This window comes from Hibiscus syriacus, unplaced genomic scaffold, assembly GCF_006381635.1.
Source record: "Hibiscus syriacus cultivar Baekdansim isolate YM2019G1 unplaced genomic scaffold, ASM638163v2 tig00111662_pilon, whole genome shotgun sequence".
Classification (NCBI taxonomy): domain Eukaryota; kingdom Viridiplantae; phylum Streptophyta; class Magnoliopsida; order Malvales; family Malvaceae; genus Hibiscus; species Hibiscus syriacus.
In genome coordinates, this window is record NW_024063150.1 from 146238 (window position 1) to 218326 (window position 72089).

At 34.4% G+C, this 72089-nt stretch overlaps 1 protein-coding gene across 1 annotated transcript; it reads left to right on the plus strand.

The window, feature by feature from the left end:
• Positions 1-7604: 7604 nt before the first annotated feature.
• LOC120167124 lies at positions 7605-14754 on the plus strand. The gene is given in 9 exon segments (XM_039176226.1): positions 7605-7828; positions 8569-9530; positions 9533-9811; positions 10496-11852; positions 12588-12867; positions 13235-13342; positions 13426-13704; positions 13951-14094; positions 14237-14754. Coding segments are annotated over 8 exon segments (3546 nt in total). The 5' UTR covers positions 7605-7828; positions 8569-8620; the 3' UTR covers positions 14426-14754.
• The last annotated feature ends 57335 nt before the right edge of the window (positions 14755-72089 follow it).

A 72089-nucleotide genomic window follows, 5' to 3' on the forward strand; every position in this document is an offset into this window, starting at 1 on the left:
TATTGCATCTTCTATTTTCTCTAGTTTCCTAATTAGTTGATTTTTAGCTATTCATTTTATGAATCAGATCGTACTTTACGGATTTTGAAAAATTAAAATCAAAATCAAAATCGAATGGTATAAAAGTTATGGTTTTCGGTTTGGTTTTATGATTTTGACTACGAACAATTTTTCAAACTCAACCTAAAAAAAGCTTAAATCGAGTGCAAATGTGTTATTTTAAATTTATAATAAAATATTATTAGTTTTAAGATTTTACTTATTTAATTTTGTTTTATATAAATTTAAATTGAACTTGTTTTGGATATTTATTTTCTTTTATTTTCTTAATTCAGTTTGATTCAATTAAAACGATTTTTATATGAAAAATCGAAACCAAATTGAATTGAATATTTTTTTAAATCAAACCCAAACCGAACCACAAATCGAAAACCCAAATCAGACTAATTCAAATCGATTTTTTTGATTTTCTTGATTTCGTTGCTCAACCCTACTCTTATATGATATTATTTTTGTTATTTAGTGAATAGTTTATACTCTTTGATTTTAAGAGAAATAATTGATTATCATTATTAACCTATTTTAATATTTATATATTTTTTAAAATCATAAATTGATTGTATTTAATTTTTATTTATTTAATAAAATTAGTTACTGTTATTTGTTTTAAAAATTAAAAAAATATGTAATAAATTCAAGCTCAGCTCAAAGGTGTTTTTCCCGAAATATCACCTATACCCTATAATATTCCCTGTCAGGCACCCTTCAGACTATTTTTCCCGATCTAACACCCTTTGCAGTAAGGCGCACCCCCACAGCGCGCTTTACGTTGATATGGCGCCATGTGGGATAAGGCGTGCCCCCTGCAGTGCGCTTTACACTGACATGGACACACGTGTCTAAAGCGTGGCCCCTGGGGCGCGCCTTATGACACGTAGGGCTATAGCACGGGTCAGGGGCCACGCTCTTCAATTATCACATGCTCAATTATCAAACATACATAATGCAAGACACGGTGCAGGGACCGCGCCTTACATTATTTACCCGGACCTCTCGGCTTTAAAGCATCCTCTCTCGGCTATAAATAGCTCTCTCCCCGTAAACTCTCTCACAATTCCCTCTCAACCGAGAAATTAATACAATAATCATTTCAACCAGTAAATAACACCCGACAATCCTCGTATATTTATTTCAGAAGTTCGTTCGATCTTTTGTTATAAGGTAACTTTGTTATAATATATTTTTTATTATACTTATTGTTTGTTATGATTATTTGAAAAACTATTATAGTAATTGTTTTCAATTAATTTCGGTGCCAGTTCAAGGGGAAAGCGGGAGCATACGTCGAAATATTTTTGCGGTGCAGGTAATAATATAAAATTATATTATTTAAATTATTTACGTTTATGTGTAAAAAATTTATTGTGTTATATTTTCGTTCATATATTATTTATTTAATCAGGTTTGTTTCAATTGTTTTTTTACAGATATAATATTGTCGCACTTTTAAACTCTAAGAATGGCGTGACTTTCAGCTATTGTTTATTATGATGGAGAAATTCGAGAAGATGAAACCGACGTTGTTTTCGTATCAAATGAACGTGTTAAAATATCATTCAAGAGAAACATAACTCTTAAGGAGCTGATAACGAAGATTTCGAGGAAGGTTCATATTGGAAGTAGTAGAAGAATGTCGTCGTTGCAGTACAGATTTCCAACATCATTGTTGCCATTAACTTATACAACGTTCGAACTATCGAACAATGATGTGTTGAAATGATGACTGATTCTCAAAGTAATTATTCAGGTGATGATATTGAGATGTATGCAAAGTTTGTTCAAGTGCGTGCTATTCGGGGGTCAGTCATTAAGCTCCCACTATTGGTTGGTTGAACAAGTTGATCAAGTTGACAGCCCGATTACAGTAATGTGTAATGATTTTAACGCCATAATGGGAAATCCACATCATGGTGCCGTCACATCAACTTCAATAGGGAGATATTCATCCTCAACTCCTTACGATATGTACCGAGGCGGGTCCACGAACAATCCATATGGCAATATCGCGTCCAGTTCAAGGGGAAGACATTCATCTGCAAATTTCTTTGACCTTAATATGGAGATGCCATCGACGCAACAATCTGTGTAGTTTCCATTTGACACGATGACTTCAAGCTCCAAGGGGAGGCATTCCACTACGAGCTTTTTTGATCTCAATGTTGATACGCCTTCTAGTTCAAGGGGAAGACGTGCAAGCAGTAGGTTCTTCGACCTAAATGTGGAGAGCATGGAGAACCATCATCTCTACCAGAAGAACCCTTTCTTGAGCCTGGTGCTGAGATTGGACTATTCATTCACCCAGAATTACCACAATTCAACTCCGATAATGATGATAATGTAGATGAAGTTCCATTAAATGTGGCACAAACTGACCCTCCAGCACACATGTATGAAGCTGATTATAGTGTAATGCACGGGCCAGAATTTGCAGATATGCCTCATCTCGGTGACTATGGATATTACTCATCAATAAATAATGGTGAGTTATCTTTAGGCATGGAGTTTTCAAGAAAAGAAGAAGCGATGATGTCTATAAAAAATTACAATATCCGTAATTTTGTTCAATCGAGAGTCGACCACTCCACGACAGAAAAATATGTACACTACTGTGCCCGACGTGAAAACGGATGCAATTGGATGGTTCGCGTATCGAAGAGGAAGAGAAAAAATAGATGGGAACTAACAGTATACCAAAGTCCTCACACATATTGTGCTGGAGGGGTCAACCAAGATCATTCCAACTTGGACTCTGAAGTGATATGTCAAGCCATCATGCCCATGGTAAAAGCAAGCTCTCATATAGCTGTTGCTGTGTTGATTTCAGCTATACAATCGCAGTATGGGTACACTGTCTCCTATAAAAAAGCTTGGTTGGCAAAACAAAATGCCATTGTTAAACTTCATGGTGAATAAGAAGCATCTTACAACGAACTTTCAAGCTGGTTTAGACTGGTGCAGAGGTTGAATCATGGGACAATTGTGGACTTCAAAACCTCCTATGCATACCATAATGATAAAGTTCTTCGCGATCAATGTCAATTCTACTGGGTTTTTGGACTTACCCACAGTGCGTTAATGATGTCAAATATTGCAAGCCTGTGGTCCAGATCGACGAGACTTTCTTGTATGGAAATACAAGCAAGTTTTATTATTGGCAGTTGTTCAAGATGTCAATCACAACATTCTTCCAGTTGCTTTTGCTCTTGTTGAAGAAGAATATACAAATTCTTGGGCTTTTTTCCTCCGAAACTTACGTGCACATGTTATCACGAGGGAAACAGTATGAGTCATTTCAGATCGCAGAGCTGGGATCAAGGCATCAATAGAGCCTTTTGGGTCTAATGTGGAAACCACCATTTATCCAACATAGATATTATCTCTGACACATTGTTGCGAACTACCATGGAAGGTACAAGAAGAATGATGAGCGTCAATTAATTTTGCGCATGGGTAAGTGAAGCTGATGTAGTTTATTTTCTTTCGATCATTTTAATTTTGCAAAGAAAGCAAGTTAGTAAGTTATACATTTTTTGATTAGGTTACAAACTACTTCCTCAAACGTTTGAATCAATGCTTCAAGATTTGCGGGCGAAAAATGAGGAAGGATACGATTACATCAGCCTCATCGATAAAGAAATATGGACGAACGCATATGATGGTGGATATCGATATGGACACATGACGACCAACTTGGCTGAGGCAATCAATTCAACCTTAAAGGGTGCAAGTCACTTACCTGTAGCGGCTTTGGTAAAAACTACATATTTTCGTTTGGGGCACTTTTACGAAGCTCGAGGGATAAGCTCAAACATGGATGCAAGGCGGTCATGTCTATCACCTAGATTAGTTGTAGATCTACAAAAAAAATTGCTGCATCAAATGGAATGTCTGTAACAAGCTTCTCTAAAAGACATGAAATGTTTCCTGTCACAGAGTTGTCGCCTCTTCAAGGGATTGAAGCTATGTCGTTAAGAATAAATCTATGGGACAGAACGTGCGACTGCGGGATTTTTCAAGCTCTGTAGTATCCATGCTCTGATGTGATAGTAGCTTGCTCGCATACACGTCAAGACTATAACTGTGTTGTGGATCCCGTATACATACTATCTGAAGTTTGTAAGGTATACGAATTTGAGTTCCCCCTATAGGTAATGATAAAAACCCTGATGAGGTTCAAGATTGCTTTCGATTGTACCAAATCCAGCTTTATTGAGGGAGTGTGGTCGTCCAAAATTCAATCAAATTCATTGTGATATGGATATTCGAGAAAGATCTAGACAAGACAGAAGATGTGGGCATTGTAGAAACCCATGACACACTAGAAAAACATGTCCACTTCTGCTGTCATCAAGTAACAATTGATGAGGAATTGATGTAGTTGTTTATCAAATAAGAATTCATGTACTTTTATTTGCATTTACTTCAAGTTAATGTCATTCGATCTTACAATAAGTGACAAACTGAAGAAAGTTATCGAACACAATTATTAAATTTTATCAAAACAATAACAATTTGGTATTTGAATATAATTTTAAATACAACAAACTTACAATAAGTATTAAATGGTAAATGATAAACAAATTACAATAACTGATATTAAATGGTAATAAACAAAATTAACCAAAATACATTAACAAAAAGTCCAACAAATTTAACAAAATAAATTAAAATAAATCCAACAAAATTAATGAAATAAAGTAAGTATTAAATGATAAATAATAAAAAAATTACAATAAAAAAGTCCAATAAACAACTAAATACAAATATAATAAACAAATAAAATCTATCGATGCCTGCAACGCGAATGTGTTCCGCAGGGCGGTGGTTGTCGGTCTCGAGGAGGATTTCTTCGTATCAGTGGTTGTGACTCCTTGCTGTCATCATCATCACCATCATCGTCGTCGTCGTCATCGTCGTCCTGGAGCAGCTACATTAGGTTGATGAGGAGCTGACGACGATGAAGCACCTCCACAGAATAAGGACCCTGGAGGTGTATGACTGACTATCCCACCGGCCTGTGAAAACTGGGAAAACTCATAAAATCCAAACATCGCTGAGTATGAAAACTGTACAGGAGGTATCTGTGCTGCGGCCATGGGTGATGAGGCTGAACCCACCAAAATATGGGTATATGAACCCCAAGTCGGATCTACAAACATACACCCATAATATCCTTCAGGAGGGGTCATAAAACTCTGTGACGGCGGCGGCGATGAGGTCATAAAACCAGGTGACGGTGGCGGCGGTAGTATCGAGTAAGGGAACGGCGGTGGCGACATCATATATGGCTGCAATATGTAAGTCGCTGTAAACGGTGGCTGATGTGAAGGTCCTGCTGGTGCAGTTGAGGATAAATCAGAAGCACCTGCTCTCTGACGATGGTACTGTGTCGGTGAACGTCTCTATCGACGTCGCTGAAAGGTCTACCCTCGTGCATCTTCGGAAAGCAAAACGGTTTCCTGTTACTGTTAAACAACTCATAATAACCCCCAACAACCATCAAGAGGTCAGTAAAAATGGGCTCTCTACGGGGAAGGCGCCGATGTCAATCCTCTCACAACACGACCCACTCATGATGCCTCACCAGCCAATTTGTATCGGTCTTGCCGCATCTATTTTTGCTATGCAACTCGTCCATACTACGAGGTGCTTCCGAAATTGGTTGAAAACAACTAAATTGCCGGAGCACGCGATCAGTGGAGTGCCACTCGATGATCGCATAACAGATCAAAGGGACCATCGCCATCTAAACATCTAATGGGCCCATCAACTCAGGTGGGATCACCATCCTCACATCATCATTAGAATATGTCACCCATTCAAGCTAAAACAAATATATATAATTTTTATCAAAATAATAATCTAATTATACAACTATAATCTAAAATCGATTTTTAAACATTAAAATGCATACCTGTGTGCCAACCTTCTGATCGATTAGCACCCTAATTTTTTCTAAATCATCAGGTAGCTCTTGATGATTTTTCCTATCAGTAGACCACTTATTCAAGGAAAATAAAATTTATTATACACTGTATAAAATGATTAATATACGAAATCAGTTTTATAATTACCTTAATAGTAGCAGAAATACGAATGGGTTCTTGGCAACGGGACATAAAAGGGGCAATCGATACCATGCTCAAGACTGTAGCAGCATGAGACATCCGCCGATAGCATTTTTCTTGTAGTCAGTGGATCGACACATCTCCCTGTACAGGAAAGCCAAAACTACCTAGCCCCAACTGAGTGATCCGGCCAGACGAAAGTCGCCAAGATGTCGCAACCACATATAGTGAACTTGGTTGCACGATTTGTCCGGCATCAGTAACCCTCCTATAAGCTGCAGTATACATGCCAGTGCATACATGTTAACTTCATCATCAAAGGCGTCCTCGGTCAACTCCCGAAAATTGGCATCTAACCAATTTAACGGTATCCGACCACCGTTAAAACTTTCCGGGACACGTCCTAGATAGTCCCGACACAAAGCAGTCCATGAACCGTACGCTATCCCCGATATCACATCTCCATCCACCGCAAGCCCCATGTGCATAGAAACATCCTCAAGTGTAATCGTACACTCTCCGCACGGAAGATGGAATGTGTTGGTCTCCGGTCTCCACCGCTCCACTAAGGCAGAAATAAGGTCTGGTTCTATCTTACAGTGACCCTCATATTTACCTATGCGACCGAATCCAGCCTCTACTAAATACGACAAGACACAACTTGATATCACTAACTTAAGGTTCATAATAAAATGATCTAATACACGGTATTCTCCTAAAATTAAATAATTACAAAAATTAATTTTTAAACTAATAATCATGCATTAAATAAATAAATTATTACTAATAATTTAAATTATATTAAAACGTTAAAATGTTATCGTATCGGCAAAATGACGCGATATATGATTTCCATCCAAGCGGAGTAGATTTCATTCTATTTTATATCTGCAAAAAAAATTAATTAAATAAAATATTAAATATAATAAAATATACCTTAAACAGTTAAAATATAATATAAGATTATTTGAGAGAAGTTGAGAGGATTTGGTGTGATGAAAGTGATTGAGAATGAGGATATTTATAAGGAGGGGAGGGGGTGAGGTGTGAACGGCCGGAATAGGGGTAATTAAACCTAAGGCGTGTCGCAGGAGTGCGTTTTTCTGATGAGTGTCAGTTTTATAGGTAAAGCGTGACCCTTATCCCGCGTTATACCCACGTGACCCCATATCAGCATAAAACGCGCTGTAACGTCTTATCCCCACGTAACGTCATATCAATGTAAAACGCGATGTAAGGCACGTCTTACTGTAAAAGGTATTAGATAAAAAAAATAGTCTTAATATACCTTACAGATAATATTATAAGGTATTGGTGATATTTCGAAAAAACGACCAGCTCAAAGCTATGGCAGAATGGACATGACAATGGCATAATGCTCCCTCCCGTTATATAATAATAATTATTAAGGTATTATTATCGATTTTTTGCTTTCTTTTTTCATTTAAATTTTGATGATCTTAACACGCCCTGCAGGCTGGTGAGAAATTGCAGGTCAAAAACCAAGAGTTCAATAACCCCACAGAAAGAGGGAAAAAACAAACCAAGCTGAAGAAGAGAGATAACGGAATAAAGCAAGGCAAACTTGAAGATAAAACCCAGTACAATTTTTCAGGCATTTGAAGTTTTAATGTGGAATAGGGCCATGCAATCCAAATCCAACAGAGATCGGCATGATTTCTCTTCTTCTTCATCGATCTGTAAGTTTTCTTTTTTCTCTTTTTCTTTCCCAATCTCCTTTTCCGGTTTTGGTCGACTAATTTAAATTTGAATATCAGTTTTTGTTAAATTGTTGGGAGCAATTTCTAGAGTTTTTGGTTGGAGCTCTGGATCTTGTCGTTCTTTCTATTTTGATTCACGAGATTGGGAATTTCTCTAGGTCTAGGAAAATGTATCAATATTATGGTTTGTTTTTCGAAATTAGGGGCGATTTTTAAAGAGGGTAAAAGGAAAACATTACACTTCAATAGTAAGAGAGGGCGGGACGAGAAATGTGGGATACGGAGTTGTACTTTCTTAGCATTTGAAGTTAAGACAAGCAGGTTTGTCAGTTAAGAAAATAATCACCATTAAGTTATTTAATAGCCGTAGTTTTGTTTTCATGGAATTGCAGTTGTTACTTAACCTTGATTAAGTTATTATTATTAGGAAGTAGGTCAGTTCCATAAAAGGAAACCAAAAATAAATCAAATTTCACCTGACAACCAAATAAGAAAGAAAAACTGCTTGATTATTTCTGGTTGTCTTTTAGTTTTGGGTAACTTTTCTTATATTGAATTAGAAGGAAATGGAGAAAACTGAATGTTTTCGAAACTTGTTGAGTATCTTCTCCAAACCTTGTTCTTGAAATGTGAAAAGAGCATTCAAAGCTGACATTTTTGTTCAATTTTTTTACTTTAAATACATAAACTGTTTGTTTCTTTTGTTTGGATATTTTCAGGTCAGGTAATTTATTGCTTCTAGTGCTGTGTCTAGATCTATAGCACATCATAATGACAGAACCAAGCTCAGTAGATGTGATTTTGGACTTTCTGAGGAGAAATCGCTTTACTAGAGCTGAAGCAGCTTTGCTTAGTGAACTTGGTAACCGCCCTGATTTGAATGGATTCCTTCAGAAGCTTACCCTTGAAGAAACAGACTCTGACAAGGTTCTAGAGGAAGAAAAGGGAAAAAAAACAGTGGGTGAAGGTCATGTTTCAGGTTCTCGAAACAGTGGTGAGGTTTCCAAGGAACTTATAATAAAAGAGATAGAATGCAGGGCTGGAAATGGGTCTGAAAGCAAATTGAGAAATGCTGCTTCTACTGGGGAGCATAATAAACCTAATGAAGCAAAAGTGATAAGTGATAAGAGTTTCACTTTCTCTAAAAATTCAGAGGAGACCGTACTTAATTTACAGTTAAGGAACGTCAATACCATCAATGGTTCTGATCTATACAAAAATGGAGGTTTTGATAGTGGTGCTAGCCTTTTGGAGCTAGAGAAACAAGATCAGTCAAGGTATTGTGCAACTGAAGCTCCTGAAACAGATAAAGGTTTTAAAGCTGGAGAAGAGATTATGTTTTTAGGTGAAATCAAAAGTTCATGGCTTGGAAATACTAGCAAAGCTAATGTAGATTCCACGAATGACAAGTTTCATACCAGTGAAAGTAAGGAGCTTGAGCAACGATTTAAGAAGAACAATGTGTACATGAAGGACAACTTTATTGACAACGGAAGATGGTCTAGAACTGAGGAACCCACGACTTCGTCTTCAGAGATATGGAAAGATTGTTCTGTGAAGACTGTTTTCCCATCCTCTGAAGGGGATGTATCTATCAGATATGATGCTGCTAATACTTCAGATAAGAGAGAAGGCAAAAAGAAATCATATACACTTGATGTTAGGGCAACAATTGAGGAAAGGTGGATGAGGTTGGAAGGGCTCTATTCTTTGGGAAGTCTCAGGGCACAACTGAGCAAAAGGGTATTACGGGGTTGGCCTTCCCTCTTGCATCTGTAACTTCAAAAGAAGAGTTACCTAGGTTGCCACCAGTTAAACTCAAGTCGGAGGAGAAATTGGTTGTCAATTGGGAGGAAAAATATGAGCCTGATGTCTCAGGTCCAAAGCTCACTGGTGCTGACAATGCATTCCTTATAGGGTCTTATCTGGATCTTCCCATTGGGCAACAAATAAGCTCTTCAGGTTGGTTCATATACCATGCGGTGATTTGATGATTGTGCTTACAGAGATATTTGATTTTATTTAAAATAATGATTGCAATTAGCCAATTGTCCGAATTTCTTGTTTTCCTACTTTATATCTCATGGTATTTTATTAAATCTTAATCCCTAAGTCGACCCTAAAGCTACCCTCAGTTTTTCCAAATCTTCCAGAATTGATATTGAAGCCTTACTGGCCAGTTAAAATGATTGGAACTAATCATATCCTTATAAGTTCACATATTATTTGGGCCTCAAAATGGATTTTCAGTGGCATTTCAGGTGCTTTTAGGCACTGTGAAATGTGAATTCATAAAGAAATTAGTAAACTAACATTTTATTTTGGAAGTTAATTTTATAAAACTACACATTATAAGTGCACTCGTCCTCTAGCTTTGAACTGGCAACGGCTCAAGTGGTTATCACTTCTTCAAATTCTAAATAGATTTTTTCACACTGAAGCTTTTGCACTTTAGACTATTATGTTCATATAAGGGATTTAACTTGTGACATTCTCTGGTTCCCTTGAGTAGGATGCTAATATTTCTTTGTCTGTCTCTGAATCGAAAGTTCATAACTATGAAAGATTCTGTTGTTTAGAACATTTGGTTATTTCTCTTTTTATTCTGCTGTGCAGAGCTTGTAAAACATTTTTTTGATGATCCAGGTGGAAAAAGGAATGGTGGTGATAGTTGGCTTTCTGTGAGTCAGGGCATTGCGGAAGATGCATCTGATCTGGTTTCTGGTTTTGCTACTATTGGTGATGGATTGAGTGAATCTGTTGATTATGTGAATGAGTATTGGGACTCTGATGAATATGATGATGACGACGATGTTGGTTACATGAGGCAACCTATTGAGGATGAAGCATGGTTTCTGGCTCATGAAATCGATTATCCTAGTGACAATGAGAAGGGAACCGGGCATTCTGGTGTTCCTGATCCACAAGAAAGAAGTCAAACCAAGGATGAAGATGATGATAAATCATTTGCAGAGGAGTCTTACTTATCTGGTGAACATTATATCCAGGCAAAGAGTGTTGAACCTTTTGCAGCTTCAGATGATCCTATAGGGCTGTCTGGAACTGAAATGTATATTAGGACTCATGAGAATGATTTAATGGTCCAGTATGATGAGCAATTGATGGATGAAGAGGATCTTAGTTTGATGCATGCTGAACCTGTTTGGCAGGGATTTGTCACACAGACACATGACCTTATCATGCTAGAGGATGGGAAAGTTCTTAATGAGTGTGGGAGATCTCATCTGGATGATATATGCATAAATGATGATCAGCATGGTTCAGTTAGGTCTATTGGTGTAGGAATCAACAGTGATGCTGCTGATATTGGCAGTGAAGTACGTGAAAGTTTAATTGGAGGAAGTAGTGAAGGGGATTTTGAATATTTTCATGACCATGACATTGCTACTGGAGGGTTTAGACAAAGTCATCATGAGATAGACATGAAAAGTATCGATAAATCAGTTGGGGATAAAAGAAATACTGGAAAAATTGATACCGATAAGTATGTTAATGGGAATGATAAAGGTCTGACTTGCCAGCTGAATAATCTTACAGATAGGGGTTTTTCTTTTCCTACACCCCTAAGAGATGGGTTGGTGCCTGCAGGTACTAGTAAGTCTCTGTGGTCAAGTAACTGCAATGCTGCTGGTGATGAACAAGATGACTGCTTGAGTGCTTTGATGGGGTCTGATGATATGGTTGCTACATGGAGACGAAAAAGCAGTGATTCTTCCGGCAATAGTTCTAGGGATGAAAACAATGCCAATGCTGTAAGATCTGCAAATTCTAGTCCTTCTACTGTCTCTAATTATTGTTTTGGTGAAGAAGAGCAGATGAAGAAAAAAGAGGAAGGGAAAACAAGTGGTGTGAGACAAGAAGATCCTGGGGTGTCACTCGAGGATGAAGAGGTTGTTGCTGTCCAAGAGCAAGTGAGACAAATTATAGCACAGGAAGAGGAGTTTGAGACCTTCAACCTGAAGATTGTGCATAGGAAAAACAGGCATGTCTTATCTTAGTAACAAATCGTATTTGTAATATGCTGGTGCAAACAAATTTCAAAATTTTGTTGATGCGTAAATGGTCTGATGCATATTCTCTTTTGTCTTCGTTCTTGAACCTCCTCGGTGGTAGTTTCCTTGAACTCTGCTTGAGGTTGGAAAGTCAAAGCAGGTTGCAAGCTTCCACTTTTAGTTTTCTGACGGACTAAGTGTTTTGGTTTAATATGTTTATTCTCCAAAGTGTTTAATGTCAACCGGATGGGAGTAGGGCTCCATTTAACTAATTAGAGTCTCATTGTTGACTGGTTTTCCTTTCTCATCTTTTCTTTCTTAGCTTAAAATTTACCTAATTCACAGTTTGGAAGTTGAAACTGGTTTCTTTCGTTTGTTTTTCTGTTATTAATTGTTAAGACAATATTTAACCTGAAAGGCCATTGACTTATAACTTTGATCACGAAATGGTTGATGGCAATTATAATTGGACCACCCAAAGCTAAGAAAAGAGAAGAAAAGAAAGCTTATTGAATATTCATAGATGCAGCTTTTTGTTATCAATGACACTAACATATCTCGATAGCTAAATTTCTTCTGCTTTTACAACCTGTGACATATCATCTAATGCCTTTTTCTTGCTTGGAATATTTCTCTGGTATAATTTATAAGGAAAGGTTTAATGTTTTTATTAGCTATATATCTCTTACAGACTTCCTTATATTAGCCCTCCTTTTTCTTTTCAGAACTGGATTTGAGGAGGACAAGAATTTCCATGTTGTTTTGAATTCTGTTTTAGCTGGACGCTATCATGTCACTGAGTACCTTGGATCGGCTTCTTTTAGCAAAGCTATACAAGCACATGACCTGCACACAGGAATGGATGTCTGTGTGAAAATTATAAAGAACAACAAGGATTTTTTTGATCAAAGCCTTGATGAGATTAAGCTTCTTAAGTATGTTAACAAACATGATCCAGCTGATAAGCATCACATTCTCCGATTGTATGATTACTTCTACTACCGAGTAAGTGAATGCTGTCCAATAACTGTCTTATTCCTTTTTTTATGTTCCTTAAATCTTAATGTTTCTAGACACTGGATGTTTCGTTTCTTATTATTTTACATTCTTTTACCATTGTTTAGATGTTTGCAGGTTTGTTGTATTTGTGCTCTAGTCCTAATTCTTGCATGTTTCTATTGATACATACATTTAATACTGGATTTTTTCTCTCAACAAGTCTTGCTTCCGGAGGCAAATGGTTATGTTTGTTGAAGTTCAAGTTGGCATGCTCAATATAAATGCTTTTCTCTGTTGGTGAAATTAGAAGTTTTATCTTTATGCTAATGTTATCTTAGTGTTTAGTAACAACTGACTGTTCTTTATTTTCCAGGAGCATTTGCTAATAGTCTGTGAGCTTCTCAAGGCAAACTTATATGAATTTCATAAATTTAATAGGGAATCAGGTGGAGAAGTTTACTTCACAATGCCAAGATTGCAGGTTTTGAAAGCTGTTTTCTTCAGAAGAACATCTAATCTCTGTCTTAACATTATTTAATCCTCTCTTAAAATTCTTCCTTGCAGTCTATTACCATTCAGTGTTTGGAGGCGCTTCAGTTTTTGCATGGCCTTGACCTAATACATTGTGATCTGAAGCCTGAAAATATATTAGTAAAAAGCTATAGTAGATGTGAGGTGAAGGTCATTGATCTTGGGAGCAGTTGTTTTGAGACAGATCATTTATGCTCCTATGTTCAATCCAGGTCCTATCGTGCTCCAGAGGTTATCCTAGGACTTCCATATGATAAGAAGATAGATATTTGGTCGCTTGGCTGCATCTTGGCAGAACTCTGTACTGGCAATGTAAGTACTGGTCTTTTTTCATGTATTAATTTCTTTAGTCATTGCTACTGGAAAAGCATATTCTTTCACTTAAATACTATTTTTGAATAATCTTGGTTTAAAATTATTTCCTCCTTTTTATCTTTCCCCCTTATATAGCTCAAGTGTAGTGATATATTGATCATTACCATAACTGATTTAACAATTTTATTGCAACAACTGTCTGTGATTGTTTGGTACAAATTTGGTTTCAAAATGATGTCGTAGGTCCTGTTCCAAAATGATTCACCTGCGACATTACTTGCAAGAGTAATTGGAATTATAGGACCGATTGAACAAGACATGCTTGCAAAAGGACGGGATACTTACAAATACTTTTCCAAGAATCACATGCTTTACGAACGTAATCAGGTATATGTTTTCTTCTTATCGCGTACTTGTAACGGTTAAAAGTAGTTTATTCTTGACCTTGCTTCTCCATTTACAACATGAATGTTGTTTTTATGCTTAAGCATTTGTTTTTAAAAGTGGTGTATATTAACCAATATCTCAGGAGACCAACAGGCTAGAATATCTGATACCGAAGAAGACAACGTTGAGGCATCGATTGCCTATGGGGGATCAGGGTTTCATTGATTTTGTTTCTCATTTGCTTGAAATAAACCCTAAGAAGCGGCCTTCTGCAACTGAGGCTCTGAAGCACCCATGGCTATCATACCCGTACGAACCCATATCGGCTTGAATCGCATGCAGATTTGGTTGCCTCGTTTCGCCTCTCGTAACAACTTAGGAATGAGCTGTATGTTCTTTTTTTTTAACTGACTCGGCAGTCGGGTTAGTCTGTCTGCCCCAGTTCACATGCCTGCAGGTGTGTTTGATTTTGTTTGGTTAGAATATTTATAGTTTTTATTTGCTTTTTTCTGCCCCCATTTGAAAGTAGTACATAAAATGAACATTAAGAAGGATGTAATTTTCAAACACTGTATCCTACTGAGGGGGGGACCTTCCTTCATTACTGGAATTTAATGAGGTGGAAGGGGAATGAATCTTGTTGTTCATGCCATGAGGATCTCATCATTCTTTTAGCTTAGCTTGTGAAGTAGTTCTTGGTTGTCCACTGCTTCATGTTAACTGCTTTCAATCTAGCTTAGATTGTGAATTAGTTCTTTGAGATATTGTTTTTTGGCCAAAAATTGGTATACTTCTTTACCTCCAAACTCAACCAGTAATTTTAAGGTATTGTCCAGGCCATTTTTGGCCAACAAGATGACTACTACAAAGCTAGCCTCTTTAGCATACATCTGCAGCTGGAAGATCCCATACAAGACTACACTAGATGTTTCGACGGAGCCACCATAGACGTGAAAGAGAACCGACGATTAGAAAATCTCCACCTATATCATCAGGTCCAGCACTCGAAGTATGCTCTGATGGACAACAAGCCAGCCAGGTACGCTACAGCCAAAGAAATAGATTATGTAGCCCAAAATGTTAACAGAGGTGGGGGGTAAAACTCTCTTCAATCCTCTTCCTCGGGAGAGTGAAGAAGTGATGGGCAAATCTGGGGGCAAGCTTGGAGGCTAGGGGTGTTCAATCGACTGATTAACCGAACTAAATTTCGGTTCGGACGGTTAATTCGATTAAATCCGAGCAATGAACACCCCTATTGGAGGCAAGTACATTTTACGGATATATCAAGATGACTGAGAGAAGCCCTCAGCAATAGCTATGATCATTATACTCTTTTGAACGCTCCTATCTCAGAAATTTTGAAGCCACTTTTGCTGAGACCCGAGGGCAAAAGGTGGAAATCCTCACTATTTCAATTTCAAATCATCATAAGGGTCACACCACGAAGAATCATTCATGTTTACCTTAAAAGGATGCCATATTCTTCACCGTCGTTAGCTCTATTTATTCGCATGCCAATTTGTCTTTGTTTTTAAAAAGTGACTTTTAAAGGTATTTGTAATTTTTATTAAAAATGTTTATTTAAAAGTACAATTTAAAATTTAATTGTTCGAGATTGTTGTTTGTTAAAAAGTGATTTTGAAAAAAAATGCTTATTTTAAATACTGTTGTAAATTAAAAATATAGCATTTAAATTATATTTATAATTATTAATACTATAATAAATAAGATATATCAACTAAAATTATAATTTTTTTTTTTGATAAAAGGCATAGAATTTCATTACCATGTCAACACGCACATACAATCGTAACACAAGCCAAGGCAGAAACCAAGATAGACGTAAATAACTAAGACGACAAACGAAGGAGGTTCTCCTCGCCAATCAGCAGAATGCCCATAGGAATGCCTGACAAGCGTTTTAATTCTCAAATAAAATATTCATTATTTTTAAATAAAATAAATGAAATAAAGCGTACTAAAGAGAAGAAAGGTTGATCCACAGGGACTAAGGAGTTTCCAAAGTTAAATTGTTTTGATATTGTTTGAAAAGAAAAATAAAAGAAAGGGGGTCAAATCAAAAGAAAAATAAAACAAGATTTGAAAGATAAAGAAAAAGAAATAAATCAAGTAAAATTTTTAAAACGAAATTAATAAGATGAATATAGCTTCAAACTTCGTTTTGTCTCAATTCCGTTTGATCATCGAAAGAGATTTTACTCTGGATACATGCCGGTTCAGTCTACAAGGCATAACCCTTGTAACTTACTTTTCTCTTCTGTAAAACATTCCCAAGTCTATCTCCGAAATTCAGTCTTTACTTGGATTAACCACGGTTATCGCCGTTAACAACAATGCAACTTTAAGCGCTGGAAAAGTACATGCTCGGGTTATGGTGTATCAATGAGAATCGAACCCAATCTCGATTCTCCTTACCGACCGCCGTTAAGTTTGTTCATATAAACCCTAACACCCTTCAAATCAACTTCAATGTTAAGATTATAAAAGAAAAGGCCATTTGGTAAATCAAGTTTTTAGAAAATCGAAAATGTCATCCGAAGATGTTAAGTGCCTTTCAATTCTCACAATAAGAATTGAGTCATTGTAACACCCATAGCCCATATGTCTCGTAATACGAGCTACAGAAGTCGCATCAACTCAACAAATATAATGTACATGCCACTAATAAGTCAAAGTTATGATGTCTTACTGATAATGTCGGTAAGTTTGATTTTGCATAAGATGCTGGTAAGCTTCTCACTTCACAACCTCTACTTTATTTAAACCTACGCATGAAAATCATCATACGCTAAGTAAAACATAGTGAGATAGAAATATAACTAAAGTAATATAACCATAAATTTCATAAATATAAGAAACAAACTATAGTTTAAGAAAAACATTAAACTTCAAACCGGGATAGTCAAGCTGTTTTTCTGTCTGAAAAACCCGAAAATCATTCATCTCATGATTTTATCAAAAATCATATAAGTCATCATTAAATATCATAAATAACTTTTGTTTTTATCATTTGAACATATTTCATAACTTCCTTTTCAATTCTATGTTCTTTCTTTTATATACTGTCATAACTTTCACATTTACTATTATAGCCCAATGTATATGTAAGAAAATATAAGGTACGTGAGTTTAAGGCGCGCACTAGGCACAACACGGTGCCAAATCATAACTGAAACTGAGATATGATGCACTTCAGTGCAATCATAACCTGAATGAGCACCAACGGTGCTGAACATTGATACACGAATGTATCAAAGCTGAACTGATACGAAACTGAGATATGATGCACTTCAGTGCAATCATAACCTGAATGAGCACCAACGATGCTGAACATTGATACACGAATGTGTCAAAGATGAACTGATAAGTACTCACTTAATGACATACCAAATGTATCTACGACTCTCAATGCATCATACAATGAACTTATATTTATCATCATAAAATAATTTATTAATATGTATTTGATAAATGTTAAATATATGATATTTGTAATTATCTGATAACTGTAAATCATCTGATAACTGTAAATATCTGATAGTTGAAAATCATCTGATAATTGTAGACATTTAGAATTTATCATCGTAAATATCATACTTGGGTAGTTCATACCCAAAATTATTCATAAAACTTGATGGAAAATTTTATAGAAATATTCCATACTCAAAATTTATAAATCATACTAGAAAATAAAATGAGGTTGACTTATCACAAATCGTCATCAACTATAATAATCAATAAACAAGCTATACTCAATTTAACACTTTATTATTATTATTATTATTATTATTATTATTATATTATTATCATTATTTTAAATCAAAATATAAGCCTCACTAAGCTTTAGATTTAAATACTTTGCCTTATACTATTTTCAATATACAATTTATCAAAATTCTATATTCTGGCAGTTTGTACTACATTCAAACAAATATTATTATGTATTAATTAATATACTAAAAATTATTCTGTTTGTACTAATGAAAACTAGACTCGAATAAGAATCTAACCATATAAGGAACTCCGTCTAGTTTCACTTGTACAATTTATAACGAATTTTCAAAGTTGACTGATTGAAGCTGTTTTGGTAGAATCTGATGTCCTATTTTCTGACCTATCACTGATTAAAAATTCATATTTTTTATGTACACATCAAAATTAGTCACCATCTATTTTAAACAAAGCTAGACTGATATACGAATCTAACAATATAGAGATAATCCTCTATTAAATTCTTTATAATTTACGGTGAATTTCTAAACTCACTGTTCGAATCTAATTTCTAAACAACTTTCCTTAATTAGTATCCTTAACTTAATTTCATAATTTTGTAAGCTTAATAAATGAACCTTTAGGCTAGAGTCACAATTCACATAACATTAGGAGTCACTTCTTACCGTAGTAACTCCGTCACTGGCTCATCACAAGTCAATGTTTGTACGACAACACAAACAAGAATTAAACGCACTCACTTTTGCCTCGCTATCGAACCTTCTCCACGATAATCTTCTCGATCCCATACTTTTTCCTTCCCTTCAAGCTACTTGAATCACTAAATTTACATTGATATGATGACATTATATAATAACATAAAATATTCAAACTATATGTTAGCATAACTTTGTCAATTCAACTTCCAATCTCTGTAAATTTGTAATTTGATTCAAACTTAATAATTAAACAAAAATTTCAGCAAGCTTCCAGAATTGTCCTAATTTACCCAAATGATACTTCTACATTTATTAACATGCAAAAAAGTCCCCATTTCTTAGGACCTTTCGAATTCCAACCCAAACTAAATAACTCTCCAACTTAATTTCCAGGATCTAAATACTAAATATTATCATTGAATACTCCAAATCTCACATTTATACAATAATGTCCCAAAATCCTTAAAACTTGTAAACTAACATTTTTTTCACTTTCAAGGTTCCAAATTGATCCAAATTGATCTCCAAGTCACTTATAACACTTCTAATATAAATTCTAAACCATAGGGAATTTTTCAGTATTTCCCCTAATTTTCCCCAATTGGCCGAATATCACTAAGTACTTAGGGTGGACTTTTTTATTCATTTCAAGCATGAATTCAACTTCCTTATATTAAATGAATGCTATTGTAACCATAACAACATCAAATTACATCAAGATTCCAACATTCCTAAAACCCCTAATTAGGCCTAATTCAATACAAGGCTTTACACATAGTTTACATCATCACACAAGCCTTAGAATTAATCTCCAACGTCAAAAACATCAAAAATCTTTCATCAATCTTTCAAAATCTCTAAACCTTACTTAAACCTAAATTTCCAAATCTCATGAAATAAGCATGTTCATCATGTAATATTAGTACCAAATGATAGAGAATTTCATATAGATTAATTCTCTATCTAATAGCTTAATCCAAAAATCAAGTATGTAGCTTCAAAAATCAAAAAACAAAATCTCACCTTAGAGAGAAATGGTGGTTCGGCCTAGGTGAATAATATGGCTGAAAATATGATAAATTTCTTGATTATTCTAGAATTTATCAATTAATACACTTGTCAAAATAATATAAAATTTAATTAATGAAAAATCTCAAAAAATACCATTAATGTAACTTGATAATTACCAAGTTCCATTGCATTATCTTCCATTAAAATATTCCTTGGTCAAAGATGAATCAATTTGGATTTGAATTTCTAATTTGGCCATGCAATTTTCAAAAATTGCATTTTAGTAACTAAAATTCCACTATTCGGTCAAATATGAAACATTACTGTTCTGAGCCAAATTTATCTGATATAAAATATTAAAATAATATTTCCAACCATTTCTAATATCCTTCAAATTTTTTAAAATTACGGTTCGATCCGATTATCCGATTTCAATACCGAATTTTATCGCTTTATAACTTTTAACATAAATCCCGTACCGAAAATATGATTCCCACAAAAATTCTCATTTTAATCCAAACTATTCATTTTCGAGCTAAAATCTATAAATCTTCAAAATTACATTATTGGTCCATAAACTTATCAAACTTTATACTTTAGCCACTAAACTTTCAAAAATTTCATTCTAATCACTAGTCAAAATGTGGGGTATTACAGTCATCGCTAAGCCTCAAAGTTTATTGGGACTTTCTGGATATTATCAAAGGTTCATAAAGAACTTCTTGAGGATTGCCTATTCGCTTACATAGTTATTAAGAAAAGATGTGCCGTTCATTTAGACTAATAAGAGCCAAGAAAGCTTTGATACACTCAGGCTGCATATGTAAATCAGTTTGGTAAGAGATGGAGATACACTTATGATTCTCAAGAATATATATATATATGAGTTAGACCTATGACATCTTTTGTTTCGACTGTTAGAGTTGAGAGTTCGAATGATACTCGAGGGGTACCACAATGTTCGTATCGTCAGAAGAGGCATCGAAGAGAGTGTTGGAAGAATACTTGAGTGTTTCCTCATTGTGGGTCTTTAGAGCATCGCTTCTTTGAGTAACCTCTTCCGTCTATTGGTTCTTATGGTTCTACTTAGTCTCAAGCTTTAGTTCAAGCACTGACCCGAGTTAGGGATCAGACTAGACCGATAAATTCTGGTTCGACTAGTAGAGGTAGACCGGTTTAGAGTAGAGGTATGCAGTGAGACAACCTAAGTTGGTATATGATACTCCGAGGTATAAGAATAAGAATGGACTAGTCGATAACGAAGGTAGTTTCTTAAGTTATTCTATTTCCATTTTGGTAAATTTCGAGGGTGAAATTTTTGTTAAGGAAGGAGAATTATAACACCTCAATTAAATCCCAAATTCGAAACCCTAGAATTCAAGAATTTTAACCTAAATCCCTAATTATAAATAGTAATCAAATTACAAAGATGGTGGAAGTTGCGATCGTTCTTGTAAATTTTAGAAAATTCAGGGACCAACTCTTTGATTTGACCAATTTCTAATTGAAACAAATCCTAATTCCTTCCCTATTTAAACCTACTCAGCACTGTCTTCATTTTCTTTTAATTTATTTTCATCAAACCCTATCAGCCACCGTTTATTTCCCTCATTGCTTATTTCCATTGTACCATTCCTAGTTGTCGTCTTTCTCTCTCTCACTCTTGTCACCGCTAGTTGAAACGTTTAAATGTAACAAGATCATCAACTGCTCCCTTAAGCCCCATCATCGTCATTAGTGTGGGTTTCATGAAAGTCGTGAGCCTCTACTTGTTCTCATTGCCGTGAGGGCCTCATGTTACTACCTCATCCGTAGTTACCAACAAACTTCGAAACAAACTGTATAGCTCGTGTCGACCGAGTTGATTCGATTAGACCCATTGTTTGAATTGATCGTAGGAAAACATCACTATCACTATTAACGGTTACCGAGGTGTGTCTATACCTTGTGCTATTTATAAGTCTTAATTTAGTTAATATTTTACTTTTAAATTACTCTTTAATCATTGATTCTTGTGGCTTATTTGTTCATTTTAATTCATTTTCTGTATAGGACGTAAGATTATGGAAATTGTACAAAAAGGACACAATTCTGCAGATTTTTTATTTTCGGAATCAAAGCTAGCTGGAATTCGGATTTGGATTAAACTCAAATTTAGGATAATATTTTAAACATTATATTTTATCTTTGTATTTTAGTTTAAATAGGTTTTTAGTATTTTAATTAAGTTTTAGGATATTATTTTTATATTTTATCTTTATCTTTGTATTTTAGTTTAAATAGGTTTTAGTATTTTAATTAGGATTTAGAATATTATATTATTATTTTTAGGTATTTTAGTTTAAATAGTTTTAAGTGTTTTAATTAGGATTTAAGATGTTTTAATTAGGATTTAAGATGTTTTAGCTTGTTTTTAGGATTTTGAAGGCTATAAATACCCTCTAAGGGTGAGCCTAGAAACATATCTCTCTCATTTGAGAATAAAATCTTCTTTTTCTCTCTAGCTTTCTCTCTTTTTTTCGCATACTTTTCTATTATGCTAAGTATGAGTTTGGTTATGCTTAGCTAATTTTCTTTCAAGCCGAAGACTAAAGCGAAGGCTCAATTCCAAACGTGAGAATTATAAGGTACTTAAATCGCTTCGGATTTTCTCTCTGTTTTCTGAAGCTTACTTTTCAAATCAAAACTATTTCGACATTGGTCCGGATATTGTTATGGTTAATATTGAAGAAGGATTTGCTTATTCAAGCATATTCAACTTCCTAAGAACACACTTAGCAAAATTGTTTGCTAACAGGAAACTGAGATCGGAATCAGTTGTTATTGAAACGACACAATCCGAGTTGGCAGCGAAGAATTGTTCTTGTAAGCTTACGTGAATCTTGAAGTAAAAATTTGTTTCGATGATCCGAGGAATTTGAGGCGAAACTGAAGTCTGAGGCTGCTTTCACAATAAGTTTCTCTTTATCTTAATCTCTTTAATCTGTTTATTTAATTATTATTATTTATTTAATTATTATTATTTATTTTAACCACAACTTTTAAAAAAATTCCCCTTTTATATTTATTATTATTAATATTTATTATTATATTATATTATTTCTTTTCTTTTATTATATTTTAATATATCTTTTCAACTTCATCTGGAATTCTATCTTTTTCTAAAATCAAGAAAGAGTTTTATTAAATCAGAAACACCACAGTCCCTGTGGATCGACCCTGCTTCTTTATACTACAATTTTATTTTTATTTATTAAGAAGCCAGGAATTATTTTGATAGCAAAACGACGGTTATCAAATTGGCGCCGTTACCGGGGACTAACGACAAGTACTGATTTATTTTTCTAGTTTTTGATTTATGACCAGAAGTAACCTAGGTGAATTAGTAGATCTAGATCCAGAGATCGAAGCACGAGCACGAAGAATCCTCGCACAAACGCTTCGAGAAAAGAGAAAAAGACAAGAAGAACAAGAGCAAAGTTTAAAAGCAGAATCAATTCCAGAGACAGACTCTGAAGCATACGCATACAACATCCCGATGGCAGAAGAAGAACAAACGATCCGAGAGCTAGCCACATCTCCTGTCACTCAGACGCCATTATGCATTAATTTTCCTAGTGGCGGGAATCCGTTTCAATTAAAAACATGACTCATTCATCTTCTTCTCACTTTCCACGGCTTTCCCACTGAAGATCCGTACAAACACTTTTTGGAATTCCACATGGTTTGCACTAGCATGAAACCACAGGGAGTTACTGAGGATCAAATTAAATTGAGAGGTTTCCCTTTCTCTTTATCTGACTTGGCTAAAGATTGATTATTTTATTTACCTCTAAATTCAGTTAATTCATGGGCTGACATGAATCGAATTTTTCTTGACAGGTTTTTTCCAGCGGTTAAAGCAAGCGAGTTGTGAAGGAGCATTCTTTCCATTCAGCAAAAGAGCGAAGAAAGTCTTTATGACTATTGGGAGCGATTTAAAAAGCTTTGCGCACGTTGTCCGCAACACAGATTAAGTGAGAAAACATTACTTTAATACTTTTATGAAGGTCTTTTACCAATGGAGATGAAAATGGTGGATGCCGCCAGTGGAGGAGCATTAGTTAACATGACCCCAACATCAACAAGGGAATTGATTTCAACCATGGCAGCTAACTCTCAACAGTTTTTGAGTGAACCCAGCCGACGGGTTCACGAGATAAGTACATTTTCCCTTGAAAATAAGTTAGATAAATTAATTGAAGTAGTTAATTCACTTGTTGTAGGAAAATCTGGAGCAACAAGAGCATGTGGGATATGCACAAAGCTAGACCATCCGACAGATTGCTGCCCGCTGATACAAGAAAGAGGCAATGCATAAATCAATACAGTAGGGAGCTTTCCAGGTCCTCCACAAAGACAATAAAACCCATACAACAATACTTACAATCCAGGATGGCGAGACCACCCAAACTTCAGCTATGCGGCAAATCAGAGACCAAATTATCAACAAAGGCCTCCTCCTCAACAACAAACGCAAAACTCATCATTGGAGGAACTCATAGGAAAGTTAGCAATTTCACAAGAAAACTCATTGCATCCCAAGAAAAATTCCAAAACTGAACCGAAACACATCTTCAAGAGTTAGATAATCAAGTAAGCCGACTAGCTCAAACTATGGGAAAATTGGAATCACAAGGAAAACTACCTTCTCAAACAGAGTTAAATTCGAGAGAGAATGTTAGTGCCATCATACTCAGAAGTGGAAAAGTTATCTCACCCGAAGTTCCAGCAGAAAAAGACGCACATCAGGAAGAACAAGAGGAAACGCCACCTCTAGAAATACAAGGTACGTCTGACTCACATCCTTCTATTTCTTCTCATGAAATCATGCCACCACCCTTCCCATCAAGGTTGATGAAACATGATAAAAGAGCTGAAGAAAGGGAGATCTTAGAGGTTTTCCAAAAGTTCAAGTCAACATACCTCTTCTTGAAGTAATTCGACAAGTACCAAGGTATGCTCGATTTTTAAAAGAACTTTGCATTACAAAGAGGAAATTAATGGGACACGAAAAGGTAAATTTTTAGAGAACATGTTTTTGCATTTTTTCAACGAAAACTCCCACCAAAGATGAAGGATCAAGGTATGTTCGCTATACCTTACAAAATAGGTAATTTCAAAATTAAACGTGCAATGTATGACTTAGGAGCTTCAATTAATGTTATGCCATTTTCTATATATAAAATGATTACTAACGAGCCTTTGAAGGAAACAGGAATAACCATACAGTTGGCTGATCAATCTGTGATCTATCCAGTGGGAGTAATTGAAAATGTCTTGGTAAAGGTCGATGTATTATTCTTTCCTGTAGATTTCTATGTCATTGACATGGAACATGATAGGTCGGATTCTTATTCCGAGGTACTCTTAGACCGACCCTTCCTAAGCACATCACATATAAAGATCGATGTTAGAAGTGGTATACTAACAATGGAATTTGATGGTGAGATCGTTGAATTTGATGTTTACAAAGCAATGAAATGCCCTGATCATGTTGAAAGAATTAATTTTGTTGATATTATAGATCCTTTAATTGATGAATATATTGAATCTAATTTTTCTTATGATCTTTTTAAGGATCCTGAACTTTGCCACGAAGATGAAGAAATGGAGTTTGAAAATATTAATTTAATCAATTCTGATTTATCTTTATATTCCTCTAAAACTAAAATTTTACCTTCTGTTTTGCAGGCACCTGAGGTAGAATTGAAGCAATTATCGGAGCATTTGAAATATGTCTTTTTGGGCGAAAATGAAACTTTACTAGTGATCATCTCAAGTAAATTATCCATAGGAGAAAATGAAGCTTTGGTAGCGATATTGCGCTCTCACAAAGAAGCCATAGGATGGACCATTGCCGACATTAAAGGATTAAGTCCCTCAACTTGCATGCATAAGATCAAAAGTCGAAGAAGGAGCAAAGTCATCACGTGAAGGACAACGTCAATTAAATTAACTGATGATGGAAGTAGTAAAGAAAGAAATTCAGAAACTGCTTGACGCTGATGTAATCTATCCAATTTCGGATAGTAATTGGGTAAGTCCGATTCATGTGGTTCCCAAGAAAACGAGAGTCATAGTGGTCGAAAATCAAGAAGGGGAGTTAGTGCCAACAAGAGTTCAAAATGGATGGCGAGTTGTATTGATTACAGGAAGTTGAACCCTCTTACTCAAAAAGATCTTTCTCTTTTATAGATCAAATGATTGAAAGATTAGTTGGAAAACCATTATTGTTGTCTTGATGGTTTTTTAGGTTTTTTCCAAATCCCGGTGGCGCCAGAGGATTAAGAAAAAATGACTTTTACTTGTCCCTTTGGTACATTTTCATATAGACGAATGCCCTTTGGTCTTTGTAACGCACCGACCACCTTCCAAATATGCATGCTAAGTATATTTTCTGACTATGTGGAGAAGGACATCGAAGTCTTTATGGATGACTTCACGGTTTATGGTAACTCTTTTACAGATGTTATACGCTCACTTCCTTACCCCAACTGTGAGGGAAATTCGTTCTTTTCTTGGCCATGTAGGATTTTACCGCATGTTTATTAAGGACTTTTCGAAGATAACACAACCTTTATACATCTACTTCAAAAGGATCAAGACTTTGACTTTAATTCAAAATGCAAAGAGTCTTTCGATTCATTAAAGGAAAAGTTTATTTCAGCTCTAATTGTTCAGCCGCCAGATTGGAATCATCCCTTTAAACTTATGTGTGACGCATCAGACACTAGCATTGGAGTTGTTCTCGGCCAAAAAATAGGGAAAGAGCCACATGTCATAGCCTACGCGTCCCGAACTTTGGACTCGGCTTAGAAAAATTATTCGACAACGGAAAAAGAACTTTTTGCTATAATTTTTGCTTTAGAAATATTTAGATCCTATTTGCTTGGTACTAAAATTACTATTTTTTCTAATCATGCAGCTATAAGGTATTTGATGAGCAAAAAGGAAGCAAAACTAAGGCTTATCCGGTGGATCCTGCTTTTACAGGAATTTAACTTGGAAATTAAAGACAAAAAGGGATGCGAAAATCTGGTAGCAGATCACTTGAGTCGAATTCCCCTTTCCACATCCGAACCACCACTTAGAGAAGAATTTCCTGAAGAAAAACTGATGGTGGCGCAAAGCATAACTCCATGGTTTCAGACATGGTTAATTATTTGGCCACAAGTAAGTTACCATTAGATTTGACGAGAGCTGATATCAATCGAATTAAGCGAGAATCCCGATACTATATTTGGGATGATCCTTATCTATGGAAGCACTGCTCGGATCAGGTAATTCGACGATGTATTGCCGAAAGTGAGGTAAACTCAATTTTACAATTTTGTCATTCTTACTTTTACGGTGGTCATTTTGGGCCAAAACGTACAGTTCATAAAATTCTTGAATGCGGTTTCTATTGGCCTAACATATTTTGGGATTCTTATCTATTTTGTAAAACTTGTGAAAGATGTCAACGTACAGGTAATTTAAGCCGTAGGAATGAAATGTCGCTTAATTCTATACAAGTTTGTGAAATTTTTGATGTTTGGGGAATCGACTATATGGGTCCTTTTACTTCGTCATTTGGAAATACTTATATTATTTTAGCTGTGGATTATGTTTCTAAATGGGTGAAAGCTAAAGCCACTCGAAATAATGATGCTAAAACTACAGTAAATTTTTTGAAAAATATTTTTTCCAGGTTTGGCACGCCACGGGCTATAATAAGCGATAGAGGAACACATTTCATCAACCGAGTAATCGAGTCGCTAATGAAGAAAGTTGGAGTAACTCATAGAATTGTTATTGCTTACCATCCACAAACAAATGGACAGGCAGAAGTATCAAATCGAGAAATTAAAACAATTCTTTAGAAAATTGTTAAACCGGACCGAAAGGATTGAAATTTAAAATTAACCGATGCACTTTGGGCATATCGAACTGCTTATAAAGGTCCCATTGGGATGTCACCATACCGACTTGTTTTCGATAAACCATGTCATTTACGGGTCGAGTTAGAACATCGGGCTTATTAGGCCGTTAAACAATGTAACATGGACATGGATGCAATTGGTGAAGCTCGGAAATTACACATTCAAGAACTTGAGGAAATCCGAAGAAATGCATATGATAATGCTCAGATATTTAAAGAAAAAACAAAAGAATTTCACGATAGTAGAATTTCTTTTAAAACTTTTTTGTCGGTCAAAAGGTTTTATTATTTAACTCCAAATTTAAACTTTTTGCAGGAAAACTCAAATCAAAATGGCTCGGACCGTTTACAGTTACTCTAGTATTTCATCACGGTGTTATTGAAATTGAAGATAACTCAAGAGTACGATTTAAAGTTAATGGTCAAAGATTGAAGCCATATTATGAAAATACTTCGGTTGGTCTAATCGAAGAAATCAATTTAGAGGAACCCACACTTTAAAAAATCAGGTCGTCAAGCTAACGACGTTAAACAAAAGCGCTTGATGGGAGGCAATATTTCGTTTTTATTTTTTTTTATTTTTTTTTTTTTTTTTTAGCGAACTTTATTTCATTCTATTTATTTTATTTTTTCTGAACAGATCTGAATTCCGATCGAATATTTAACGAAAAAATAGTGTAGAAAAACTGACTTGGTTCGAACTGTGCAAAAAAATTTGAACAGAACAGAGTAGAAAAAACTGATTTGGTTCGAACAGTGCAGAAAAATACACAGCAAATTCAAACAATGCAGTGCAGAAAAAAAATAGTACAGAAAAAAACAGATTTGGTTCCAACTGTGAAGAAAAGTTCGAATAGAACAGTGCATCATCGGACAGTCTACTCTACAACAGCTCGTCTCGACGTGGCCGTGATCGCCACTAGATTGGGGAGTATTCTTTTTTTTTCCTCTTTTTGTTTTTAAATTTGATATACGTTTTGGGACAAAACGGAATAAGTGAGGGGGGAAGGATAAGCATGTGTCAAATTTTTCTTGACTTGTTTAATCGTTTGAAATTGAGTTATTATGATGTTGATATATTGTAATCGTTGGTTGCTAGTCTTGAATTTCGCTTTATACTCTTGCTTCCTTTTGATTATGACCATGTTTTTTTATCGAATTTAATTTGCATGATTAGTGATTGATATAACTAGTGAATTTTTTGTTGAGTATTGATATTTCATGCTTTTGTCAATAGAGATGAACTTGACTCAATGCATATAAACTTTTCTTGTGAGATTTGAGCCTAACGAGCATACATTTTCTTTCTTGCTCATTGTTTGACTTGTGTGTACCGAACTAATTAGGATATTCTAGAACTTGTAATCACAATGCATATCGAGACTACATGTTGAACGTAATGTTTTAAAGTGATAGGGGAACCTAGGATAAACCCACTTTTCCCAAAAAACCTACCCATTTATATATCCACTAGTGAACCACATTTGAGCCTATTTCTCTTTCTTTGTTTTTACACCTCATAATTAAACCCGAAGCATTTTTCCCTCTCTTTTCACACCCTTACCGAGACTTGAGATCTTGTATCATTGTTGTTCCAGAAAAAAATTCAATGTTTCAAAAAAAAAATTGTTCACTGTATCGAACAATAAAAAAAGACCCTTTGTTCGAAAAAAAGGGAAGAAAAAAAATCGATCGCTTCAATTGTCTTTCATCTATTCTTTTTCCTTTTTTTGTTCTTTATTGTGCTTCATGTTAATTCGTGGATTGTTCTTAATTATTTTGATCTCTTGTTTCGATATTTTAAATCTTTCTTTTCGGCCTTTCCCTACCCTAACCTAAGCCCCGTTACACCTTGTTTAAAGACCCCTTGATTATTGCATTATGTTCATTTTTCGTGGTGGAGACTTGATTGGATTCCAAGCCTATGGTAATATTTTGGTTAGTTTCGGTTTGAGTGGTTCCATTTACCCCAAATACTTTGAGCGGATATGTGTGAATCTTTGTGAGGTATTGAGTCATGTTTCATTGAAGTTGGCAATTAATTGAGATATCTTGCCTACTTTAAATTTTCTTGGTTATGTCTTTGCTTGATTGTAACTTGAATTCGGCAAATGTCATGGACTTAATTCGATTGGAAGTTTGAGGAATAAATTGAAATTGAAGATGACAACTTATGATTTTGATATGTTAATTGAAGAATGCTTGAGGACAAGCACTGAATAAGTGAGGGGGAATTTGATAAGTACTTAATTTAGTTAATATTTTACTTTTGAATTACTCTTTAATCATTGATTTTTGTGGCTTATTTGTTCATTTTAATTCATTTTCTGTACAGGACGTAAGATTATGGAAATTGCACAAAAAGGACACAATTCTACAGATTTTTTATTTTCGGAATTAAAGCTAGCTGGAATTCGGATTTGGATTAAACTCAAATTTAGGATAATATTTTAAACATTATATTTTATCTTTGTATTTTAGTTTAATAGGTTTTTAGTATTTTAATTAAGTTTAGGATATTATTTTTATATTTATCTTTATCTTTGTATTTTAGTTTAAATAGGTTTTAGTATTTTAATTATGATTTAGAATATTATATTATTATTTTTAGGTATTTTAGTTTAAATAGTTTTAAGTGTTTTAATTAGGATTTAAGATGTTTTAATTAGGATTTAAGATGTTTTAGCTTGTTTTTAGGATTTTGAAGGCTATAAATACCCTCTAAGGGTGAGCCTAGAAAATATCTCTCTCATTGAGAATAAAAATCTTATTTTTCTCTCTAGCTTTCTCTCTATTTTTCGCATACTTTTCTATTATGCTAAGTATGACTTTGGTTATGCTTAGCTAATTTTCTTTCAAGCCGAAGACTAAAGCGAAGGCTCAATTCCAAGCATGAGAATTGCAAGGTACTTAAACCGCTTCGGATTTTCTCTCTGTTTTCTGAAGCTTACTTTTCAAATCAAAACTATTTCGACATTGGTCCGGATATTGTTATGGTTAATGTTTGAAGAAGGATTTACTTATTCAAGCATATTCAACTTCCTGAGAACACACTTAGCACAATTGTTTGTTAACAGGAAACTGATATAGAAATCAGTTGTTGTTGAAACGACACAATCCGAGTTGGCAGCGAAGAATTGTTTTTGTAAGCTTACGTGAATCTTGAAGTAAAAATTTGTTTCGATGATCCGAGGAATTTGAGGCGAAGCTGAAGTCTGAGGCTGCTTTCACAATAAGTTTCTCTTTATCTTAATATTATTATATTATATTATTTTTCTTTATTTTATTTTATTTTAATATATCTTTTCAACTTCATCTGGAATTCTATATTTTTCTAAAATCAAGAAAGAGTTTTATTAAATCAGAAACACCACAGTCCCTGTGGATTGACCCTGCTTCTCTATACTATATTTTCATTTTTATTTATTAAGAAGTCAGGAATTATTTTGATAGCAAAACGACGGTTATCAGCTATATCTATTCCGTGTTGATTAATTGATTGTTTGGGATTGGTTGTGATCTTGACTCTTATGTGTAATGTTGCTTTCAATATAATTCAATTAAGCATGTTATTTGGAAATTGGTTTCGAGCGTGATGGTTCTGTGATATTGTTGTATCAGTTGAAATTCAAAAAATTATGTTATGTGACATGTGATATTTATCGTATTCAAATTATGCTATGAGTTTGGGTTCTGGGATCATGTAATTGTATTCTCATTCGGATCATATCGAAATTTGGATATATGATATTCGAGTATGTGTTATTCGGATCGAATCAGATATCAGTTATAAGTTCCATTTGAATGCCATGTTGGGATAAATTTGGATAGGGGAAGTTCAGTGCGTTCACTTGATGGGGTGAATGTCACTTTTTCGGATTCAATGACCTCTGCCTTTATGATGGACCCCACTCACATGGTGTGGGGTTAGAATAAGCGTGGTTCTATGGAACCCAACCTTTTGGGTGTGACAGGAGTACGAGTGGGTGCATAAGCATTTACATATCATTTAAATTGTGAATGCCGTTGATAATTTCATGTATGAATATTACTATTTGATTCGGACTGTGTGTGACTTATGTTTAATTGCACTTTAGAGACATACTAAGCTCAATAACTTACACCCCTTAGTTTATTTGTTTTTGATACTCAGGTTAGGAGAACCGATACTTGGAGTTACAACATTATTTTGTTATCATTATGTTCATAGCATGACATTTTATTCGGATTTTCTTATTTTATCTTCTTTTATTTGGATAATACATAATATGTTTAAATATTTTGGGACTTGAACATAAATTCTGTTTCAGACGTTGGGATTTGAACTCATAATTAGATGGGCATTCTCTTACGTTTTAATTATTGTTAAATTATTTCGATTAATTAAAGTATTTAAAATCGATAAATGCGAGAGTTATTTAAAAGTATTTAAAATCCCGTTTTTGATAAGTTTTGGGGATTTGATTAATGACTCTATAAATTCGACCTAATTTTTCTAGGTAGGTTTATGGGGTTACATTTAGTGGTATTAGAGCCCAACTCAACCCTTGGACTGTGGAGCTCGACATAAGATTTTTATCCAAAAAAATGATTTTTTATTGCATATAAAATTTTCGGGTAAGAATGGGATTTACAAAATAAAAAATATTATCCTTATTATTCATTTTCTTATTTTTCATAAGTAAATAAATGTTTTAAGTCAAAACTCCAAGTACCGACTTTAACCTTAGGATTTTTCCATTTATAGATAGTTCATTATGTTATCCTGTGTGAATTCTTGATTAGCTATCGATCAAGTTTAAGATTAGTTTAGACATCGATTGAAGGTATAGAACTAGATTGAGACATTTTTTTCGGGACCTAAACTATAAAATCTTGATAGATCGAAGGCAATCAAGACCACCTACTCAAGTTACGTATGTGAATCAGTTCAGTAAGAGATGGAGAGACAATTATGATTTGATTGAGACATTTTTTCGGGACCTAAACTATAAAATCTTGATAGATCTCGAAGGCAATCAAGACCACCTACTCAAGTTACGTATGTGAATCAGTTCAGTAAGAGATGGAGAGACAATTATGATTTCCATGAATATATATACGATTTAGAATGGTGCCATATGTTGTTCTGATTGTTAGTGTTAGAGCTTCAACTGATACTCGAGGGGTACCACAATGTTCATATCGTCATAAGAGGCATCTGAGAGAGTGTTGGAGGAAGACTTGAGCGTGTCCTCGTTGTGGGTCTTTAGAGCATCACTTCACGGAGTGTCCTCTTCTGTCTATTGGTTCTTATGGTCTTAGTCAATCTCAGGCTTCAGTTCAAGCACTAACTTGAGTTAGGGATCAAGCTAGACCAGTAAATTCTAGTCTGACTAGTAGAGGTAGACCGATTTAGAGTACATGTTCAGATAGATCTGCAGTAAGATAACCTGTGACGATATATGCTACTCCGAGGTATGAGAATCGAAATGAACCAGACAATAACGAAGGTATTTCTTAATTCATTATATTTCCATTTTGGTAAATTTTGAGGATGAAATTTTCGTTAAGGAAGGGAGAATTCTAACACCTCAATTAAATCCCAAATATGAAACCCTAGAATTCAGGAATTGACCTAAATCCCTAATTTGTGAGTAATGATCAAATTACAAAGATGGTGGAAGTTGTATCTGTTCTTGTAAATTTTAGAAAATTCAGGGATCGACTCTTTGATTTGACCAATTTCTAATTGAAACAAATCCTAATTCCTTTCTTGTTTAAACCCGCGCGACAGTCTTCACTTTCTTTTATTTTATTTTCATCAAACGCTATAAGCCGCTGTTTGCTTCCTTCATTGTTTACTGTCGTTGAACCATTCCTCGTCATCGTCCCTCTCTCTCTCTCTCTCACTCCTGCCGCCACTATCGTCGCCGTTGTCGTTTGTGTGGGTTTCATGAAAGCCATGGGCCTCGACTCGTTCTCACCGTCGTGAGGGCCTCGCTTCGGTCGTGTAAGGCATTGGAAGGTCGAAGCTTCACTAGGGAGGCTCAAAGCTGCCTGGGAAGCGGCCGTTTGTTGGTGGCGTTCGTGAAACCCCTTCTGCCGGTTTAATTTGGGGGTGTTATCGCCACTACCGTATGGTGGCCGGTCGTTTGGGTCAACGGTAAGACCAACTGTGTAACCCCGATCCATCAGGACTACTGCTGGTGCAACCTCGTCGCTAGGAACCTCGTGTAAGTATTCTGACAGATCGTTATATTCGATCTGAATCTACTGCTAGCGTCACTAATCGAATCTGAAAATTATTTTATTTCTCGTAGTAAATTATTATTTAATATGGGTGTGGTTTATTAGGATTTAATTTCAGTCAATGGAATTTTACAGGAGAAGTCGAGCTTGGAATCGGGTTACCTCCACCTTCGTCTTTACTGAAGAACTTCTAACCGAACTGTATAGCTTGTGTCGATCGAGTTGATTCGGTTGGACATAATGTTTGAAATGATCGTGGGAAAACATCACTATCACCGATAGCGATTGTCAAGGTGTGTCTCTACCTGGTGCTATATCTATTCCGTGTCGATTGATTGATTGTTTGGAATTGGTTGTGAGCTTGAATGTTATGTGTAATGTTGCTTTCAATATAATTCAGTTAAGTATGTTATTTGGAAATTGGTTTCGAGCGTGATGGTTCAGTGATATTGTTGTATCAGTTGAAATTCAAAAAAATTATGTTATGGGACATGTGATTTATCGGATTCGAATTATGCTATGGGTTCGAGTTCTGGGATTATGTAATTGTATTCTCATTCAGATCGGAATTCAGATATATGATATTCGAGTATGTGTTATTCGGATATGTGTTATTCTGATCGAATCATATATCAATGTGTTATTCTGATCGAATCATATATCGGATATGTGTGCCATTTGTATGTCATGTCGGGACGAATTTTGATAGGGGAAGTTTAGTGCGTTCACTTGACGGGGTGAATGTCACTTTTTCGGATCCAGTGACCTCTGCCTTTGTGACGGACCCCACTCACATGGTGTGTGGGTTGGAATAAATGTGGTTATGGAGAACCCACTATTCTGGGTGTGACAAGAGTACAGGTGGGTGCATGAGCATTTGCTATCATTTAAATTGTGAATACCGTTGATAATTTGACGCACAAATATTAATGTGTGATTCGGATTGTGTTGTGCTTATGTTTAATTGCACGTTATAGACACACTAAATTTAATAATTTACACCCTTTAGTTTATTTCTTTCAGATACTCGGGTTAGGAGAACCGATACTTGGAGTTACGACATTATTTCATTATCATTATTTTTATAATATGATATTTTATTCAGATTTTCTTATTTTATTTTTCATTTTTTTTTGGATAATACATAATATGTTTAAATACTTTGGGACTTGAACATAAATTTTGTGTCGGACGTTGGGATTTGAACTCTGAATTTGATGGACTTTCTCTTACGTTTTAATTTTTGTTAAATTATTTATGTTATTTAAAGTATTTTAAATTGATAAATGTGAGGGTTATTTAAAAGTATTTAAAATCATGTTTGGACAAGTTTTGGGGATTTGGTTAATGACTCTCTAGATTCAACTTAATTCCTTCTAGGTCAGGTTTATGGGGTTACAGGTTTAGGATGTGTATTAATGCAAAAAGTTTCGTAGCTTATACTTCGAGACAACTTAAGACACATGAGAGGAATTATCCTACTCATGATTTAGAATTTGCAAGTAGTGATATATTCTTTGATGATGTAAGCATGAATATCTATATGGTGAACAATGCTACATTTACACTAATCAGAAAAGTTTAAAGTATCTGCTGACTCAAAAGGAGTTAAACTTGATACAAAGAAGGTGGATCGAGTTTCTTAAAGACTATGACGTAGTTATCGATTAGCATTTAGGAAAGACTAATTTGGTAGTCGACGCGTTAAACTGAAAGATAATTTCCCGAAAGATATTTTTTGCTTTAAGAGTTTTGGATGTGCGATTGTCGATAAAAGAAGATGGCGTTTTGATCGCAGAATTAAAGCTAAAGCCTACTTTATTGGACCAAATAAATGATCTACAAAGAAAGGATGAAAAATGTCCGTCAAGGATCAGGACATTATCAACCCTGACCTGATTAAGGAAGTATAAGATAAGGTAAAGATTATTCAAAATAATCTTAAGATAGCTATCGAGCAACAACAATCTTACTTTGATTTGAAAAGAAAATATATTAAATATTAAGTTGGCGTAGTATATCACATGTCGATGCTTCGAAAGTATCGACAAATCTTTCACATGTTATTACACTAGAATAAATTGAGATTTAACATACAAGAAAGAACTAGTGAAAATCCTAGCGCATGAAGTCAAACAATTGAAGAACAAGACGATCTCACTTGTTAAAGTTCTTTGAAGAAACCATAAGGTTGAGGAAACCACGTGGGAAAGAGAAGAGGATATGAAAAAGCAGTATCCTCATCTATTTACACTAGATATGTACTGAAAAATTTGAGGACAAATTTTCTTAAGGGAAAAATTATAATACCCCAAAATTTTACTAGTGACCAAAATATAAAATTTGAAAGTTTTGTGGCAAAGTAAAACTTTGGAAATGTTTGGGAACCAAAACGGTAATTTTTCCTAAAAGACATTTTATCTCATAAATAAATAGTTTACCCCCAAGAATGTCATTTTTGTATCAATCGGATTTTTTGTACGTAATTTGTATTAAAAACTATAAAGCGATAAAGTCTTAGAAAAATTCAGATAATTGGATCGAATCAAATTTTTGAGATATTTTTAAGGATGATAGAGAAAGGTTAATAATGTCATTTTCATGTCTTAAATTAGTAGGATTTAACATAGATCATTGGATTTAAGATGATTTTCCATTTTAAATAGGGACTGTTAGATTAAAATGACAAAATTGTAATTTCGGGAAAACTTCAAGGGAAAAGTTGGAAGTTAGGAATACATTGTTTCATATTTGACCATATGATGAATAAAATGGAAAAGTGACATGATAAATTACATGATATTTCAAGGGCCAAATGATCATTTAACATTAAATGAATTTTAAATTTATTTTATCATTAAAAGATGACATAATGGCTTAGATTTTTGTCTAGAAAAATCAAGAATTCCTTGATCTTTTTTCTTCTTTGTTGTGAGCTCTCCATTAGGTAAGAAAATATTTATTTTTTCATCTTCAATCCAATTTATTAATATTTTGGATGAAAGCATAAAATGGATACCATTTGTTCATGTTGTTTATGCTTGAAACCCTAAATTCATGAATTAGATAGATGAAAGGGATATTTTATTTTGATGTTCTATGATTTGTTTATGACGTAGTTGATGTTGTTGACTTATTTCCATGTTAGAAAGTTGATTGGAAACCATTAGAAATGGTTAAACAAGTTTCAACCAAAGTAGGGGTTTGTTAGAATTTGGTTGTTTGAATTGAAATTGAGATGGAATTGGTTTTAGTTGATTGGAAATGTAATACCCCAAAAATTTAGACAATGATCAAAATGAAAATTTTGAAAGTTTGATGGTCAAAGTAGAAAATTTGGAAAAGAGTTTAGGGAATTAAGTGATAATTTCCTAAAAAGAATTTTATTCCATAAATAGATGGTTTACTCTTGAGAGTGGAGTTTTATAGAAATCATATTTTTGGATTTGGAATTTTAGTAAAGAAAAAAACTAGAAAGAGTCAAAGTCGGTAAGAAAATCGGTATTTCAGATCGAATTGGAATTTTACAAAAATTGGAAGGTTGTTATAAAATGGTTGAAAATATTATTTTAATATTTTGGATCAGAGAAATTTGGCTTGGAATTGTGCAATTGTTCATATTTAACAGAAACAGTGAAATTTAGTGACCAAAACGCAATTTTTGAAAATTCAAGGGGAATTTCAGAAATAAAAGTCAAAATAATTCATATTTGACTTTGTAATATGATAAGGATCAGATGGCATGGTTTTATGGTGATTAAGAAGATTCATTAAGGGCATAAATGGAATTTCCTATGGTGTTGAATAAAAAATTCTATGATATATTATTAAGCATGTGTTAGATCTATTATAGGATTAGAATATCAAATATGGTGGAGCATCTTCAGCTTCTTCTTCATCCAAGACTGACACCTCCAAGCTTGCAAGGTAGGTATTTTTGTTTTGAATTTTGAAGCAATCTTGTTGAGAATTACACTTAGGTGTGGTTAGGAAAAATATTCTACGTTCAATTCTCTACGTTTTGACATGAATATTACTAGGGTTCATGTTCAAGTTCATCTTGAGTTGATGAAGGGGATGTTGATTATTGTGTTTTATGGGTTTTGAAGAGTTAAGTGATTTTAAAGAATTGGTTGTAAGAAATGATGAAGAACCTAAGAATGAAGTTAAAGAAAATAGTTTGAATTTTTAAATATGGCAGTAGGTTCAAAACTTCACAAGAAATTATATAAAAATAATTTCGAGGTTATTTTTATATATTTGTGTTCATATATCGATCTAGTTTCGTTTAAAAAAAACGTGAATCAATTTCAAGGTGTATACAAAAAGATATGGATTTTTAACCAAGGAAAGGTCAGAAAAATCGGACAGCAGATTCTGTAAAACAGATTCTGTTGTTCAACTTTGAAATTCACCATAAATTGTACATAATGAATTAGAAGGAGTTCTTTATATGGATAGATTCGTATTCGAGTATAGTTTTCAAAAGAAGAATCGGAATTTAATTCCAGTGTGTGTATAAATACATAATATTGATTCTTTAAAGGTAGTGCGAGTTGTCTGAATTCTGAAAAATTGATGGGTTGTTGTGTAAATTGAAAAAGTTAGTTCCAATGTTAAAAGGAATTGCTAAGTACTGAGTATTTGGTAGAATATGAGTTCCAAATATATTATGGAGTTATTTTAGGATATGTTTATGTTAGTACAATACTAACATATGTATCATTATGAATTTGTGATGTATAAAGATTATGATTAATTTGCGATTGAAGCAAGTCAAGTATAAAAAGGGTTTATTGTGGAACATAGTGAGGCACAAATATTTGGAAAAATTATAAAGTGTCAAGGTGAGTGCAATACATGCATGAAATTATACATGGATGTTGTATACATCATTAGGAAGACTTGTGATAAGTCGACCTTATTTATATCAGCATGAATTATATGTCATTTTTATAACTTTGACATGACATTGAAATGTCACAGTATGAAATCAAAATGCATTGATTATGAAAAAAGTGATATTTTACCAAGAATGTTTTCGGGTATGAACTGCCCAATGTTAATTATTGATAATATACTTTGTCATGGATGAATTGAATAAAATAGACTATATGCCCAAGTAAGTCATTGAGGGACAGGGTATAGTTGGCATGGCATAGAGTATAGCAGCTGCAGGTTTATAATACACTTCGGTGTATATGGTGGGCACGACCTTATGTATAATACACTTCGGTGTATATGGTGGGCACGACCTTATGTGTAATACACTTCGGTGCATATGGTGGGCACAACCTTATGTGTAATACACTTCGGTGTATATGGTGGGCACAACCTTATGTGTAGCACTACGGTGCAAATATTACTCGAATACCCAGGGTCCTCAGGGTTGTATATTGGGCTATTGTCTATTGTTTATGGTATTTGGTTATGGAATAATGGCAAGTGTATTGGTAAAATAAGCTTACGAGCTTATGGTACAAATGGTAAGTATTTTGGTAAAATAAGCTTACAAGCTTATGGTTAATAAATGGTAAATATTGATTGCAAATAAAACGATTTTGGCATTTTGAATTTGTCATTGAAATTCATGCATGATTCGTATTGCACTGTATATTGTTTGAAATTGCCTCACTAAGTTTATACTTAGCGAGTGATGATTTTCACGCGTAGATAAGAAGCAAGTAGTGGAATAAAGAGTTCAAAGTGACATCAAGCATCGAGGGTATATTTCAATATCAATAACACCTATGATGGAATTTGAATTAGATAATGACATGTAATTAATAATGTTCAATTTATTTTGTTGAATTAATTTGGAAACAAAAATGGAAATTTTATAGTGATAAAAGGTTAATTTTTATGAGTTTTATATGTAATTTTTGGAATTTACTATAGCAATTACTGTATCAGTTACTGTAGTGCATCAGCAGTGCATCGATACACAATTATAATTCGATGTTTTATGCATCAGTGCACTGTTCACATAACTGTAGCGCATCGGTACACTGTTCACGGGTACTGTTCACGTTTCATAAAAAAATCTTTTGAATTAAATTTGTTATAAAGAAACACAATTCATATGATATGATATTTTATAATATCATTTACCATTTTAAGAAAATAAATTTTAAATCGCTTTCAAATTGGAAAATGGTTTTAAATAATTCGGGTGACATCTATAATCTGTATAGGTATAATTATACATGTTATGAGTGTTACATTTATTGGCATCAGAGCTACAGGTTTAGCCGATTCTAGGACTAAACCGATGTTGTTTTAAGTTAAAAAGTGTATACATGCCACTAGGATGTCAAAAGTTATTGATAGTTGTATATATACTGTGATGATGCTTATTGGGAGTAAAGTTATTCTTTACTAATGTATGATGATTCTGACTATGTTCAGATGTTGGAATTAAAGACAAAGGTAAGAAAGTTGAAATTGTTGAAAAGAAGGTCGAGATTGAAATCGACCAAAATGGGACCCGATATGACTTATGTAAAACACCTTAGAAAGGTGGATGTTATAAAGGATTTTCTCCAGTTTGTGGAATAAATGCCCAGTTTTTAATGAAGATTCTGAATTGGAAGAATCGATAAAAAAAATTTAATGGATTACAAGAAAAGTCGAATCGGGTGAGGATTCAGGGGAGATTTCTGAATCTAGTGATGATTATGAGGTTCTCCAGGTAAGCTTAAATAATTGAGAAATATTTAAGCTAAGCATTAAAGTGTTTAAATCATTGTTGATTTAAGTAAGAGAATTTGAGTAAGCGGTAAATATGATTTCCGATAAAAGTTTAAAGAAAGTTGAGTTATTAGTGAATCAAATGGTTATGGGTTGGATTGAGAATAGATATCAAATCCATAAAACTGGATAGAGTTACCTTGTGAAGGTAAATATGCGAAAATGGATTGTTTAATCATTCAAAGCTACAATGAATTATTGTTTAGATTGAGTTGAATTCTCAAGAACTTGAAAAGTGTCAAGTTTGTAATGATAAGAAAAAGGAGTAAATTTGTTTACTAGTGTGATTTTAGCATTAACTACTATGAAGTTATTGCTACAAAAATTTATCAAGTTTTCTTATTGAATGATGTGAACATTGAGACTTTCAGTTGAGATGGAAAATGTTTAACTGTTTGAAAATATTATCTATGGATCTGGATAAGTTATACATATTTCCTTAAGATGAAATAAGGAATTCCAAAGTAGAAATATTCAATTCTACTTGATATCGAGTGATACTATAGCGGAAGACCCATAGGTCACAGTCATGATACAAGTGTTAGATGGACAAATAGTAAATGTCAGATAAAGATTCAAGAGTTTATGTTATTGATGAATCCGATGGGATTATCATTAACGAGTTGTAGATCATTGTGATAATGATTTGGTTGTCTCTGCATTAAGGTTGGGTTAATGGTCGCAAGAAGCGATTAATTTAGAAAAATACAGAGAAATTAAAAATTTTAATGATTGATGAAAAAGTGAAATATCACTAACGTGATATCAACAATGGCTATGATTAAGATGATGTAAAACGGATGCATAGCTTTTCTATCTAAGGTGATAGATACTTAAGTATCTGAAGTAATATCATATGATATTTCCATAACTCGGGAATTTCCATGTGTTTTTAGATTTATTAATTGGGTTACCTCCAGATTGAGAGGTGGAATTCAATATTAATGGTTATCAAGGCATTGATCTTGTATTTATGGGTTCGTATCAACTGGTTGCGATTGAGTTAAGAGAATAAAGAATCAATTGCAATAGCTGCTAAATCGAGGATTCTTTAGATTGAGTATTATACCTTTGGTAAACCGGTATTGTTTATAAAAAATGGATATGTGCGAATATGCATAAATTATCGATAGTGAAATAGAGTAACTATCAAGAACAAATATCCTATTTTGAGGATTGATGACTTGTTTGATCAGTTTAAAAGGAGCATAAATGTTTTCTAAAATTGATATTCGAATAGGATATCATAAAAAATATTTTGAATTAAATTTGTTATAAAGAAACACAATTCATATGATATGATATTTTATAATATCATTTACCATTTTAAGAAAATAAATTTTAAATCGCTTTCGAATTGGAAAATGGTTTTAAATAATTCGGGTGACATCTATAATCTGTATATGTATAATTATACGGGTTATGGGTGTTACAGGAAATGATGTTTAGAAAATGAATTTATGCTTGAATCAAGTTGAAAACCAAGACCAAAGTGACCTTTGGTATTCGGTCTAAGGGATAAAAATAGGGAAAATTATACAAAAATTATACAAGGGGTAGAAATGATGAATGAATGGTTATACATGTTTTAGAATGTTGTTTGGACCAATTTGGAAGTTTCTTAAAGTTAAGGGATCAAATTGAAAAGTATGTAAATAATGGATTTGAAATGGAAATTGATTAGTAGTTTATGTACAATGTTTGAATGGATTGTTAACATGCTTGAAAGTTGTTGGAAGCTCGAATTTGAAGTCAAATGGCAAGGGACCCTTTTGAATATTTTAGAAATATTAAGATGAATTCTAAAAGAATTCATTTTATTGGTTTAAATGTAAAAATTGGAAATGTTATTTGAGTTTTTTATTGATTCGAATATGGTGAAACTTGTAGTCACATTTTGAAGTGTCGAGGTTGACATTGATCGCATGAAATGGAATTAGTATTGAATAAGCACCGAAAGAATTTTTTAAAGAATTTTTATGATAATATGTGCCTATGTTGGTAAGGTACTAATGAGTACTTGGAATTGTATGTGTTATGTTAATGGTGCACATGTAGATCATGATCGAAATTGAGATTGAAACGAGCTAAAATCTAAGGAAAAAAGTATATGAGTGAGGGTTATACCAAAAGTAAAGGTTTGACAGTAAGGTATATCAAGTGAGTGTATTACTATACTTATATTACTGTATGTGATATTAGGACGACTTGCGATGAGCCAACCTCAAATGTTTTTGAATGAAAATGATTTGAATCATAATATGATATATTCTTATACTGATATGCTAAATCGTTTTTAAATGGTTTCGGGTATGAATTGCCCAATGCACTGTTATATTGATATTTTAATACATGGTTGACATATGATTTCTATAAAAGCTCATTGTATATGCACTGAGAGTCATTGGTACAATTGGCATGGCATGAGTTGGAGTGATTATTGATTTGGTACATTCATGTGCATTATACTGGCACTATATGTGATTATAGGGTTCATTATCTTTTTTACATTGCGAGCTACCATATCTGATTACTGATTACTGGTACAGTGATGTTGTGTTCTACATCATCTACACATTACTGATACTGGTAATAAAAGTGCAACCTGTTTATTGGCAATAAAACTGTATATTGCGCACGCTTGTATGACTCACATATCGTGCATTCTCATTTATTATAAATTGGATTGTGATTTGAATGAATGTGAAAAATGCAGGTTTAGTTGATTCATTGAAAGTAAATCTTTCATCAAATATTCTAATTTGGCATAAAGTGCCTTATATTTGAAACTGTTGTCTTTAAACTGTGTACTCTGAAATGTTGATTATGAGCTACTATTTTGAACTGTCGATTTTAAATTGTCGATTTTAAACTACTGATTTTCATGCTACTTAAATGAAAAGTGATTTAATAAGTTTGTTTTTACATGTTTATTTATTATTTTCTGCTTTATGGTTTATATGGTATTTTATATATCTACATGTCTTACTTTAGTTACAAAATGCTTCACTTAGTATATACTTAGTGTGTGATGGTTTCACACGTAGGTAAAGAAAACGAGAGAAGTAAGGAACATAGCTTGACATCATCGACTGAGGACTATCTTCCAGTATCAATATAGCATCTCTTTAGATGTTTTTGATATTTCTAGTGGACATGCATATTATGTGTTAATGATACTTTGATATGATTGTGTGGTCTTAAATAACTTTGTAATAGTTTATAAGTATGGACTTTAACAAGTAATATAAAGTTATAATAGTTATAAAAATGGATTTTAGTTCAAGGTTTCGGTAAAGTTATATTTTTAGTTATATCAAAATGAATTTTAGTTGGAACAATTTATAAACATTTTCATTTATTATATATTATAGTATCAAACTGTCACGTTTCTACATGAATTTGAATGAAATTTGAATTTTTAGATATTAATTTTTGATTTTACGCAATTAAGGAAAATGTTGTAAATTGACTTTGAAATGAAAAAAATTAAAGAAATAAAATTTTACCGATTTTCGAATAAAGATTGTTTTAAAATTTTCATGTGACATCTTTGACTCATATTCGATAATGGATACGAGAAAGGGGTGGTACACATATACAAAATTATTAGGTCCAACTCAAGTCCAAGTCAACACTAGTTCAAACTCGAATCGATTTCGGATCATCATCATCTTAGAGCACAAATAGTTCTGATTTAAGTCGATTTCAATCAATTTTACAGGTCATGTCATCTTTTTACATCTCTATTCATTATACAACAAAATTTAATTGAAATTTTACTTGAATAATATAACAAGGAAGAGTTATTTTTTAGGTTAAACTACATATTGTACTTAAACTATCAGTTTTTTTCGTTTTAGTACATAAACTTTCGATATTTTTCAAAACTTAATGTTAAATTATGAACAGAGGTACAAAAATGAAATAAAAACTAAACTTTAGGAATAGTTTTGAAAATTGATAGTTTAGATATTAAATGCATAATTTACCCATTTTTTACCATTTACTTTTGGTTTATTGAAAATAAATAAATACAAATAAAATAACGGTAAATTATAAAAAAATCTTATAGTATTTAAATTATAAATAATCAGTTAATTTAATGAGATATGAAATTAGATATTTTAAATGAGATCATTTACCTAAATTTTAAGATAACAAATAAGATAAATTAGATTACCAAGATCATCCCATAATAAATATATACATTATCTAAATCAATAGATTAATAAATAAAATGCGACGTTGTTTAACCAAACGCCCCTCTAGTAAAACGGTAGAATAGTCATTGAACGCTTTCCATCTCCATATATTTATGCTTCGTCTGGAATCGTACTTTCAGTGTCCTAAAACCCCTCTTCAAAAAATATTCAGAATCTCAGTGCAGTTGCAATTCGTAAGTTAATTAATAACATTCTTTATCCGTTGTCAAGATTTGTAATTTTATGAATATCTTTTAATTCTCCATTTGATGCACCTGCACAGAATTAAGGTTTATTATTAAAACTGATTTCCTGTTCTCAGCAAGAAGAAATGGCAACCGAACAACCAAGATCGGCAACTGAAGATGCAAAGATTGATTTGCTTGAAGATGATGATGAGTTTGAAGAATTTGAGAATAATGAAAGTAATTTTTTAATTCTTTAAAAATAAAAGAAAAAAAAGAGAAAAATCTGGGTTTGATTTTAGGCTACCTGCTAAAATATTATTGCTTGATTCTTTCACATTCTCCTGTATTTTTGTTAATGTTGGATTATGAACTTATAAGGTAAAACAATGATAAAATTTATAATCTACTTCTGCCCTCCCAAATTAAAATTCCTGCTTTGGTCTGGTTTATTAGATTTTTAAACTTCTGGATGTAATTAGATTGGATTTTTTGAGCACCATATATTTAATGATAAGGGATGGAATTTATACTGCAACAACATTTGTTGGAGTTCAACAAGTTATTGTCTTTTGTTGCAAATAGCACTTAAAGTGTGATTAATGTTAAATCTAATGTAATCGATTCTTGGTTGCAGATTCGGTTGCAAATCCGTTTATATTTTTTTGTTATCACTAGACTTTCTTTCTCTTGATATATTATACATATAAGCTGCTTGAGCTTGTCGAAACAATTTTTCCTTAAAAAGGTGAAAATGTGAGATTTTGAAAATCACATCAATTTTTAACTTATCTCTTTCAATTGATTTTTAATTTAAAAACAAATACGATTTAAAAACCTCTCGTTTCGAAAATTTTGAAATTCTCTTTACGTTAAAAAAAATATTGTTCAAAGAGTCGCCACCAATCTTTGATTAGGGTGTGATTGGGCACCCAAAAATATTTTGTTATTTTAAATAAAAATTAATTTTAATTAAAACAACAAATTAAGGTCTGCGTTACCAAAAAAATGAGTTCGGGAGTCGATTACGTGTGAGGAAGGATTAGCACCCCCACAATGCCCTAAATTGGTACCTAATCGATTAATTAACGTCTTTGCAATGAACTTTACAAATTCGGACTTATTCTGATTTTTGATCCCATAAAATAAAATGTAAATTTAAAACATTCAAAAGCACTCAAATAAATTAAATTAAAATTACTGAGTCGTTTTAGAAAGATAAAGAATGTTCGATAATTTACAAATATCGAGACCAGATCTTAAAAGTTATAACAACCTTTTCTCGATAAATTTAAATAAACGAACATTTCCTTTTCTTTCGTTCCCAAATTTTAGGTGACAAATCAATTTTTGGTTTCAGTTTCGGGATACACTTTTATTTTAAAATCACTAAAAGCGGACCTCAAATCAGTTATGACTGCCCACTTAAAACAATTTTAAATTAAAAGTATATTACCCTTAATCCAATTATGTCATATGGTCGAGTTATACACGTGAGACTATCATGCATATTATGCAAAATAATGTCATGTAAAAACTAATTAAATAATATCCTATATTCAAATGAACACCTAAGTCTAAAATAAAGTATGGTGATATGGTATATACATGCATACAACGACATTGTCATACATTAGAATAAAATAATATATACAAAAAAACATACTATTAGTAACTCGATTTCATATTCAAAATTACCATGAAGGACCAGAATAAAATAAAATTAAACTAAGCATGCAAAGTAGGAATTAACCATTAAATTAAAAAAACATACTAAGTGCCTAAATTGTCAAACAACCAAAATTACAAATTACATTTCAAAAATAAAACATAAAAACATTTCAGGACTAACATGAAAAGTGTTCATAAATATGAAGACCAAATTAAGAAGGCAAAAAAGATTCGTTCAAGGACCAAAATGAAAGTTCCGTAAATTACACAACCAATGTAAAAACAGTGCAAAAATGGCCCTAATATGTAACTGGACTAAAATAAAACACGCTGAAAGTTAGGAGACGAGATTAACATTCCAAAAAAAAAGCTCGAATTGGGGACCACAACAGAACAGGTTGAAGCTACAAGGGCCTAATCAGCTATTATACCTAAAACACGGATTCCCCCTGCCCACTAAACGCTGTCGTTTTGGTGTTGCCCGAAACGACACCTTTTTGACATATGATTATATGGGATATTTAGGGTAAAACCTAAACCTGATTCATTCTCACTCTCAGCCTCACCAACCAGACCCTGCCGTTCCTCTCTACCGCTCTCCTTTCTTCTCGCTTCAAACCCTAGACGAACACCCCCCAGCTACCATGGCCACCGTGGCCTGCCTTATGGCTCCGACGAGGAGCCTAAACCTCATATGACCCTGCTTCTACCAAATGCCAACCTAAATTCGAGATCTAAGACCAAACTAACCTTGCAAATACCCAACCAGCTTTACCCTCTAATATCCTTATAGAACCACAGCCATCGTGACCCTTTAAATCCGAGTCTAACCCCCTCAAAACTCAGACATCACAAACCCCCACCCACGTAATAACCTTGAACCCCGATACCCACTACCGGAGAAGAGACCAACCACCGTATACATACCTAAATTCCTCTCCTTCGAAAGACTCGGCTACACTGTAACCTAATAACCAAATAAACTACGACTAGCATCACATCCGAGCGAGCCCCGAAATAAGAAACAGGTAAAAACAAAATTATCTTATTTCTTTATCACTATTCATTTGGGAAAGAAGATGAACATATGATTTTGCTTAGTATTTTAGAAGAAAAAAAGAAGAAGAAATGAACCTGCTTGTATACTGCTAGAATTCGTTGCTGTTATTGAATCGCTATCTTTCACTCTTTTGTTGATTTGTGATGTTTTTGTATTGAGAAATAGTTAAAAATGGAACTACTATCTAATGTTTTTTTTATTCCAGAAGAGAGAAAGCCCTTTGTTTTACACCCTTTTTTTCAGTCGCAGCCCCCTCATGTTTACAATGTTTTTTCCCTTTTAATTTTCTATGGCAGTTAATTCTGATAAAAACTGACCCTCCACGTTTTTTTGGTTTTCAACTCCCAAAAACTACTTTCATTTGCCCATGATATAGGCCCAGACAAATTAAGCATCTACAGCTGCCCCTCTTTTCTCATTGTTGTGCAACGAGAATAGAGCAAAGATCAATAGATGATCAAGTTTGTTCGACCATTATAACTTCAGAAGATTAATCCGCTTCTCTGCTATTTAGGATAAGCGAGACTTGAAAAGATCTTCAAATGGCGGGTCTGCTCCCTATTCTTTCAGGGAGTATAAGACTCAAACAATCTTCGGCAAACGTGTATGCTCCCTATTCAGTCAGGGAGTATAAGACTTGAACAATCTTCAATAAAACGGGTTCGCTCTCTATTCCTTCAGAGAGTATAGAACTCGGAAAATCTTCAATAAACGGGTCCGCTCCCTATTCGTTCAGGGAGTATAGAACTCGAACAATCTTCATAAAATGTGTCCGCTCTCTATTCCTTTAGAGAGTATAGAACTCGAACAATCTTCAACGAACTTGTCCGCTCCCTATTCCTTCAGAGAGTATATGACTCAATCTTCAACGAACTTGTACGCTCCCTATTCCTTCAGAGAGTATAGGACTCAATCTTCAACAAACTTGTCCGCTCCCTATTCCTTCAGAGAGTATAGGACTCAATCTTCAACAAACGAGTTTGCTTCACTACTCTTTCGTGAAGGCTTATAGATTTAATTGCTTCACTGCTCTTTCGTGAAGGCTTAAGATTGACCTGTTTCGAAGGTCCAACCTGAAAATCAAACATTACCAATCATTAATGTATGTTTGAAAATATTATACTCAAAAATTTAGAATTTGATAAAATTTCTGAAAATCCATCTCCATCGCGAAAACTTGTCTGGAAACCATTGGATACGTGAATCTGCTTTGGCGCTCAGTTTTCGTATAAACATCATTCTTTTCAAAATCTCAAAACCAGTTATGTTCATCTCGATGCTTTAATATCTTCAATCTTCAACTATCCATGTGAAACCTGTAAATATTTATGTCATCATGCAATTATGAATGCCATGATCCTATTCATGCCTAAAATGTATGCCATTATGCAATTTAATGCATTTTCTTCTCCGAAGGAACACTATCTCCTTTTGATCTCAATGGAACTCGGCTTCATCTTGGGCACATAACGTTTGACCAGTTTACCCCAGCTAATAATCTCAATTCCATATTTCTCAGCTTAACAGGGCCTTGACTTCTTTCTTTCCTGAAAACCCACCAGTACCCATAACCAACTTCTTAATTAATGACGATCTCTTTAGGTCTTCTTCTCATGGCTGAGATTTTCCATGAATTTCAAGATTTCATTTTCCCGTAACCACACAAGCTTACATGTTAAAACCATCATCAGCTTCAGAATACCTGCATTTTCCAAAACCTTTTGCACAATAATACAAAATGATCTCATGTACTTCAAGTTAAGCTATATGTTTTAACCTTTCAAAATAAGATGTTTACAAGAGGGAAACGAACAAGGAAAGACATCTCTTTATTTATATAAATGTTGAGAATTTTCAGGTAACTACATGGCAAACTTTTAACTAGAAACAATAAAAGAACAAAAGAGTAGGCGTCTTCAAATATCAATAATGCAAATGCTTTTGAACTGGCACGCCGTTAGAATGTCTCGAGTGTAACTTCTGTCAAAAAGATCTCCAAAATTGTGATGCTTAAGAGTATGAAGCTGCTTCTAAACTCCCAGATTTCTATCATTGGATGCCCTAAACCAGTATTGAATCTCATGTACATTCAATTTCTCTTGGTTATTTCAATCGAGACTCATTAATCTTTAGTCTCATCCCTGATCACCAACTTCATTATTCTATCCATATCGGAGCTCTTTCCACTTCCAAAATTGATTTAGAACCTCCACCATGCACGAATTCTGAATTTCAAATTCAACTCAAGTCCCCCTTTGCGGGTTTTCAACTGAGACCTCCTTTGGTTCCAAGACGCCCTTTTCGGGTTTTCATCTTGAACCCTCCTTTTATTTCTCTTTTTTTCATTTTTCTCTTTTTTCATTTTTCATTTTTTCTCTTTTATTTCTTCTTCAAGCGAAATATCTCTTAACAGCGTCGGAATTCACTGGATATGGTAATTCTGATCTGTCCATTTCAGTTAGGACTAGAGCTCCCCCAGAAAAGGCCTTCTTGACAACATAAGGTCCTTCCCAATTGGGCATCCATTTTCCTCTAAAATCCTTATGAATAGGAAAAATCCTTTTAAGCACCAAATCTCCCTCATGGAATTCTTGAAGGCGAACTTTCTTACCATGTGCCCGTATCATACGTTTTTGGTACATCTGACCATGAAAAATAGCTTTCAATCTCTTTTCTTCAATCAAATTCAACTGGTCATACCTAGCTTGGACCCATTCTGCCTCATTGAGCTTTACCTTTGACAAAATCCGAAGTGAGGGAATTTCCACCTCAATAGGTAAAACAGCTTCCATCCCATATACCAGAGAAAATGGAGTTGCCCTAGTTGACGTTCGTACAGAAGTTCGATAGGCAAACAGAGCAAATGGCAAACTTCTCATGCCAATCTTTATAGGTCTCAGTCATCTTCTCTATGAGCCTTTTGATGTTCTTATTGGCCGCCTATACTGCCCCATTCATCTTCGGGCGATAAGTGGTGGAATTATGATGCTTTATTTTGAACTGTTTACAGACCGAGTCCATCATCTTATTATTTAAATTCAACGCATTATCGGAGATAATCCTCTCGGGCAAACCATATCTACAAATGATCTCCTTCTTCAAAAATTTGCATATTGTAGACTGGGTAACATTTGCGTAAGAAGCTGCTTCTACCCACTTGGTGAAATAATCTATGGCTACCAGAATGAAGATGACCATTTGAAGCTTTGGGCGAAATTTGTCCAATAACATCCATGCCCCACATAAATTTGTCCAATAACATCCATGCCCCACATTGAGAATGGCCACAGAGCTGTCATTACATGTAACGGATGAGGAGGAGTATGTATTCTATCTCCATAAATCTGACACATGTGACATTTTTAGGCATAATTGATATAGTCTGTTTCCATAGTTGACCAATAATACCCAAATCTCATAATCTGCCTAGCCATAGCATGCCCATTAGCATGGGTACCACATATTCCCTCATGTACTTCTTCAAGAATCAATTTGGCTTCTTTCGCGTCCACACATCTTAACAAGACCTGATCCAGACTTTTCTTGTATAGGGTCTCACCATCAAGCATATACCCTGATGCCATTCTTCTAATGGTTCTCTTATCATTCTCAGTAGCATGTTCTGGATAACTCTGATACCTTATATATTGCAAGATATCATAATACCAGGGTTTCCATCTCTTCCTCTTCATATTAAAACAATGGCTGGATACTCATAAGCCTTCATTTCAATGGGCATCATATTTGAATATTCGCTCATCTTAAATGCTGCTGCCAGTGTGGCTAAGGCATCTGCCATTTGATTCTCTTCTCTGGGGAGGTAATTGAAAGTTACTTCATCAAATTCTTCAACAAGTTCCATAACTAACTTACGGTATTCTACAAGCTTAGGATCTTTTGTCTCCCATTCTCCTCTGAGCTGGTATATTATCAAAGCTGAATCTCCCGACTGGTGAAAGGATAATGCTCTCCCTCTGGTGAGACCAAAATTGCCCCGATTCCATGTCCCTGGCATTTGAGGCACCATCGAAGTTCAACTTCCAATATTTTCTCTGGATAACTTCTTCTTCTACCGAAATAGCCATTAAATCTTCATCTGGGAAATCAAAGCTCAACGACTCATATTCTTCCGAAGCTCTGCTTGCAATGAATTCTGCTATAACCCTTCCTTTAATTACCGTCTGGTTTACATATTAGATGTCAAACTCGGACAATAAGATCTGTCCAACAAGCTAATCTTCCAGATAATGCAGGCATACCCATTAAATATTTCAAGGGATCAAGCTTCGATATAAGCTAAGTAGTATGATACAATATATTGTGCCCCAGCACACACCCCATTGAATTTTCATAAACCGATAAATACAAAATTAATGGTTTGCCTGAGATAGGTGGCGCCAAGATTGGAGTGCTCGACAAATATCTTTTCACTGCTTCAAAAGCTTTTTGACAATCCTCACTCCATTCCCCTGAGTTATTCTTACGAAGAAGGCGGAATATGGGATCACACTTTTCCATCAGCTGTGAAATAAACCGAGCTATATAATTCAATCTCCCCAAAAACCCTCTGACTTCTTTTTGTGTTCGTGGGGCTGGCAAGTCTTGAATAGCTTTTACTTTATCTGGGTATATTTCAATTCCTTTTTGGCTTACTACGAATCCCAATAACTTCCCATATGTCACCCCAAAAGTACACTTATTTGGGTTGAGTTTTAGCTGGCATCTTCTTAGTCTTTTAAAAAGCATTCTCAAATTCCCAATATGTTCTTCCTCTGTCTTGGCTTTGACAATCATATAATCGACATAAACTTCTATCTCTTTATGCATCATGTCGTGAAATAACGTCACAATGGCCCTTTGATATGTTGCTCCGGCGTTCTTCAATCCAAACGGCATTACTTTATAACAAAACATTCCCCATATGGTAACGAAAGTCGTTTTTCCCATATCTTTAGGGTTCATCTTAATTTGATTGAACCATCCATAAAAGAGAACAAAGAATTTCCAGCAGTATTATCCACTAGAGTGTCTATATGTGGCAAGGGAAATTATCTTTTGGACTAGCTCGGTTGAGATCTCTGTAGTCGACACACATTCGAACTTTTCCATCCTTCTTCATTACTGGGACAATATTTTCCACCCACTCAGGATATTTAGCCACTTTAAGAAACCCGACATCAAATTGTTTCTTCACTTCCTCTTTTATCTTGAGTAGCATCTCGGGTCTCATTCTTCTCAGTTTTTGTTGTACCGGTTTACATTCAGACTTTATTGGCAGTTTGTGAACAACCAGTTCTGGATCTAAACCCGACATATCTTCATATGACCATGCAAATACATCTTTGTATTCTTGAAGCAATGAGGTAGATCTGCTTATCTCTTCTCCCCCATTTTCAGCAATTCAGAAGTAGTTCACATCCCTCATCATCATCACAATCCTCGATTTCTCCTTGACATATAGGCTTCTCGAAATCAATCTCCGGGTCAGAGTCATTGGCATTCATATTATTGATATCTAAGCTCCTGAAAGAATAATGAAAGAGAAGATATATATAAATATATACATATGGGAGGACCTTTTTCCCATATAAATAAATAGAAAGAAAGAAAGAAATACATATACAACAAAGAATGAATGAATGAATGAAATGAATGGAAGAATCTTTACCATTTGGAACTAACAAAATGCATCTTTTATTGAAAGCAAAAAAAAACAAACAGCTTAACCCTGTACATAAAATCACCTATTGCCCCAGGGTATGAACAACATGGAGAAAGTTCCAGTGCATTACTCTGTAACAGATTTGTAAACTACAGGCAGTTCTTCCGTGGTCCAATTGTTCAACATGAAGCCCGGTGGTGCAGGATAAATACCCATATCTCTCATTTCCTCAAATTCATCATCAGTTATAACGTTAATGCCTAAATCTCCCAAGACATCCTCAACCATCACCTCAGTGTTCCTTGAATTCCCTTGAAACATATGTCCCCCAGATATGAAAATGCTACTCAACGGCGGGAAGATCATGGGTTCCCAACTAAGGTATTCACCAGCCAATCTGGTCTTTCTCATTTCTTGACCCCTCTTAATTCCCCTCAGCTTATCCCTCGGAGTTGGCTGATACCCCAAACCAAATCGATCTCTTTTAGTAACAGGGCATATTGGATTCACCGGTCCTTGCAACTGTCGACCTAACCCCTTTCCAACTTTCGCTCCTCTTCCAAGAGTCAATTTGAGCCCCATCTTGGTACAGTCTGACAATCGAGGCTTTGGTATCTTCATGCCTTCGGCCACAAACGTAGCATTGACAAACTCCAACGATCTGAAAGAACACTCGACGGCTTGCTCATCAACTTCAATATGGGAGCAGTAGTAGAAACAGAAGCAATAATGTCCTCTTCAGCATGAATACACCAACCTTCCATCAATCACAAATTTTCAGTCTCTGGTGCAATGTGGACGGAACGCACCGGCCTGATGAATCCAAGGCCTTCCCAACAACAATTGTACTAGGCATAATGTCCATTACGAGAAATTCTACTTCATAAGTTGCTACCAATATTCAGAGGAACATCAATCTTTCCCAACACTTCTCTTTTAGTCCCATCGAAAGCTCGAACCACACTTTGACAGGTTTCTCATAAGTGTACTATCTAATGGAAGCTTCTTTAAAGTCACTAAGGGCATCACATTCAAAGCTGAACTATTATCAACCAGACCCGGGACAACACATACCCTTTACATTTAACTGTAATGTACAAGCCTTCTGACTACCCATCATCCCAGAAGGGATTTCATCCTCAGAAAAATAAAAAATTATCATCTTGTACATTGGAAACTAAACGATCTAACTTTTCAATGGGCAACTCTTCGGAACAAAAGTCTGGTTCAAAACCTTTAATAGAGCATTCCTGTGGGCCTGAACTCAAAAGTAATGATAAAACAGAAATACGGCAGGCAACTTGTGTAACTGTTCCACAACACTGTACTCACTGTTTTCAGAAATTTCAAAAATTCTACCGCTTCATTCTCGGTTACTGGTTCATTGATAACATGCTTATCTTCTTCTATCTGCACATCAACCTTTCCCCTTATCAACTGCAACCTTCTTCTCAGACTCTTTAGGTGGATTAAGAGAATAACAGCTACCGCTTCTAGTAAAGCGTCCCACTTCATCTACTTCCATTCTTCTTTTGTTACATCTCCCACTCTGGCAATCATATCTCAAGGCACTTGTTTATTATCCCGATATGAGAATGGAGATGGAGGTGTAATAACCACTTTCGGGGCTACCTTCTCAGTAACTCGATATTTAGGAGTAATAATTAGGGGAAAACTGGCATTGTATACCCCTTTAGACGATCCTTCTGAAGCGCAAACTTTCGCTTCTTCTTCTTCAGCAAACTCTCTAAAGAACTCAATTTCTTTACTGTCCATCATGTCTTGTACCAATGATAGGAAGTCAGGACATTGCTGAATATTGTGTCCTTCACTATTATGATACTGACACACCTCTCCACTGTTAAACTGTTCACCCATCAAACTGGGCTTCAACAATCCTACCTTGACCATCTGGCACCACACCTAACTCATGGGTGATACCACCTCACTAACATTATTTACAATTCTCTTTTCTTTCTCTTCAGTAATCGCGTTAACTCATGCCCCTGCATGGCTTGGCAACGGATTCTGAGCTATATTTGGCTGCTCACTGTCACTAAAGTTGAGATGACATTCCTCGTTCTCAAAGCTTGGATAACCTTCTTAAAAGCAGTACAATTCTCAATGGAATGCCTAAGGTTCCCATGGTACTCACACTGAGCACTAGCATCATACCATTTGGGAAAAAGAGGTTACATTGGTGTCACGTGATACGGCGAAACCACATGCCGATCATACAAAATCTGAAACAATTCCTTATAAGTCATCGGAATTGGATCAAATTGAGGCCTCTCTCTCCTCTGGTCCCTTGCCCCTTGTCTATTGTCAATTTGTGTTGATGACCCTGCTCCTTGAGGACGGGAAACAGTAATGTTATTAGAATCGTACTGCCTCACATTACTGACTTCGTTTTCCTTTTTCCTCGTTGGTGGCCTCTTACTAGACTCTCCTCCTTCGAGCTTTCCACTCTTAATCGCCATTTCAATTATTTCTCCTGCTGTAACCACATCAACAAAACTTCGATAAGGATTACCGATAAGATGCGAGAAAAAAGGAGCCTTTAAGGTGTTGACAAAAGCATATTTGTTTCCTCCTCTTCCAATGGCGGGGACTTGCACACATCTCATCTCTCCATCTTTGAGCATATTGTCTAAACTCTCGTTAGACTTCTTTTCCATTCCTTGCAACATCATCCTGTTGGGCCTAACATCTTTTACATGTTTGTATTGCTCAAGAAAGAACTTAGCCAAGTCTTTCCACGATTTAATATTAGCTCTACTCAGCTGGTTATACCACCGGATTGCCGAGCCAGTTAAGCTTTCCTGAAAGCAATGTATCAACAATTGATCGTCCCCTATATATCCGATCATCTTCCTACAAAACATTGTGATATGCGCAGAGGGCACCTGGTACCATCAAACTTCTCAAAGTCAGGTACCTTGAACTTTGGAGGCAAGACCAGATCAGGAACTAGACTTAACTCCTTTGCGTCAAATCCATAGACACTAGTATCTTCCTTCATGGCTCTAACTTCTCTTTCTAGTTGTTTCCATTTCTCTTCCAGTAGATCATTTTGGTTTTTCTTGGCTTCTTCATCAAGGTCCGGAACTTGATGATATTGATGTTCTTTCTGATACGAACTAGATCCAGGCTGTACGTTAACAGAAGCACCGACTGGATTAATGTGTACCTTCCCGACATGAACAGGGGCCACTTGAACGTTCTGAGATTGTTCTGGGGTTAACCCTGGATGATGAAGTGGGTCCTCAGTTATACCTTCTGGCATAGGGCTTTTCCCATATTCTGGATTTCTTCCTTCCAACATACTCGCAAACTTGGTAAACATCTCCTTTTGGGCATTCATCATATCTTCTTGCATTTTCTTGATATTATCTTGTAACTCCAACTGAGCCTTCTCAATTTGGGCAAGTTTGTCCTCCATAACTTTCTTCCTGGTTCTATAGGTATGCTTGGGATTTTTCAGTATTACTCTGTCACAGAGTCATTTTGTTATCGCTGATATTTATTAATGAATATGAAACATATGATTATGAATGAATAAAATGTTATGCAAAAATTTAAATGTATTAAAAATGCATATGCAAAATGCAAGGTGTTGATCTTGGAACGACTCCTTAGAACAACTCTTTATATTAGACGTTCAATTACAAAGTTGAAACATATCACAAATAAATCTGCACCATCTCTCCTATTTGCTGTACACATGCTAGCAACTCCACGATCTTCTGGTTTCTTCAGCCTCGGGATCCAGTTCTTCAGTCACATCAGCAGCTTCCTCGGATAAAATGACCAAATATTGAGCTATTCTCTGCGCGTGTCCTAAGTAACAAGCAATAAGATCTTCTCTCTTCGCCTGAGCTCGCTTATAATCCCCCATAAGGAACTATCGATAGCTCACTTCCTTGCCTCTGAAAATCTTGAACCATGGCTTCAAGCTCACTCACTTGTTTTTTCAGACTTTCACCCCCCCTGGCTCGAGCTACCTTCCCTGTTTCGGTTCGTCGTAATGCAGTCTCTAAATTTGAAATTTTCTCCTTCAACTTCTCGTTATGGGCTTGACTCTCTTGTAACTGCTGCTCTAAAGAATCCTTTTCTTTCGATAAAATCTTCACTTGGTGCCTGCTTTGTTTGAGCTCTTCTTGACTATCTCCGGCTACTCTCTTGAGGCTCGCCACCTCTTGCCTCCATTCGACAGATGATTTACTCGAGCTAGAACCTGTCTGAGCTTTTACCATTCGCTGATAAGTTGACTGAAGATCGTCAAAGTCTAACCGAAGTTTGTTTCTCTCTTTTCTTTCAATTCGATCTGCTCTACTCTTCTGAATGTCAATCTCCAATCCCTTTTGATACACTTCATCTTCTAGTTTCTGTAAAGTCATTCTCCATTGTCTCCGTTCTGCTTCGAAATCATGCTTAGCTAACTCTAATGGAGAGCACCACTCTCAACTGTTCATTCACCTGAATATTTCAGGATTCACTATCGGGATGTTGTCATTTACTCGACCGCTTCTCCACTGCTTGTACTCTTGAGATAACTCGAGATCATATGTGAACAAATTCACGCGACGAGTTTGCTTCCAGGCCTCAGCAACCCCTTTAACTTTACCCTTATACTGATCTCCTTTGAATGCAAAATCCGATCCTACCAAGTCCCACGTGGTTGGAATGAACTGCCTCGATCCATACTGTCTGGAAACTAGTAGCGGTGCATACCCAACAGAACCCCATATACCTGGCAAATGAACCCAATATCGCTCTCCACATCGGTAAAGTATATCCGAAGAGGTATTCCACAAAGCTCACCACAAAATATCTCCATCTCTGATATCCTTGAAGATGACCATCTATTTTTCTTCGGTGAAGCCCTCAGGCCATTCTTTAGAAAGAAATCTTTCAAAGGCGAAAACCCCTCTAGAAATACTCGTCCTGGTGCTCTTTCAACATGTTTGAAATGACTCAGAATCCACACTAGCAGCAAAGGCGCACATCCTATAAAGCGTCATTCTCCCTCGCGCCTACAAGAACTCAAAGACCGGAACGTCTCAGCTAAAATGGCTGTAACAGGATCCACGTGCTTGTCTAATCTTTCAAAGGTCACGACTGATACGTCTACATATCCTAGCACTTTTGGAAAAATAACGAGCCCATAAATCCCTAAAGCAAACAAGTCAAGCTTCTTTCTCTTATCAGGATGATGATCGATTACTTCTTTCAAAGCAGCCCAAGAGATACACTCACTGTCTCCTTTCTTCTTAATGTTTCTGACTACCCAATCTTCACTCATTCCGGTCATCAATAGTAATTCTTCTTAAACGAAGGAGTGACTGGCAGCTTGGTATATATTCTATCTATTGGACCTCGGACAATGGACCAAAGCTTGATACTCCTCTATTGTTGGTGTCAGATCCATTCTACCAAATGTGAAACAACTATAAGCCGGGTTCCAGAACTGTTCCAATGCTCTAAACAGATTTCGGTCAATAGGAACATCCAAAAGATAAGGAATATCGCCATACAACTGATAAAACATCTCCTTGTCGGTTGCTTCCCATCTTCCCCATACCTCCTTTAGCTCACTTAGATCATTCTGATGCACGTTGATGTGAGTATAACCAAATAACTCTGACACATATCCAGGCATCACGTTGTCCCCATTGGTCAGTTGGGATTGTTCCGACCACCTTAGAACATCGGCATTATCCTCAACCTCTTTCTGAACCGTTCGTTCCATATTACTGGCCTTCTATATGGACATCGATCCCAAATCAACACCAAGTAATGGATCGTGCAATGCAAAACAGAAAAGAAACAAGGCAAAGATAACAAAAGATTGGTTAGTAAACATAAAGCCATTAAGTCGGGATAATAATTTATTCAAGAATCCTACCCACATGCTGGCTACCCAATCATGCTTATCAGATCCTACCCAACATGATATCTACCCCCTGCTTTGTTATTCACAAAATAAATCCTAACCGCATGATATCTAATTCGCATGCTTGTTCAAAAAAATAAACCTAACCACGTGATATCTAGTTCGCATGCATTTATTCGAAAAACGAAATAAATGACTCAAAAAGCTTTTCCTTGTGTACCCTCCTCACGAGATTCTTAAGGTCCGGGTTTGGCTCAACCTAAGTTCAGGCTCTACGTTCACTATATGCAGGGTTAGGTTCTAAAGTAATAGGTTCTCGAATTGTCCTTGCCGGTGCCCCTTTGGGCTGCCGAACCCTCAATCCTGGCCTATCACAGTCTTTAGGGGATCGAGTTCAATTTCGAGGGAACACATCCTTATGTCCATGCGGGATTACCATCACGAGGACCATAAGGCGTGAGCTCCAGGAGCGATCCACTATCCCATGCGGAGGTGAAAACCACACGAGGGCATAGTCCTCACTCCTACTTAAATAGGACGGAGCGGGTTTTAGCTCATGTTATGATAATGCAGCTATGCAGTGTGTGAGGAAGCGAAAAAACAAACAATAAAAACACTCAAATCAATTCCTAAAACAAACAATTATTCTGAAATCATTAACAAACAGATTAGTACAACTTTAATTGTCAATCAAATTAAATTAAAGAAATCAAAATACAAACGAAACTTATTTAAAACCAAACAGGGATCAAAAACCAAATTAAAACGAATTTGTAATTTTCAATTGCAAAGACAATTAATTAATCGACTATCGGCTTGACTCTCTAAAAAAAGGGTCCCCAGCGGAGTCGCCAAGCTGTCGAAACAATTTTTCCTTAAAAAGGTGAAAATGTGAGATTTTGAAAACCACATCAATTTTTAACTTATATCTTTCAATTGATTTTTAATTTAAAAACAAATACGATTTAAAAACCTCTCGTTTCGAAAATTTTGAAATTCTCTTTACGTTAAAAAAAATTGTTCAAAGAGTCGCCACCAATCTTTGATTAGGGTGTGATTGGGCACCCAAAAATATTTGTTGTTTTAAATAAAATTAATTTTAATTAAAACAACAAATTAAGGTATGACCAAAAAAATGAGTTCGGGAGTCGATTACGTGTGGGGAAGGATTAGCACCCCCACAACGCCCTAAATTAGTACCTAATCGATTAATTAACGTCTTTGCAATGAACTTTACAAATTCGGACTTATTCTGATTTTTGATCCCATAAAATAAAATGTAAATTTAAAACATTCAAAAGCACTCAAATAAATTAAATTAAAATTACCGAGTCGTTTTAGAAAGATAAAGAATGTTCGATAATTTACAAATATCAAGACCAGATCTTAAAAGTTATAACAACCTTTTCTCGATAAATTTAAATAAACGAACATTTCCTTTTCTTTCGTTCCCAAATTTTAGGTGACGAATCAATTTTTGGTTTCACTTTCGGGATACACTTTTATTTTAAAATCACTAAAAGCGGACCTCAAATCAGTTATGAATGCCCACTTAAAACAATTTTAAATTAAAAGTATATTACCCTTAATCCAATTATGTCATATGGTCGAGTTATACACGTGAGGCTATCATGCATATTATGCAAAATAATGTCATGTAAAAACTAATTAAACAATATCCTATATTCAAATGAACACCTAAGTCTAAAATAAAGTATAGTGATATGGTATATACATGCATACAACGACATGGCATACATTAGAATAAAACAATATACAAAAAAAAACTACTATTAGTAACTCGATTTCATATTCAAAATTACCATGAAGGACCAGAATAAAAAAATTAAACTAGCATGCAAAGTAGGAATTAACCATTAAATTAAAAAACATACTAAGTGCCTAAATTGTCAAACAACCAAATTACAAATTACATTTCAAAATAAACATAAAAACATTTCAGGACTAACATGAAAAGTGTTCATAAATATGAAGACCAAATTAAGAAGGCACAAAATATTCGTTCAAGGACCAAAATAAAAGTTCCGTAAATTACACAACCAATGTAAAAAGTGCAAAAATGGCCCTAATATGTAACTGGACTAAAATGAAACACGCTGAAAGTTAGGAGACGAGATTAACATTCCAAAAAAAAACCTCAAATTGGGGACCACAACAGAACAGGTTGAAGCTACAAGGGCCTAATCAGCTATTATACCTAAAACACGGATTCCCCCCTGCCCACTAAACGCTGCCGTTTGGTGTTGCCGAAACGACACCGTTTTGACATATGATTATATGGGATATTTAGGGTAAAACCTAAACCTGATTCATTCTCACTCTCAGCCTCACCAACCAGACCCTGCCGTTCCTCTCTACCGCTCTCCTTTCTTCTCTCCTCAAACCTTAGACGAACACCCCCCAGCTACCATGGCCACCGTGGCCTGCCTTATGGCTCCGACGAGGAGCCTAAACCTCACATGACCCTGCTTCTACCAAATGCCAACCTAAATTCGAGATCTAAGACCAAACTAACCTTGCAAATACCCAACCGGCTTTACCCTCTAATATCCTTACAGAACCACGACCATCGTGACCCTTTAAATCTGAGTCTAACCCCCTCAAAACTCAGACATCACGACCCCCACCCACGCAATAACCTTGAACCCCGATACCCACTACCGGCGAAGAGACCAACCACCATATACATACCTAAATTCCTCTCCTTCGAAAGACTCGGCTACACTGTAACCTAACAACCAATAAGCTACGACTAGCGTCACATCGAGCGAGCCCCGAAATAAGAAACATGTAAAACAAAATTAACTTATTTCTTATCACTCTATTCATTTGGGAAAGAAGATGAACGTATGATTTGCTTAGTATTTTAGAAGAAGAAAAAAGAAATGAACCTGCTTGCATACTGCTGGAATTTGTTGCTGTATTGAATCGCTATCTTTTACTCTTTTGTTGATTTGATGTTTTTGTATTGAGAAAGAGTTAAATGGAACTACTATCTAATGTTTTTTTTATTCCAGAAGAGAGAAAGCCCTTTGTTTACACCCCTTTTTTTCAGTCGCAGCCCCCTCCTGTTTACAATGCTTTTTCCCTTTTAATTTTATGGCAGTTAATTCTGATACTGACCTCCACGTTTTTTGGTTTTCAACTCCCAAAACTACTTTCATTTGCCCATGATAGGCCCAGACAAATTAAGCATCTACAGAGCTCATTTAGTGGTCACTACTAGTATCATTGCAATGCTTGTTTATGCAATTAAATTCCCTCTTTTGTGTCTGGATAACCATAATATTCTCTTGCGATTCTTGTTTGAAACCTACATAACCGATTCTGATTCATCAAGCTGCCGTGTCTGCCACAAGTATTGTCTGTAATGATTTTCTTAACCAGCCCTGGCTGCTTATAGCCGTAGTACTTTTCGTGAGCCAGAGTTTGAAATTTTCTTATTATTGAGAATTGTATTTATTGTTTCCAGTTAGGTATACAATAAATAAAACATTTCTGGTTTTAAGAGCTTTCCCCGGAATCAGATCACAAACAATCTTTAGTAGTCCGAAACTCTCAGAGATTGATGCTGGAACTGGTTGCATAATTGTATGCTATTGCCTTAAAGAATGAACTCTCTATGCTTGGATGTCTGTCGAAATGTAGAAACTGGTTTTTATGTTTCTCTGAAATATAGATACCGGGTTAACTTCTGATCTAGCAGAATTGGTTCAAGTTGGTAATCAGAATTAACTTTTTTGTAAATGCAGTTTTGAAGGGACCTAAACAACTAATTAAAATGATGATTTCTAAATCCAAATGTAAAAGAGTTGAGGATGACAATGAGGAAGGGTCTTGTCACATCCTAAAAATTACCTGTCATGGATGGTATTGTTATGGGACATGAGTAGAAATTTTTGAGAAAAATTGTTTTTCTTTTAAAGAAGTGAATCGTATTTTCGTGTCTCATAAATAGTAGTATTCGTATAGTATTAGAGGATTTAAATTTGATTCTTAGAGGTAAAATTGAGTTAAAGGTTTAGTAGTATTTATATTTTGATCATGCTGCATGAGAAGCGAAAATTGATAGGTGATGGGAAGCGAAAATTGAAAAAGTTAATTAATTTGGCAGTTAGATGATTACATTTAAAATGGAAAAAAATTATCATGAGATAATTATATTTTTTTGTTCTTAATTTTTAATATTTATAGTTATTTATAAGTTGATCTCTGGAATTCAACTATAAACAGGCCTAAAATTTTGTCATTTGAAATCATCATGCTCCTCTCTCCCATTTAGTTTTCTTTTCTCTCGTTTGTAAATTGTAATATTTAAGAATAAGATTTTTCAAGTAATTTTATTTGTTTGTAATAGTTTGATAACATTGCAGTTATCGTCCAATGGCAATGTCTTAGCAGTAGACATTTTATTGGACCTCATAAATTTAGTGTATCTTCTCTATTATTTATTTTATTTGTTTAATATTGAGCTTTTTTGTATCTCAATATTCAATTATTTGACAAGTTTGTTCGTTGTGCATCTTAATGATTACAATTTTGAGATTTCAGTTTAGTTTTGAAGTTAGTTCTTTTGGAAAATCGCTTGGTTTCTCAACAGTTGATACGAGAGTCGTGTTGATGTTGTACTGTTCTACTGCTGGGAAAATAGTGTTGTATTGTGGCAATACGCGTCTAAGAAGGTTGTCATATTTTAGCGATGCTTGTGATCTATCTCTTTTTTCCCCCAAAACACTTATGTATTATTCTGGTACATATTTATTATTTTAGTATCCATTACACGTTTAAATATTGTTCGTCTGCGTTGAAATGACAATAGAAGTTGGACTACATAAAGTATCATGCTCTTCATCCAAATTGATGAGCATAATAATGTCAAATGTAAGTTTTTCCGTAGAGCTGTTTAATAAATCCAATCCTTATGACATATAGTAGTGTGTAAACACTATTTTAATAAGGTCTAGACATTACTATCAAGGAAGAGCTGTTTAATAAATCCAATCTTTACTACATATAATAATGTGTAAACACTTTGTTTTAGTAATGTCCGGACATCACCATTAAGGAAGAAAAACCCACATATATAATGAAGAAAATATTAAAAAAAATTGTTTAACGTGTAACACGATTTGATCTTGTATTTTCAAAGAGTTTAATTATGGCTACAAAAATGAGAATTTTACATGTAAGTTATAGAAAACACTAGAAAAAAAAGTTCATAAAGAAATGTTCTTAGAACCTTCTCATGAAGAAAAGACTATTTAGACTTGATTGTCAATCATTCATCAATATGAATAAACACATCACTACTTCTAGTGAGTTAGGGGAAGACTTATTAGGCATAGATGGAACTCTCAAGGATGAAGACGTTTTCTTTACTTGATGAATTTGAACACCTTGAAACAATGTTATTGTTATTTTGAACGATCAATCAAAGTTGTCAAAAGTGAATTGACTTCTAAAAGAATTTTCGTGCAAGCTTTAGAAAATAAAATTGAAACAATAGTTTCCTATTGGTGTGGTTTCAATTTCTCAACAAAGCCTACATCCATTATTAATTTTTTAATTTTATTAATATGTTTACTTTTTAGGATACAATATAACTATAATACCTAATTTTCGTCCGATCTACTTTTTTTTTCAGGACCCAATTTTTTTTTTGAAGCTGATTTTAAAGCATGAAATATCAGCTGACTTGCAACAAATGTTCAAGCATGATTCATGCATTTTGAAGACATGATGTCTTCTTAAAACATGATTGACTTTCAGTAAACTATTCAACACATTTTGAAATGCTTCAATCGAATGTCAGGAACTCAAGATATGCTTATTTTAGCGAAGACAACTTGTTATTAACATTATTTATATCATATTTATATATATACACAATCTTTATTCATCTAATGTTATATATATATATATTTGGTATATCATTTAATATTAAGATATAAATATATGTTTTTATATTATTATATTTATTCTGTATGATATCATGTATTATATTATATACATAATTTTATATATTTTATTTTATTCAACCTATATTTACTTCACTTCTTCACTTATTACTTATTATTTTCCTTTTATATTTACTATTTATTATTTTTAATATTTAATTATTTTTGATAAATTTGTTATTTATATCTTTTTGCATTTACTTCTCATATCTTTGGATTTCATTTATATTTTAATTACTTGTCCATTCCTTTATGCCTTTAATTTCGATTCATTGTAATATGATCCTAGTTTTCAATTAAATTGATTCTTTGTTTTGATTCTTTAATTTTGTAAATAATTTTCATTGAAGCACGTTGATTGATTTCATGACATTTTTAAATTTTATAATCATAATAGCCTCATGTGCGTAACTCAAAGCTTTCATAATTTGATTAAAAGATAATATTTAGTTATTTTAAATTATCGAAAAAGGATGTCCTAATCCACCTGGTAGTTCGATTATAGTGATTTAAATAAATAAATATCCTCTAGTGATACTAAATAAAAAGATAACATTTTAAATAATCATGAGGGTAGAAAAAATGTTCTTATATTTAAATTTAACGAGGATAGACCGTTTGACACTATTTGAAGGTCTAGTTTCGAGATTTGTAAATATTTGAACATCCTTTATCTGCCTTAAATAACTTGGTAATTTTGGTTAATAAAATTTTTGTTGCATAGTCTATATGTGAATAAGTCCAATGTTAAATCCTAAGGAAAATGTCAGTGTTCCTTATTTCTTTTCAAGAATGAGAAAACCATCGTTCTACTTCATATTAGAGGGCACTTCTCATCAATTCGAAATGTTGAGATGTTGTATGTTTATCTTAGAAATCATAAATTTCTTAGAATAAATATTAGTAATTCACCGCTTTGGTTGGAACAAAGGGGGACACCGTCCTACTTCATATTAGGTGGTTAATTCTCTCAAGTCAAACACAATGGATTACTAATTTTTTTAACACCTAATCCGACCCGAAATCCAGAGGATTAAAATACTACATGGAACCACCAAGGTGGCTAACCATTTTTTGAAATCAGAACTCATAGCCATCATTTAAACCAATAGTTCAAAGACAATGATAAAATACTTTTTATAAGTCGGAGCTCCATGATATGTAGTTTAAATCAATTAATACAACTCGAAGTTTATAACTCATAATACATAAGTAAGGGTTCTATGAATACATATGCCTACTAGAAGTAACCAACCAGTACTCTGGTGAGGAATGGTGCAAATCTTGTTGCGACAATGCTCTTTGAACGACTCATATACTAACATGCGAACGGAAACATCTGAACGCTAAGCTTACAGATCCCAAAAGTATAATTGATAATCATGAGCATTATATGAATCTCATAAACATAAGCATGCTAGAAAACATGGTACTAAGTAGTAGGTACATGCATAATCAATATCAAGAACCATCTGCTAAAGGTTCAACAATTCTGTCACTAAAGTGTAAGTCTCACGCTACCTTATCTCAACTAAGGGCCTCGCCATGAGTAAACATATACTAGGTCTCTAACCTAAGTATTATACTAAAATGCATCATCATGCAACACAAAATGATAGTACCCATGACACAAGTAAGCGTCATGGTGTAGCTCAGGGTCACATAGCATCACAAGACTTACACCCCTATTTGCATACTAGAGGTACCTTAGGTAAGATATGGGTTACATAGAATCAACACATCACAAGTACCTTAGGCATGGTACGGGTCATGTAGTAACAACACCTTGCGGGAATCTTAGGTTAGGTCCAAGTCACATAGTATTGGCACCTTGTTAAACTAGTATACTTCTCTAGAGTACTCGAAACGTTTATAGGTCACATAACATCAGTATAACATTCAACTAGCAATTAAAGTGCTCTCACACTGACTTGGATATATCTGGATATTTCTCAACCTATTAGACGATTGTCACACACAGAGACACAAGTAACTCAGGAGTCCTCAACGTTTCTTGAGCAACAAACAAAGGCATAAGCCTTATGGAATCTTACATCATAAGGTTTTTATGATTATCACACATATATTATTGTCTTGTTATTATTATAAATATCTTCTCTAGAGATAACATCCTAACACACACGTTAACCAATGTCACATGAAGATAAATGAAGTAGCTCGGCTACTCGCTATCGAGCTCATCATAATCAAGTGAGGTAATCTCCTCACTTGACTCTATCTTACTTGTTCTCTCCTCTAGAACATTATGAAAGAGCTTCTTAGTGTTTTAGTATTTAATGCCCTTAAGGTAATCAATATTCCTTGCGACCCACTTGATATATTAATACTAGTTCAATAATCAATTCAAAGTAAGTTGCTTGATAACGACTCCCTAGTTGCTCTCATCACACTTCCAATTAGTTCACCCTAGAACTGATAGGGTAACTTTCTTGTCTTTGATTGTAGTTGTTCATGTGGTATTTGATTCCATCTATCTCACTAGTCATTTCACTCATCAGCACGTCTTCTGCAACGATAATTCGATTCACTATTACTCGATATATATTCGATTAGAGATACTTGGAATTATTACACATAATATGATTACTTCGGTCGTAATCCAACTCTAAACGCTTTTCTTAACACTTATTCTATTGTTTTACATATATTTGATCCCATTTATGATCATACTATGAGTTTAGATCCTTCTAGGAAACATTTTAGGCCTATTTGGTATATTACAGCTAGTATAATACTCAATTCGGGGTTAGTTGTTTCATAACAACTCCCTAGTTGCTCTCATCATTTATCTCAATGGTTTATCCTTGAACCGATAAGGTAATTTGCTCGTCTTTCATTGTAGGTGTTCATGTAGTATTTTATTCCCTCTATCTCGCTCTTCAGATCATTTGTTATTTCACTCGTCGGTACGTATTTCATAATGATCCTTCATTCGCGATTACTCGATACATATTCGATTGGAGATAGTTGGAATTATTACACCTAATATGATTACTTCAGTCGTAATCCACCGGTAAACACCTTCCTCAACACTTATTCTAGTGTTTTGCACATATTTGATCCCATTTATGATCATACTATAGGTCTAGGGCCTTTCAGGAAACATTTTGGGCCTATTTGGACATTTGGAGCAAGGGTTTCGAAACCACCCTGGGGGCTTCGAAACCACAGTGCAACTTTTTCATTCTGGACTAGGGGTTTCGAAACCATATAGGGGGTTTTAAAACCACTACTGTAGATTACCCTGTTTCTCTCGAGAGAACTCTTCAAATCATTCTCAAAACCTTCCAAAGGTCCCTAAAAGTTTATTTAATGCTCATGGAAGTTATTTAGGGTTACCTGACACTATAAAAAGACTAATTTTTTTTTTAACAAAAACATAATCAATGGCAAGAATCAAACATAGACCTTAATATACCGCATACTCAAATCTTCAACAAGCATTATGACTATGGAACTCATAACACCACAGGATTAGAAATAACTACCTTGATGTTAGAAACCTAAATGAAGCATTATGATTTTTTCCATTGATGATGTTCACCACCCACTTCTTCTAGCCCATAACATGAAAACAAGTTGTTGAGTCACCAACAAAGTTGTTGGAAAGCTTAAGGATGAATTTTAAGCCTAAAGGAAGATGAAAGGTGCTTAAAGATCTTACCTTGGAAGTAAAACACTTGGGAGAAAGAGTGGGGAAGAAAAGATAAAGAAATGAAGAAGAAGAATAAAGAGAAAAGACAAGGATAAGCCACCTACTTTTTAAAGCTTCCCCAGGTCACCCATGTCCAAAAATCCCAAGAAAATCAACTTTTCCATCAACAAGTGTCTAATTGCACTTTTGGTCCTTCGTATTTTATCTTATAAGTAAAAATCCCCTTTTTATAACTTATTGGTCTCAAATCTAACGCAATTAAGCCTAAACTTAGTACGACTTCAATTACGAATTCCATGAGGTTCACATACTTCTCGAGTTAACCCGAATCTACTACCCAGAATTTGGGGTGTTAAATTTTTTCTCTCTAGAATTTTAGTATGATAAATAACGTTGTATTTATTCAATTAAAAAGAGATCATCAATTAAATTAAAATTTGAAGCAATAAATTCTTTTGCAAAGACAACAATTAATAGACCAGGTATTGATTTTAGGATGTTGTAGGGGTTGTGTTCCTTCCCCACTCGTAATCAACTCCAAAATTCGTTTTTCTAGAAGGCATACATAAAAGTTGTTCTAATATTTTTTTTAATTTTATTAAAATAAAAAAAAATATTTTTGAGTGGTCCAATCATTTCCAAAAACAAAGATTGGTGGCGATTCCATCAAACCATATTTTTTATTTTTAAAGGAAAATTCAATCTTAATCAAAATAAACCCTATTTTTTTAAAAATTTTCGGGATGCTATTAGAATAACCTTATAGTAATTGATTTAAGGTTTATACCCAAAATCTGAAGAATCATTTCTTAAATAAAGATTACGAATAAGCAAATTAAACAATATAGAGATTACGAATAAGCAAACTAAACAATAATCATCTGAATGATTTGAATATTTGTAAAATTAAATCTCTCACCCAAATAAACATCTGAGGAAATTAAACAATCAAAAGCTAACAACAATTCTTATAACAAAGAATAAAACTTTTGAGCACTAAAAGAATTTTGAATGTTGATATTTCTTCTCTAATGTGTGTTTTTATTGTTGTTAATGTTTTTGAGATTCTATTCATATCATCTTTATGATTTCTAGCAGTTAGGAGTCGCTAGAAGATGTGAGACACGTTTTAAATTTGAAGAAAAAATTGATTTCGTTGAGTATTCTTGATTTAAAAGGGTACATATACTTCAGCGAAGATGAAGTTATGAGAATATGTAAAAGCTTTCTGGTTACAATGAAAGTATACATAAAGATCGTCAAATTTTAAACTCTACAAAGTTTAAGAATTTTAGGTAATGTAGTTGCTAATTCCTCTTCTTTGTTAGACATTGAAAGAGGATTTCATGTTGAATAAAGTAAACAGATTTGAGAAGAAAAAATATAATCAATTTTACCACATAAATCAATAGCGTTAGTGCAGAACTGTTTCTTCACAATGTTCTAATGTTGATGACAAGCATAGAGTATAATTAAAAATCCACAGAGATTAAACGAGGCTAATTTGTTATGGATGACTAAAATCAAAAAATGTTGTTGATGATCAATAACTTTTTGTGCATGATATTACTTGTGGTAATATGAGTAAAGCTGACACTTACAATGATCACATATGTGGTTAATGTTCAAAATGTAACCATTTCATAATGATAGTTAATTATATTATTAATAGAATTAAATTGTGCATTGGAGATGACATTTTTGCCCACATTATTTAACCTATAAATAGTGGATAATTTTACTCTTTTCACATATATCCAATAAGCAAATGTCATTTGTTTTGAAACTCTCTTTGGTTTTCACAAACCTATGCGGAGGGTTGTTTAGAGTTTTGAGAAGAGTAGTACTACCAAAGTCCACTCCATCATTCGGGTGTGCAAAATTTGAGAGTCGTGCTAATCTCATGGAGTCGTTTATCCATTGTAGCGATTATACACACCGGGCCGAATTCGCTTCTAAGATAGTGGTTAAACGGTTAAATGATTCCTTCTTTATTTTTTTTATTATCCAATCAATGTTAATGCCTCGTGTTGCAACAATCAATTATCCAACAATTTAGATGCCTTTGTTTACCGAAGAGTCTGTATTGTTAAGCCGCTAAATAGTAATCTTTCTTTAACTATTTCAAAATTACATGCATTCTTCCAAAGTATAAGTAAAATGTAGAAGATGAAGTGCCTTAGAAAGCTAAGTCGAACATGAGACTAGGGTGTTGTAGGTATATGGCAAAACAATATTAAAGGTTTACAAGTCAGATAAATGTTTAAAAGCAGAGTATTTTGGCTTAAAATAAATTCAACACGTTAGGAACGTTATTTTTACAACTACTTTTAGTGTTGTGTTGTATGCTTTTATGCATAAAATTTAGGCTTAATACACTTTTAAGTGCTTAAACTATATTTTAAATTGACTTTTGGTGCTTAAAGATTTTTTTCTCTCCAAAAATAGATACCTAACATTTTCTTCGTTACAATTTTAAGCGTCCACCGTTATATTTTTTTAATTTTTTTATTTTTAATAATAAAAGTATTTTTTTAAAATATTTTTTTTAAAAAAAAATCGAACCTCCTATCCCCTGCATCGTGACCTCCCCCTGCAATGTCGTCCGTCAACTACCCTTCACCATGTAGCGTGTTTCACCGTTAACCTGATTTACCATCATCTCGCGACCAAACCCCGACCATAATCTTTCTGCCACGTCAATCGTTGTTCACCAAAAAGCTGTTAGAAGTTGCGTTGCCTTCTCTATCTTCAATCACTGCAATCACCCATTTTTTGCGGTAATCATCGCTTGAATCATGGAGGTTTGGCCGTTGGGTGTTCGGGTGATTGGGTACCATCGAGATTTTGACCGATTGGTGGCGGTTGTGGCGGTCGGTGTTGGTTACGGGGATTGAAATTAGTTTTTTTTATAATTTCAATTTTTTAGGATTTTTATATAAATAATAATTTTAAGTTTTTTTAAAAATAATTATTTTTGAAATTTGATATGACTGACATATGTCAGATAACAACCAAATTCAACGATCGTTACGGTCCAGACACCTAAAAGTGTAATGTTGAAAACTTTAGGCACCTATTTTTAACAAAAGTTCTTTAGACACCAGAAGTCAATTTGAAGCATAGGTTAGGAACTTTAAGAGAGCATTAAATCTAGGGTTTAAAATCATATGCACGGCCATTAAATCCATTATCAAACGTTTTGTTTTTAATGTTGGTTTTAAACGTAGTAAATGCAAATAAATTAGTGCCAAAA